Source organism: Amblyomma mixtum, chromosome 2, assembly GCF_055824585.1.
Source record: "Amblyomma mixtum isolate Tamu chromosome 2, ASM5582458v1, whole genome shotgun sequence".
NCBI lineage: Eukaryota > Metazoa > Arthropoda > Arachnida > Ixodida > Ixodidae > Amblyomma > Amblyomma mixtum.
Window position 1 is genome coordinate 281,491,196 of NC_143013.1, and position 70,518 is coordinate 281,561,713.

General features: G+C 47.6%; 1 protein-coding gene, 1 long non-coding RNA gene and 14 other non-coding genes across 16 annotated transcripts; 14 read left to right on the forward strand and 2 right to left on the reverse strand.

The window, feature by feature from the left end:
* Positions 1-22,084: 22,084 nt before the first annotated feature.
* Positions 22,085-22,157, forward strand: TRNAV-AAC (transfer RNA valine (anticodon AAC)). Its single transcript has one exon. It is a non-coding gene; the product is annotated as a tRNA-Val (tRNA).
* A 288-nt stretch (positions 22,158-22,445) lies between these two features.
* Positions 22,446-22,518, forward strand: TRNAV-AAC (transfer RNA valine (anticodon AAC)). The gene has a single exon. It is a non-coding gene; the product is annotated as a tRNA-Val (tRNA).
* Positions 22,519-22,692: 174 nt separating this feature from the next.
* Positions 22,693-22,765, forward strand: TRNAV-AAC (transfer RNA valine (anticodon AAC)). The gene has a single exon. It is a non-coding gene; the product is annotated as a tRNA-Val (tRNA).
* A 339-nt stretch (positions 22,766-23,104) lies between these two features.
* LOC149364182 (uncharacterized) lies at positions 23,105-24,148 on the forward strand. The gene has a single exon (XM_089568643.1). It carries the CDS (start codon positions 23,105-23,107, stop codon positions 24,146-24,148), a length of 1,044 nt encoding a protein of 347 aa, XP_089424769.1.
* A 3,514-nt stretch (positions 24,149-27,662) lies between these two features.
* TRNAV-AAC (transfer RNA valine (anticodon AAC)) lies at positions 27,663-27,738 on the forward strand. The gene has a single exon. It is a non-coding gene; the product is annotated as a tRNA-Val (tRNA).
* A 285-nt stretch (positions 27,739-28,023) lies between these two features.
* On the forward strand, positions 28,024-28,096 carry TRNAV-AAC (transfer RNA valine (anticodon AAC)). The gene has a single exon. It is a non-coding gene; the product is annotated as a tRNA-Val (tRNA).
* Positions 28,097-29,538: 1,442 nt separating this feature from the next.
* LOC149364185 (uncharacterized) lies at positions 29,539-30,699 on the forward strand. Its single transcript, XR_016288607.1, has 2 exons — positions 29,539-29,616; positions 29,700-30,699. It is a non-coding gene; the product is annotated as an uncharacterized LOC149364185 (long non-coding RNA).
* A 2,471-nt stretch (positions 30,700-33,170) lies between these two features.
* On the forward strand, positions 33,171-33,243 carry TRNAV-AAC (transfer RNA valine (anticodon AAC)). The gene has a single exon. It is a non-coding gene; the product is annotated as a tRNA-Val (tRNA).
* Positions 33,244-39,055: 5,812 nt separating this feature from the next.
* TRNAV-AAC (transfer RNA valine (anticodon AAC)) lies at positions 39,056-39,128 on the forward strand. Its single transcript has one exon. It is a non-coding gene; the product is annotated as a tRNA-Val (tRNA).
* Positions 39,129-39,304: 176 nt separating this feature from the next.
* Positions 39,305-39,377, forward strand: TRNAV-AAC (transfer RNA valine (anticodon AAC)). Its single transcript has one exon. It is a non-coding gene; the product is annotated as a tRNA-Val (tRNA).
* Positions 39,378-39,549: 172 nt separating this feature from the next.
* TRNAV-AAC (transfer RNA valine (anticodon AAC)) lies at positions 39,550-39,622 on the forward strand. The gene has a single exon. It is a non-coding gene; the product is annotated as a tRNA-Val (tRNA).
* A 3,410-nt stretch (positions 39,623-43,032) lies between these two features.
* TRNAV-AAC (transfer RNA valine (anticodon AAC)) lies at positions 43,033-43,105 on the reverse strand. Its single transcript has one exon. It is a non-coding gene; the product is annotated as a tRNA-Val (tRNA).
* Positions 43,106-64,598: 21,493 nt separating this feature from the next.
* TRNAV-AAC (transfer RNA valine (anticodon AAC)) lies at positions 64,599-64,671 on the forward strand. The gene has a single exon. It is a non-coding gene; the product is annotated as a tRNA-Val (tRNA).
* A 938-nt stretch (positions 64,672-65,609) lies between these two features.
* On the forward strand, positions 65,610-65,682 carry TRNAV-AAC (transfer RNA valine (anticodon AAC)). The gene has a single exon. It is a non-coding gene; the product is annotated as a tRNA-Val (tRNA).
* A 172-nt stretch (positions 65,683-65,854) lies between these two features.
* On the forward strand, positions 65,855-65,927 carry TRNAV-AAC (transfer RNA valine (anticodon AAC)). The gene has a single exon. It is a non-coding gene; the product is annotated as a tRNA-Val (tRNA).
* Positions 65,928-68,744: 2,817 nt separating this feature from the next.
* On the reverse strand, positions 68,745-68,817 carry TRNAV-AAC (transfer RNA valine (anticodon AAC)). The gene has a single exon. It is a non-coding gene; the product is annotated as a tRNA-Val (tRNA).
* Positions 68,818-70,518: the final 1,701 nt, after the last annotated feature.

The window sequence follows — 70,518 nt, forward strand, 5'->3', positions numbered from 1 at the left end:
ACGCCACCACCCAGTCGGCGCGATGCCTTGCCCTTTGAGCGCAACGCTTTTTGAGGAAAGGAAATGGAGCAGTAATTCTCTGTAACCTCGGTGGACACCCGTCATCCGTTTGTAGAGGAAGGGAGGAAGTGGGAGTGAAAGAAGAAAGAGAAAGAGGGGGCGTCATGAAGAAAATTAAAATTTTATGAGGAAAGGAAATTACGCAGTAACTGTCTGTTTTTTTACATATTATTCGCCGGGGTAGATCAGTAGCTTTGGCATTCGTGCCTGATTCCAAGGAAGGTCGCGGGCTCGATCCCGACCGCAGGCCGCACTTCAATGGAGACGAAAAGAAAGAGCGCCCATGCGCTGTGCAACGTCACCCCGCCATAAGAAACCCCAGGTGATCTGTGCTCGGAATTATTACAGTCCTCAGCTACGGCGTCATTCATAGCACATCTGTCAGTTCGGGGGCGTTAAACCCTACAATTCGTAATACAGTCCTGTATTTATTTTCTGTAAAGAAGTAGACGGAGGCAGGCAAAGAGAAGTGCGAAACTACGCCTGCAGAGTTCTTCGACACAGCAGCAGTACACACGAAACTAAACATCGCTTTGTGATGCACTTACATGAAAAGAATTTCAACACCATCACTAGGTGCACTTCAAACTGGAAAACAAGATTACACAACACTATGTTTTTAGAAGATATACTACAAACGGTTTTGTCAACCGCTATTCGATAATGAAACAACAAAAATATAATATTATTTATAGCATATCGAAATTAAGCAAGATAAAATTTTCACGGTCATTTACAGAAAGCCGATCGAAGTAATGAAGTACTTGTACAAGCTTGAGAGATGCGAGTTAAAAATTCAATTTTCTCTCAGAAACAACATGCACTGGAACATCTGTTTCGTAGAAGCGAGCCATGGAGTCATTATCATTGTCAATTTCATGCTTCTTTTTTAGCCAATTCGCTTCTACAACCTTCTTTGTGTTTTTTGTGTTTTGCGTCCATTTGAGTAAAACCGTTTCGATGACTGTCCACATCTCGCATCCATATCAGGATAGGATATTGCCACCTAGTATTGCCAGGTGGCGCATAGGAAGTAGGGCGACGACGACGAAGTAGGGCTCGCGCCGTGTGGAGTCTGTCGCTGTTGTTGCCCCAGCTTGCCTGGCCTTCCCTTTCGTGCCTGCTAATAAAGCCCCCCTTCGTCAGCAAGTACGTTACAGTCTGGTGTAGGCGCTGGGTAAGATCCCTGTATATGTCTAATACTCCTCCGCATACCCTGGGCTCCAGTCCTTCGCTGGTGGACACCCCTGTGCACCGTGCTAGCCGGAGAAACCAAGGCCTACCTCCCGAACACGGGCTTTTGGAGTCTGCAAGAGCACCCACCCATCGATCTGTTATGCCAGCTGCAGCCTACTATACCTTGCAGAATCCGCGACTGCCCAAACCATTCCATGGCAGTCAGCTCGAAGACGTCGAAGACTGGCTGGTCGAGTTTGAACGCGTGACCTCGTTCAACCAGTGGGACGACGCAGCCAAGCTTCGAAACGTCTTCTTTAGCCTGGAGGATGGGGCACGTACGTGGTACGAGAACCGAGAAGATGCGCTAACATCATGGCATGAGTTCCGCCGACGCCTGCTGGAGACCTACACCAGCACGGATCGCCGCGAACGGGCTGAACGGGCTTTGCAGTCTCGCATTCAAATGCCGAATGAGTCTGTAGCCATGTACGTGGAGGATATGACTCGGCTCTTCCGGCGAGCTGACCCGGCCATGCCCGAAGAGAAAAAGGTGCGCCAACTCATGCGCGGCGTCAAAGAACAGCTCTTTGCAGGCCTCGTGCGCAGCCCACCATGGACCGTCGCTGCATTCCTTGCCGAGGCCGCGACGATGGAAAAGGTTCTTCAACAACGTTCTGCGACTTACAACCGGCCCGTGCATGCTGCTGCAGTCACCGAATCGTTTGCCACCGCCAGGAGCCACCCTGACGATTTGCGCGAACTGATTCGCACCATCGTGCGTGAAGAGGTCCTCAAGTTTTGCAGCCCTTCGCAGTCTGCACTTGGTTCGATTTCCGCTCTTGTTCGCGAGGAGGTGCAACAGGCGTTCAGGGGTCCTACCGTCGAAACACCACCTCTGCCGGGAGACTACAGCCGCCCCACCTATGCCGAAGTTGCGAGACGCCCGGCTGCAGCTTCGCCACCGCCGATTCCAGTAACGCCTCCTGCACCGCTGTCCCCAGTTCCACCAGTCCCGTATTTCGACGATCGCCGAGTGCACTTGCGGAAGGCCGATGTCTGGCGCACACCTGACAACCGGCCACTCTGCTTTCACTGCGGAGAACCAGGCCATCTCTACCGCAATTGCTCTTATCGACGCCTCGGTCTGCAGGGCTTTCGAGCCGATTCGCCCAGACCCCGGTTTGGCCACCGGCCTCCAGCCATTGAAGACTTCCTCGCGGAACAGCGACTTTCAGCCCGTGCGCCGCATCAGCCGCGCTCATCTTCTCCGCGGCGCTCTTCCCCGAACCCGCACAGCTCCCCGCGAGCAGTACAGGGTCGCTCGCCGAGCCCTCGCCGGGAAAACTGAGACCAGCGACCTTCGGGGGCGAGGTCGCTGGGAGTCGCTGCGCTGAAGACCTCCCGCCGCCGCCGCTACGCTCCGACCGTGAACAGATAGTACCGTCATCTGACCAAAACAGCTGCGTTTCCTTGGACATACCTGTTCTTCTCGACGGTCACAGAGTCAGTGCATTAGTGGACACCGGGGCCGACTATTCAATTATCAGTGATAAATTGGCGACTCTTCTAAAAAAAGTCCTTACGCCTTGTTCTGTAGTGCATCTCCGTACTGCCGGTGGTCATCTCGTTACTCCAAAGGGTATTTGCACGGCTCGCGTTCAGATTCAGGGATCTACGTTCGTCGTCAGTTGTGTAGTTCTGTGCAATTGCTCCCGCGATCTCATTATCGGCATTGACTTTCTGCGGGAGTATGGTGCTGTCATCGACCTCCGCCGACGAATCATCACCTTTTCGACCAGTAACGCGACCCACCTCGCCGACTCTTGCCACCGCAGTGCCGCCCTTCGTGTTTTTGCAGACAGTGTCACGTTGCCGCCACGGAGCAGTGTTTTGGTTGAAGTCACTTGCAACGACTTGCATGACGCAGAAGCAGTCGCCGAGGCTAACCGTTCACTCCTGCTTACTCAAGGCATCTGCGCAGCTCGCAGTCTACTGACGCTTCGTGGTGGCCGGTCTGCGGTCCTGGTCACTAATTTTTCTAATGAGTACCGGCACCTTTTTGCAGGAACGGCTATCGCTTCTGCCGAACCTGTTACCGATATTCCCGTTTGTTTTGCGTCCGCGGCAGCCGGCACTGACGAACCTTCCCTTGAAAACGTCGACATAAACTGCCGCCTGTCTCGGGAGCAACGCCTGGCTTTGGAACAGCTGCTGAAGGAATACAAGTCGTGCTTCGCTTCCTCCTCGAAGGTTCGTCAAACACCCATCACGCAGCACCGCATCATCACCTATGACGACGCTCGCCCTATACGACAGCAGCCTTATCGTGTTTCTGCTAAAGAACGGGCGGTTATCCAAACTCAGGTTCAGGAAATGCTTGACGACGGCGTTGTTCAACCTTCCCAAAGCCCGTGGTCTTCACCTGTAGTCCTTGTTAAGAAGAAGGACGGCACTCTCCGGTTTTGTGTCGACTATCGCAAACTGAACAATGTGACCAAAAAGGACGTCTACCCGTTGCCGCGCATTGACGACTCGCTGGATAGATTACGGCGCGCTAAGTACTTCTCATCCATTGACTTAAAGAGCGGCTATTGGCAAATTGAAGTAGACGAACGGGACCGCGAAAAAACCGCCTTTGTGACTGCAGATGGCCTCTATGAATTTAAAGTGCTTCCTTTCGGTTTGTGCTCTGCCCCGGCTACGTTCCAACGGATGATGGACACCGTCCTCACAGGCCTCAAGTGGCAAAGCTGTCTTGTTTACTTGGACGACGTCGTAGTTTTTTCGGAAACGTTTGACCAACATCTCCAGCGCCTGCGGGCTGTCCTCGAAGCCCTCCGCTCGGCAGACCTTACCCTGAAGCCCCAGAAGTGTCATTTCGGTTACGAAGAGCTCATATTTCTGGGTCACGTTGTGAGCGCTGAGGGAGTGCGGCCGGACCCCGAAAAGACTGCCGCCGTCGCACGTTTTCCCGTTCCGACCGACAAGAAAGCTGTCCAGCGCTTCCTGGGTCTCTGTGCGTATTATCGGCGCTTTATTGCGGACTTTTCCACGATTGCTGATCCGTTGACGCGCCTCACAAGGAATACCACCTCCTTTGTCTGGACCACTGAGCAACAGACCGCTTTCTCTACGCTCCGCCAGCGCCTTCAAACACCTCCCGTTCTTGCGCACTTCGACGAAGATGCCGATACCGAGGTCCATACCGACGCCAGTAACATCGGTCTTGGCGCTGTCCTTGTTCAACACCAAGACGGCCTTGAGAGGGTTATCGCCTATGCTAGCCGTACTCTCTCCCGCGCCGAGAGCAATTACTCCACGTCTGAAAAAGAATGTCTTGCGGTCGTGTGGGCCACCATGAAGTTTCGCCCTTATCTTTACGGCCGCCCATTCAAAGTGGTCACCGATCACCACTGCCTATGCTGGCTGGCAAATTTGCGAGACCCATCTGGACGCCTGGCACGCTGGAGCTTACGGCTCCAGGAATTTGACATTACTATTGTTTACAAGTCCGGCCGCAGACACGAAGACGCCGACACACTGTCGCGTGCACCAGTTGATCCTGCCGACGCAGCGCCCGATGACGACAGCGGCTTCCTTGGTACTCTCACCGCCTCCGACCTACTGACTCGGCAGAGGGCGGACTCGGACCTTCGCCCTCTCATTGACGCCCTTGAAGGTAGTGATACGGTTATACCTCGCCACTTCTCTCGACGTCTTGGCTCCTTCTGTTTGCGGCCAGGTCTCTTGTACAAGAAGAACTCGAGAGGCAACGATAGACCTTACCTTCTCGTCATTCCAGCCGACCTCCGATCTGACGTTCTTTTCGCCTGCCACGATGAGCCCACGTCTGGCCACTTGGGCTTTTCACGTACGCTCGCCAGAGTGCGGAACATGTATTACTGGCCTGGACTTTCTGCTGATGTCAAACGATACGTTAAAAGCTGCCGAGAATGCCAGCGCCGGAAAACGCCACCACTGAAGCCGGCGGGTTTTCTCAAGCCCGTTACTGCCCCTCGCGCTCCGTTCGACCAGATCGGCATGGACCTCCTCGGCCCTTTCCCCTTGTCGCAGGGCGGCAATAAGTGGATCATAGTTGCTACCGACTATTTGACTCGCTACGCCGAGACCAAGGCGATCCCTCGTGGCACAGCTTCAGAAGTCGCAGAGTTTTTCATGCACAACATCGTCCTGCGACATGGCGCTCCTTCGCACGTGATTACAGACAGAGGGACGGCGTTTACAGCGCAACTAATCGACCACATCTTTCGGCTGAGCTGCACAACACACCGCAAGACCACGGCCTACCATCCGCAGAGCAATGGCTTGACCGAACGATTAAACAGGACCCTTGCGGACATGTTGTCCATGTACGTAGATGTTCAACACAAAACTTGGGATGAGGTCCTGCCGTATGTCACCTTTGCCTACAACACCGCCCTGCAGGAAACTACGCGCTTCTCCCCGTTTCGCCTTGTGTACGGACGCGAAGTCCAGAGCATGCTTGATGCCATGCTCCCGTGCCCAGAGGATGACCAACTCGCCCCAGACGCCCAACAGTTTGCCCAACGTGCTGAAGAAGCCCGTCAGCTGGCCCGCGTGCACATCGGGCAACAGCAGAGCTCGGATGCGCGCCGTTACAACCTTCGCCACCGACAGGTTGACTACAAACCCGGTGACCAAGTCTGGGTGTGGACTCCTGTTCGTCGCCAAGGCTTGTGTGAGAAACTGCTCTCCCGCTATTTTGGCCCTTACAGATTGGTACGGCGTGTGAGTGAGGTTAACTATGAAGTGGTTCCGGACGGTGCTGCGCAACCGCGACGCCGACAGCCCGACTCTGACATTGTGCACGTTGTGCGGCTTAAGCCGTACTATACACGGTGACGCAACCGTGCTGATGTTTTCGCGCGCTTCAGTTGCGGCAGTTTGCTTGTTTTTCTTTGTTTTTTTTTGTGTCACCCTTACGTCGACAGCGACAGCGCTTTTTTTTTTCTTCATAAGGGGGGAATAATGCCACCTAGTATTGCCAGGTGGCGCATAGGAAGTAGGGCGACGACGACGAAGTAGGGCTCGCGCCGTGTGGAGTCTGTCGCTGTTGTTGCCCCAGCTTGCCTGGCCTTCCCTTTCGTGCCTGCTAATAAAGCCCCCCTTCGTCAGCAAGTACGTTACAATATCATGTAACGCCGTTCATATCGCCCCTCTCATATCCCGCATTCCTTCAAGACGTTGATTCGGGCTTTGATGCCGTCACTTGATGCGAGAAGTCCGTCTAAGCCCTATTGAAAATACTGAACGTGGATTCTGCGTGCCTATCTTTGCGTGTTTATTGCCACGCACATTGTGACGATTGAGCGAGGTCGCAGAACGCGAGACATATTTCACACAATTTGCGCAAGCCGAGCAAGCTCGCAAATGCGACACATCTGTCACATAAAGTGCGCAAGCCGCGTAAGGCTCGTACAGCAGGAGACATCCTCGCGTGATATGCGCAAGCCGGGTGGGGCTTCCAGAATGTCCGAGAGCCAAGGGTGAGTCCCAGAATGTTCAAGAGCCTTGTCTGGCTCACAGAGCACTAGACAGTGTCAAATGGAGTTACCATCATGATACCGATAATACCTTGCATGGCTGCAAGGCTCCTACATCACTGCTCAACACGTTACGCCAATGCCCTACCTAAAGGCCTCCTCACCTGTCTGTCACTGCCTCATTCAGCATGCATGTTGTGAGATAACAAGCTTTGCAGCAATGGTGCTTCGTGGGATGACTCTCATGTGTGTAGCATGCTTGCAAAAGGACATAGATAAGGTCACCTTAACTGGCTTTATTAATGCCACATCCCTCATGACGGGTGCCACACAGTGGCTAAACAATTTCTTCAGCTTCTCCAAGTCCAGCAGGTTGGCGTCTTGATCCAGGTTCTCACTATGCAGCACCTGCAAAAAGGTAGCAGTATATGCAAAAAAATTCAGTTAATTTGTTTTCTCGAAATTCCAGAAAAGGGCACAAGTAGTTCTTCCATTAATGAACTAATGATGATTTCGAAAAGTATCAGGTTTGAAATACAGACATTGGAAAACCCGACTCAAGCACGCAGGCTGCTCAGCATCAAACCTGCACAAAATCTAATAACCGTGTCACACAGGCATTTTGAAGGCTTTCAAATGGCCATCAACTCAGTGGCACTTGAATGCAGCTAAATGGGCATTTCCAATAGCCACAGAGTCCCTAGAACAGTGTGGACATCTATCAAGATTTTGAAGGCTTTTCAGTGGTAGAAATTTGCACTCAGACATGGAGCACTCGCAACTTACACTAAGGAATAAAATCAAAGGAATTTAATCGCTGAAAGAATACTCAACATGAAATGTACAACTTATTTCACTGAAAAAAAAGAAGGCTGGCCACAAAACACTGCAGCAAGCGTATTATCACTGTTGCTAATAGCACAAAAACAATGAATACCACCTTTTCAAAACTGCGTGAGTGCTACAACAGCTTCCCAGCAAAATTATCAACTGTGACAGTGGCTCCACAGCAGTTTGGTGCGAGATGATGAAATATCTCTACGGCGATCAAGTATTCTGTGTAGCAGCGGCATAACTCCCGAGTTGAAGTGCAAATCTCAAAGCTCAATCTCCCACCTTAACTGTTATCTTTAAATACATATTTAAATTCATTGCAGCATGCTGCAGAAGTATGTGGTCAGATCATTCGAGAGGATACCTGCAAGCTATCTCAGGAGACGAAAGATCTGATGAAGAAACGCCAAAGCATCAGGACGTCTAACTTCAGAGATAGAATAGGACTAGGAGAGCTATCGAAGTTAATTATAAGTGCAAGGTAGCCAACATAAGAAAGTTTAACATGGAGAAAACCTATCATGCTCTAAAGCATGGAGGTAGCCTAAAATCAGTGAAGAGAAAACTAATCACTGGTAAAAACCAGATGTATGCGCTGAAAGACAAAGAGGGCAATGTCATAAGCAATATGGATAAGATAGTTAAAGTAGCCGAAGAGTTCTACACCAATCTCTACAGTAGTGAATGTAATCAGAAGGTTACAGAGAGAGGCAGTAGAGCACAGCAATGGGACACCAGCCAGTAACGAGGGAGCAAGTAAAGAAAGCCTCAGGAGCAATGCAAAGGGGTAAAGCAGCTGGTGAGGATCAGGTAACAGCAGATTTGTTGAAGGATGGAGGAGAGATTATGCTAGAGAAACTAGCCACCCTGCATACGCTTGCCTCGTGACCACGAGCGTATCAGGAGCTTGAAAGAATGCGAACATTATTTTAATTCATAAGAAAGAAGATGTCAAGGACTTGAAGATTTACAGACCGATCAGCTTACTATCCATTGTCTACAAGGTATTTACTAAGGTAATCACTAATAGACTCAGGACAACCTTCGAATTCAATCAATCAAATGATCAGGCAGGCTTTCATAAAGGATACTCAACAAGAGACCACATTCATGCAATCAATCAGGTGATAGAGAAATGGGCAGAATACAACCAACCCCAATATATAGTCTTCATTGACTACCAGACAGCAATTGACTCGGTGGAACCACAGCTGTCATGCAGGCATTGTGGAATCAGGGTGTAGAAGAGTGTTATGTGAAAATATTGGAAGATATTTATAACGACTGCACAGCTACCATAGTTCTCCATAAGGTCAGCAATAAAATTCCAATAAGGCAAGGTGTCAGGCAGGGAGACACGATTTCACCAATGCTATTCACTGCCTGTTTACAGGAGGTATTCCGGGGCCTGAAATGGGAACAGTCGGGGAGAAGAGTTACTGGAGAATACCTAAGTAATTTGAGATTCCCTGATGGCATTGCCTGGCTAAGCCACTCAGGATATGAACTGCAAAGCATGATGAATGAGTTAGACAGGCAGAGCAGAATTGTGGGGCTAGAAATGAACACGCAGAAAACCAAAGTAATGCTCAACAGCCTAGCAAGGGAACAGCAGTTCACAATTGGTAGCGAGGTGCTAGAAGTAGTAAGAGGATATGTATACTTAGTGCAGGTAGTGACCGCTGATCCGGATCATGAGAGGGAAATAACTAGAAGAATAAGAACGGGGTGGAGCGCATATGGCAGGTTCTCTCAGATCGTGAAAGCCAGTTGCCAATATCCCCCAAGAGAAAAGTCTAACACAGCTGTATCTTACTGGTACTCACCTATGGGGCAGAAATGTGGAGGCTAACAATGAGGGTTCAGCTTATTTCAAGGACAACGCAGCGAGCTATGGAAAGAAAAATGATAGGTGTAACGTTAAGAGATCGGAAGCGGGCGGAGTGGGTGAGGGAAAAAACGCGGGTTAATGAAATCCTATTTGAAATCAAAAGGAAGAAATGGGCTCGGGCAGGGCATGTAATGCGAAGGCAAGACAACCGCTGGTCCTTGAGGGTAACAGAGTGGATTCCATGAGAAGGTAAATGTAGCAGGGGGCGGCAGAAAATTAGGTGGGCGGATGAGATTAAGAAGTTTGCGGGGATACGGTGGCCACAATTGGCAGAGGACAGGGTTAATTGGAGAGACATGGGAGAGGTTTTGCCCTGCAGTGCGTGTAGTCAGGCTGCTGCTGCTGCTGCTGATGATGATGATGACAGCCTGAGCACACCTACAAAGTAAAACTGTGAACTCGACCCAGCAGCACTTTACTGTGTTGAAAGAGAACAGGTACAATTGAATTACTGCATTACCTTGTTATCATTAAAAAGTACAGGGCTCTAAGGACTTCCTAATTTACATCGAAACGAATGGTTTACAGTGAACTTTCACGGATTACACTAACAGGCACTGAAAATCCAACACAGCTGCCCAAGAGAATATTAGGCAGCCGCGCTAGCCTTCTTTTGCGCTATGCTACCTGATACCAGATTAAGATTCGAGAGCAATTTACTCATACTCTAGCACTGGGATACGTTATGCCCCAGACTGATGCAGCTGTCTTACTAAAGGCAGAGAAGCTTTCAGTGTGGGTCATGTGTGCTGTGGCGTGAACACATGCACAGGATCGCCTGCTACCATTCAAGTCCTCTGTGTACACAAATGCAGGTGCAATAGAAAACCCACATCACAAATTTGGCTAGTCTGGTCGGCCAAGCATGGGCCAGCTGATAGCACGAAGCAGCAGGTGCGACACATACCATCATCATCAGCCTGACTAGGCCCACTGCAGGGCAAAGGACTCACCCATGTCTCCACATTAACCCTGTCCTTTGCTAGGTGTGGCCACCATATCCCCGTACACTTCTTAACCTCATCCGCCCATCTAAGTTTCTGCCGCCCCCTGCTATGCTTGCATTCTTTTGGAATCCACTCCATTACCCTTAAGGACCAGCGGTTATGTTGTCTTCCCATTACAAGCCCCGCCCAGGCCCATTTCTTCCTCTTAATTTCAAGTAGCATGTCATTAACCCGCGTTTGTTCCCTCACCCACTCCGCCCCCTTTTGGTCTCGTAATGTTAGACTTATCATTTTTCTTTCCATAGCACACTTTGCTGTCCTTATTGTTTGGCACGTGTTTTTTTCTTTGTAATAAGGCATAAAGTATTATACATGAATTACCACATGGCATCCTCCTATGACCGCTAAATAATTTATAATCAAATTTCTTTCTCCTGCTGTATTTGTTTCGGTTTCGACAGCTGAATGATGGCTGTGACGTCAAAGCGAGGTTATTGGTCACGTGAGGCATGAAAAACTGCAATACAATTGGTACTTCTGGCTCTTAAGGAATGCTGGTGTCAGCGCTGTAGCGAATTAAAATGATGAAGCAGCGATTATAAGTGCAGTTTTACCACGCCTCACGTGACCTATAACCTCTCTTTGATGTCATAGCCATAGTCAAATTGTTCACCGAAACAGGATGGCAGAAAAAGTTGATTATAAATTATTCAGCGGTCTCACGCGAATACCAGATGGTGATTCATGCATAGTAGTGTCTTCCGCAGCATTATAGAGAAGAAAACATGCCACCAAGATTAGGTGTCTATACTCTTTTAAGCTGAACTCTTTTAATTAGCCTCCACATTTCTGTCCCAAAAGTGAGAAACATGCAGGCTAAAGAAAAGATTTCAGCTTAAGTACCAAAGTGGCTCTAATCACACGATGAAGCGGAAAAACTCTCGACACTTGAACAGAGAACAAATAGGAATACCAACAAAATTTTAGATTCTTGTAAGGCTATCAAGCATTTCTGAATATTGTAAACTGCACTTTCACACATACAGTACGCATGTATGCCAAGCTCACATTCAGTAGCCCTGTTTTCCGGCTGTAATTATCACGGTCTGAGCTCAGTTACAGATTTAAAACCAGCCAAAAGATGCAACACAGGAAAAGAGAAGAAAACAGGTTGGACTATCAATTGAATTTTTTGTGAAGGAAAAGAAGGCTCGCATGAAGATGCGCCACACATGACCCACACCAGCGAAAGGCAGGACAACAAATAACTGTCACTGATATACAAGCACGTCATCTAAAAGAGAAAATTCTTTCCGTTGAAGATTGACTAATGGCTTCGCTACTCATACAGCCATTGCCTTGGAGATATGCATCAAATACCTTACAGATTTGTTTACCACTTCTATACACCACTGAAGTGTCACAGAAATCAGGCGTACACACTGATGGGTCATCTTATGATTTACACTCACGACATTGGCACTGTAGTGCCAGATTAGAAGCTGCCTTCCCCCTAACGAGTTAGTGCTCACTCAGGAACACATTAAAGACACCTGCACATATCCCTGAAGTAGTTTCTTGCACAAGCTAGCGGAATGTGATAAACCACTTCCTGCAAGTCCTGAACCTAGTTTTATGGGATACCATACTGCTATCCCGGGTTTTAACAGCAGCGCAAAGGCCATCAACACAATGATTGGCGCAAAAATTACATTTAAAAATTTTCCCGACACTTTGATTTGAACTCATGAAGTCTACACAAAGGACTCCATGATAACCGTTCTGAGGTGAATGGCAGTTCAGCCTAGCCTCTGGAATCTGTGCCAAAAAAAACGGAGTCAGCGCATCGCAATTTATTTCCGATATCAGCCAGTGCTGATGACAATTGTATATTTTGCTTTCTCTGGCTTATAAAGCTCCACTTTCAGAAAAAGTGTCGTCTTTGTGGTTAGGATGCGGAACTTCATCATCACAGGTCAACTTCAGCTTGCCATCAGTGTCCTTTTAATGCCTCAAAGTTGAACAATAGCTCCATTCATAGAGGAGGGCTGTGCATAAATTTCGACCACCAAAGATTCTTTAACATGCACTGACATTGCATAACACACGAGCAAATATGCATTTCGCCTTGTCGAAACGAAGCCACCACAATTCAATCCCGCGTCTTTGGGCTCAGTAGCCGAACACCAATGCAGTAGGCCACAGCAGCAGGTGAAAAACAAAAGAGAGCCCTTAATAGGCAACCTAACTTGCAAAAATCAACATAACGAGGGGTCACACAAGTAGCAGTGGACTAGGAAAATAAAAGCTACTTGTGTCGGAAGATGTCTTCAGTGCTTACCTCAAAAGCCTGCTTGCTTGCTGGGCATCCTAGCACCAAGTGAAAGGCTGGCACAGCTATACTGGAGAGCTTGGAAGAGGCATTGCTGGTAAAGCTATGTGGAGCTTGCTGCAAGGTAAAAAGACACATTTAACAGCAGCACAGTGCAAAAAATGGACTAGAATCAAGCATGTAAGGCAAAATGCAAGGCACAAAAAGGAGCCGGTCGCAGAATGGAACACGACTGTTTAACCACATTTCGAAGTGGGCCAGGCAACAAGAAATTCATAACCACGGCAGTCATTTACAAGCTAGCCTCAGACGAGACATCACTTGCATATCGATATCCAGCATCGTTTCTACAATACATGCCACCATTCAAAAGAACAGACCACAGCAGAACGATATTTTCAGTAGAAGGCTGGTTTGCTTCAAATTCTGCATGCGTCCCTCAATTTGAAATCTGGCATGATTAGCACTGATTTCACATTCTCACAGGTATGATGAATTAATAGTGCCAATTGCAGAAAAACCACACTTTTTCCTTTAACATCAAATAAGGTATTGGAGAGGTACCTCAGCATATTTAAGTCAAAGTCAGATTTATTTGCGCCATTGGTTATAATCATGAAACAATTAAGTTTATTCTTCGTACATATTAAAGGCTCAATTACCCTTAAATTTCACTGCAACTTCGGGATTTAGGCCAAATGGAGCTAGGGCACCTGTGTGCATTTTGCAGTTGTTTGTACCATTTCAGCTCCGAGCCAAAGTATGAAAAAGCGAATGCCAAAATAGAGGCGAAAAACTTCAGAGCAATTTGTTTTTATCTCACCGTTCTGCTATTCAAGGCTCGACTACACTGGCTCGCCTATAAGTACGAACGCAGCTGGATCATACGGAGCTTCGTACCTTAAATACACAATTTATAAAAGTACAAGTGAAATACAAGTGAAAGAGGAGGAAGCTCAATCCTAAGGCATACAGCTGAATCGCAGTCTACGTAGTTATACTGCTCGAGCGCTGTTACTTCAATTACAGCGTAACATGCGGCGAGAATGCAAAGCCCGGGCCGAAGATCTATTCGCGGGCACATATTCCATTCTCGGCGAGAGATGAATGGCAGTACGGCGGCAGTACGGCGCCGATATCGTGCACCCCGCGATCGGATCAGCTGTGCATATTTGCATGGCATACTGACCATGACCGTGTGACCACTGACACTACACGCGCATTCATGCCCGTGTGCCGCCAGCAAACAACCTTTCAGCGCTGCGTGCTGCCGCGATAGGCACTGCGTCTTCGCGTCTCTGTACTAGCTGTGTTGACGTGGCCAGTTGTGCGCAAAGGCTTTGAAATAATGAACAGGTTCGAAGAAAATTAACTTACCCCCAAGATGCGAGATGTCACCCGGGTAGTGGTCTCCCACCAGCTGCTCCGCCATGGAGGAAATGAGCCCCTCCGTCAGCATAGCGTTTCCAGTGAAGGCGCGCAAAGGACGACGCGCTATCCGTCGAGCCCGCTGACGCACGCTATAAACACAGGTTTAGCGAATTTCACTGCTGTCGGCACATCACATATCGGAAGAGTGACAAATGCTCATTCCAGCGATGGTTCACGCCCTCGGCACCACAAAGGAGGACCACGACCGACCACGACAAACGTAGCAACGCTGTCCGCCATGCTGTCCCTTCCCAGACGCTGCGTTCGTTGGCTAGCGCTTCGGCCAGTTCCGGCTTCCTTCGGCCCGTTTAGAAAGGCATCGCCTCCAGGCATTCCTCCAGGTCGTCTCTTTCGGGCTCTATGCTTTTGGGCAGTGCGATAGCAAAGGATTAAAACCAAATGAAACTTTCGTTACAAAAATAATTAAGTTCTTGTGCACATATTAGCATTAAAAACTTGAGAAATTTGTGACGCGTGGACGCATGAATATGCGTGTCGGTACATGCGTGCGTGCGTGCGTGCGTGCGTGAGTGGGCATGGTCTAGCGCGTCAAATCCAAAGCCTATCCGACATGCTGCATGGTTTCTGAGATCACCGCCGTGAGCTTCGCTTGTTTTCTCGTGCTGCTGCTGGGCGGTCTTGTGCGCCGCTGTTACTGTGCTGGAATCGCAAAAGAAGAAGGATTACCGGTGTGTGCTGCCGGTGGGCGCGCTCTCATCCAAGAGTAGTAGCAGCTCCCAATTAAGCGATCCGTCGGGGCATATGTGTTATGGTTGTCTGGTCGACAACGATAATGAGGTCAGCAGTGCGGTGCCGTCGTTTGATGAGTCGAAACCTTTCGGCCTATTGCTCTGCTAACTTCGTTGCAAAAATGCCTGGCTCATAAGCAGCGACAGTGGCCATTGTTTCTGTGGTGTGTTTCGATTACAAGACGGCGCCCTTCTACAGTGTGGCTTCCTTGGAAACTTAGTCGGCGGTGTGCCTGCAACGCCTGTCGCTGTCAGCTCAAACTGACCGCCTGCGAGCGCTGCCTTCTTTTGCGATGTGAACGGTGACGGGACACTTACTGCCTGTGGCCGGAGCTTATAGCAAAAGCGAAGAGTGTTTTCTGTGAAGGTTTGACGAAGTGCGTGTGTCAGTCTGGACCCTTAGCAAGTCATACGAGATGCGACATGCAAAAGTGGTCCACCAGTCGCTTCAGCAGAAAGGAGTGCGGATGTTTTTTACGTTACTTCAATCTAGAACTGCCCATGCAAATATTTCAACTCGTCTCTTGCCTAAACAGCATAGTAAAGAAGCTAAAGCAACAAAACTGCTGTTTCCATGCTGTATATTGATTCCGCACTCGTGCTAGAGGTGGGAAATATGTAGCAGTTATTGGCGGAGTTACAGCCTATGAAGCACGTGCAGCTTCATGTAACTGCAGGTTAGGATATGCGCCTTACTTGGTATTGACTTTGTGACCAGACATAGCCATTTGTCAACTAAAAGAAATTTTCTTGCTATAGGATTCTGCAGCATTATGTATGCTTCTGGACACTGAATACCGGGTGCGTCACCTCTCTTGAAAGCACTCAGAATTGTGTACTTATCAGTACGTTTGAGATGAGAAAATTTTATCAGCTTCTTTTCTTTATTTTATAATTAGCTACACAGCATGTTGCAAAAAAAATGTTTTAAGGAAAAGTATTTCAGTTTAGAGTAGAACAGTTCAACAAAGTTGTTTTGGGCATTCTGGTAACTTCAAGATGGTATTTGATGGTTGCATACAGACGCGCAAGTCAAACCTCAAAGGGCATCAAACTTAACAGTACCGCTGAGCTTATCCTTTCGTGCTTTTTATGTGTGTGTAGATCACGTGGGGAAGTTCAGTATTGGATGTTGGATTTCATAGTTCTGCTACAACTTTTATCTTCCTTTCTACACATGAAACATGACTGAACTTGATTACATTCCCCAAGCAAATACCTGACGCCTTACAAGCGTTCCTTACTGTGCACAGTTGTCCCAGTGCATTATATCCACTCATGTGCAGCACACTGTTGTGTTGCTCTTGGTCTCCAAATGTGACTCTCAGCAATATGATGGAATCATAGTCCATCCAGATGGTCTTTGTGGTAGTGCAAATTTCAAAACAGATTGAAGAAGAATGAAGAGTGTGATACTTCGTCATGCATCATGCAATGCTGGTGCTAATCAGGCAACATGTGTGGTATATATACTTCGCACATTTGAGATTCATTGGATTTGTTCTGGAGCCATACTGGGAATTAATTAATCGATCTGTGATTTGTCACTGAAATTGAGAGAGGGCACTAATTTCTGAACTTTTGACACCAACTGTGAATTCAAAACTGTCTTTTCATGTAGGCTTACATGGCTTTTTTACGTGTATGTAAATTTATGCTAATGACTTTGGAAATTGCTTTGGAAATGGTTTTAGAAATTGCCTCGTAACATTCCTGTTACAGCTCACAATTCGCTTTCTGCACGTCATGTTTGATTGAACCTGATTATATCCCCAAGCTTGTTTGTTGCACCTAACAGACACTGTTGCCCTTTCAGAGTTATTCCATTGATTGACTCCTTTCGAGTGCAAGCAACAAATGGTTGTGTTGCTTCTGATTTCGAAATATGGCTGTCTGCATGACGGGCGACAACATAAATGCTCTGGATGGCTTTCATCATGCATCTATAAGATATCTGTAACTTTCAGAATTGGTTAAAGGAAGAACTGAAGGATGCTGTAAGAGTCGTTAGAAGCTTGTTTTTTACATTATTTTATAACGAACTTGCAATGTTGACAAGTTCTTGCTCAGTGTGCATGTTGTCATGTACAGGTCCCTGCAGTTTCGAAGGGAACCATTTTGCACTAAAAGATAATTTTTTGGTTATTTGTTTGCTGAAGTTGAAAATGATTAATGGGTACTTACGCCAAGACGAAAATTATAAAACAGCAAAACGTGAGCTTATTGCTCATTATTGAGAAGTAATCATTAACTGAATGCTCGAACTTTGTTTGCTTTCACCCTAAATGGGCCTTTACAGTCTCGACAAGTTGCTACTAAGCAAGCAAACGCACACATGGCCACACGCAGCCTCACTGAGCTTGCTCAGTGTGCACATAAGCACGCACAGCTTCGGCAAGCCCCCTCTCAGCACGCAGATGTCCACGCACAGAGAGTTGTCCACGAGAGTCCACGATTTTTTACACACAAAGAGTGTGCGTGTACGTCTTTCAGCTCACAGTACGCGATCATGTACACACAGGACGCACAGAATGCGTACAGGTAATGCACAATTTCTGCGCATTCGTGTGCAAAATGAACGTGATCGTACAAAAATCACTGTTCTCGTGCAAACTCACGCAGAGTTTTTTCAATAGGGAGGTGCAAAAGATATGCATTTTATTGAAGGCGTCAGGGCGCGCTTCCAGATGACGGCGCTAAAGCTCGTTTGCAGGTTAGGCTTAGCCCCCGCGGAGACGCCTTTTGGTCGGTAGCAGATATTATGGCGGGAAGAACATTTCTGGACGAGCATTTATGCAACAATGCCTCTTTCATGCGTTCACGCAGCATGTGTGGGGATGTTTCGAACTTAAGCAGTGACAGGGGTCAGTCTCGGTAGCCATCATATGGAAGTGGCCCAAACAACATTAGCACGTTTTTGTAGCGAGAGCTATACTACGCCAGCTCTTCGAGCCTTCATCGTGGCGCCCCTTGAGCTCCGTGGCGGCGCTGTGGCCTTGAGCCTGTTGGTCATGTGGTGCGGAGCAGCTGCTGCTGCCGGCGGCGCTACGCGCCGACGAAACCAAGCTGCAACAGCTGTGCGCATATGACGTGAAGAGTGGGGGGGGGGGGGAGAGGTGTCGCAGCTGTACAAGTAGGCGGCTCGGCGGAGCCGCCGGACAAAGATGGAGAGCGGAGATGTATCTCTCGCGTCGCTCCAGGTTTAACCAGAGCTAAACCACAGCCAAATCTTTTTAGGTCTCCAACCAAAAGCAAAAAAATATATTCTTACTTACAGGAGTGAAGAAATAGTGTACTATATAACTGAGTTAAGAATAGGGAATAAAACATGCAAGCTTTTAATAAATCTTTCTATGCACCTTAATTCTGGTTCCTGCCGCGGATATTAAGGAATTATGTGCTCTCATGAAAACTTCAGTTTTTGCTTTCAATAACTTTTTCTTGCTTTTACGGAAGAAATCCTATAGCGAGTGCAAGCTGCAAGGAAAACGGACGTACGCGTTCGCCATTTGGTTCCTGAAAAACCGGATGGTTCTGGCTCTGATAAAAAAAGCGGAATACCGTGCGACTCATCGAATAAGACAAAAAAAACCATAAGTGGATTTTTTTATTTTAGCATACTTTTTAGATGACGAGTAGGGGCAGCAAGCATACTTCCTAGATGACGAGTAGGGGCAGCAGTACTGAGAAGATGTTCTTGTGTGTTAATAAGAATGGGGTATACATAAGAAACGAGTTGCTTGGACAAATTCCCGAAAATAGCCATGTGTTCCACCGGTCACATGACGAACGGCTGACCCAACAAACATCGGCAAAACTCTTGCCAAGCGTACCTGATAAACAGTGCATAGAAAGGGATCGTGCATATCTTGCAAGAAGAAAAATTCGGTGAACAACTTGACACGACATGAAGTTCGACAGTAAAAGGCCACCCGAGCGTATAAGAGGCGGCAAAGGTTCCTTCGACTTCTTTTCTCAGTGGTGGTGGTGAAAACATTTATTAAATCATAGGGAGAGGTGTTGGGGGTCGTGACCTGAAGGGTCACGCCCTTACAACCACTAGGTGGGATGCCTAGACAGGTACCCCATTGGCGTTTGCCGCAGCCCGGGCGCGCTGCGTTAAGGCCCTTTGGGCCTCGAGGGTGCAGCAACCGGACAGGGTCGCCTCCCAGTCCTCTCGGGTGGGGTTTGGGATAGGGGGTAGGGATGGGTTCTGCTGGCAGGCCCACACCATGTGGTAAGTGTCAGACACCTCCCCACAGTGTGAGCACCGCCTGTCGAATTGAAGATCGAAATGTTGCAGAGTTGCCGGGCACAACATCGTGTTGGTGAGCAGGCGCAGGAGTACCCGCTCGTTGACCTTCCCCAGCCCTTTGCACGGGGTGGGAAGAGTTTGGTGCATGGATTGATGAAGCCCAGATAAACACTGCAGTGATCCTGTGTAGCTTTTGTGTATTCATCCTTGACCAGTGCAAAACTAGCAGCACATACCACACTTTTCTGGCAAAAAAAAAAGTTACATGCGGTTGCATGAGCACTGACATAAGGGCGTTTGAGAATAGGGGGTTCCAATCTATGGGGGCCCTAAGAATGTTGGGGCGTCGCAGTGCGCATGCGCAGAACGCAAGGCCCGCCTTGCGTCTTGGGTTAACGCTAGCGGCGACGTGCGCCCCAACGCCGCTCTACGTTCAGGCAACATGGCGGCGCCCATCGAAGCAGGGCCTCTCGCTTCACCACCGATTCCTCGTTGTCGCTACGCTCTGTCCCACGTTAACAGCAAACTAAAGGCATACGAAGCTTTCGCTTTGTCTGAACTGTCTGAATCACAAATTCTGAGCGGTAAAACACCCCAGACTTTCACATTGCTTCCGTGTTTACAGAGCTGCTAGGCTTAGCGAGTTCCCGTCGTTTAACGTCAGAAAACGCGCGAGGTTCAAACAGTCCTGCGCCCCAATGCTGCTCTGCGTTAAGGCAACATGGCGGCGCCCGTCGAAGCTGGACCTCGCGCTTCACCACAGATTCGTTGTCGTCGCTACTCTGTGAACTAAGTTCACGGCAAGCGAAAGGCCTACGAAGCTTTCGCTTTCTCTGAAGATGCCAGCACCACAAAATTTTAGCAGTGAAATGCGCCAAATTTTCAGATTACTTCTGTGTTTACATAGCTGCTAGGCTTAGCGAGTACGCATTGCTTGGTCACCACGGAGACGACTGGGACGGTCGAATGGGGTTTTCCGCCTCAGTAAAAACACACACTTCTAACAACTTTTACTTTTAAATCGTGTGTCTGCGTAATAAGTTTCTGACGAAGAAATCAAAGCATATATTAAAATCTTGTTTAAGAATATCTATTTGGTTTGCAGTAGTGGCGCTGCAATCGATAATCGCAAGCCTGGCTCAGCGGCGTAGGGGAGACCCGTATTCTAAAACTTAACGGCGCACTCGTACTTAGCGCTGGGGCCCGCTATTTCCTTGGGGCCACCAGGCCTTGGGGCCCCTATTCCAAAACTCTCTAATTATTTTTAGCCTCCATTTTTCTGCTTTGTTCCTTGAGTACTCTCTTTACAGTCTCAAATATGGGTCACTGTTCCTGAAGTTTTTTTTAGTTTGACTCCGAGATACTTTCTTCAAGCCGATACCCAACTCATACTCTCAAATACCGGAGGTTCTGTTTACCAGTCTCCATGCCAAAGCTTCAACCATTTTTGGGGGTGGACAGCATTTCTACCAGCCCTACAAAAATTCTTGACAGTATCTACTGCCTGACTAATACACTTTCTTGTTAACATAAAATATGTCCTCGGCACATGCTACCACTCACACTTCACACGACTGCGACACATCCCAAAAAACTGAATCATTTGCTAGAATACTCCTACAAAAGGATTCGATACCGAAAAGCAATGGCTACAATGGACCCCCTTACCGCACTGAGCGTTGAACCGGAATCCTCTCACTAAGTACGTTGCACAAGTACTCGAGAAGAAGGTGGCAGATGCCCCTCAAAAGGAGGCCCTGCATCCAATTTTCATGACACCCTGGTTAATCTGATTAAGCCATAGTTATTCCCTATTCATCTTGCAATTTCAAGCTAGCAGGTCCAAATGGATTAGTCAAATGAAGATGGGGACATCGGCGAAGGGTGTGGAATCAGTCGACCTCATTGGCTGAAGGGGCTGTTTTGAGCGACATTCGCCGCTTCATTATGAGCTATATCCGACTACACTATTGCACGCGTCTTGTACCCCATGCGCTCGTCCTTCAAATATGGCTGCGGCTTAGCTCGGCTAGCGAGGTTAGACTCAATCTCTTAGCAAAAAAAAAAATCAGCTTTACAGTGATCTTATCCAAGTAGCCTTGCCTGTTCCTCTGTATCGGTTGCCGCACTCTTTTTTACAGGGCAAAATATACTGAACGTGCAAAATTCAGGGGGCACTTTGACTGTCTAGAGTGCGTACAGGCGACAGCTTTACCGCACCACTTTGACTGTCTGTGTGGCACTGGTGACGTCACCACTCTATGACGTCGCACCTAATTAAGGACTAACTGATAAATAATGAATAATCATTAATCAATGGCTAACAACTAATTAATAACGCTTAAGCTTCGCATTCAGGAGTGGAACGCGACAGCGCGTTGCAGCTCTGCTAGGGAGTCCACGGAAAGCCATCGCCCGTTCGGCGCGATGCCTTGCCCGTTGTAAACACCTTGAAGTTCTTGTAGCTAACGCTCTGAAGTCGAACAGTAAGGCAGTGATGGCGAAGAAATTTATTTTTTCGTTATATACTTTCTGCAAGTAAACTCCTTCAAGGATATCTGCAGTACGCGCAGCAGCAGTGAGCAGCTGTTCTTGTGGTGTAGTGCCAACACCACAAGAACAGCTGCTCACTGCTGCTGCGCGTACTGCAGATATCCTTGAAGGAGTTTACTTGCAGAAAGTATATAACGAAAAAAATAAATTGTTCTTGTGGTGTAGTGGCTCGAAAGAGTCGAGCCTTTGGTGACGCTTAAGGAGTTTTAATATGATGAAGCCACGCACCCCCGGGCGGATAGTGTTGTTAATTATTGCTCATTGCGCTCTGTAAGTGTATTTGTGTACTGTGGTTCTTGCCGAAGTCAGGCAATAAATAAAAAAAAAAGTTCTTGTGGTGTAGTGGTTATCACATCCGCCTAACACGCGGAAGGTCCCAGGTTCGATCCCTGGCAAGAACACTTCTTTTGCAGTGATTTTTTTTCGTAAAACATTAAGTTGGGCTAGCGGGTGTCCTGTGTGTGTGTCTTGGTATTGTGTCTGTTTCTTCTTATAATATTCAGTGCAATGAATATTATTTTTTTCATTATATCCTCTCTGCAACTAAGCATCTCTATGATTTCAACAGTAAGCGCAGCAAGGCTGAGCAGCTGTTCTTGTGGTGTTGTTAATTATTGCTCATTGCGCTCTGTAAGTGTATTTGTGTACTGTGGTTCTTGCCGAAGTCAGGCAATAAATAAAAAAAAAAAGTTCTTGTGGTGTAGTGGTTATGACATCCGCCTAACACGCGGAAGGTCCCAGGTTCGATCCCCGGCAAGAACACATCTTTTACTGCTGCTTTTTTTTTTGTACAGAAATGAATTGTTGGCCACACCAACCTATTTATGACATATGCGTTGCTGCTAGGGTCAGTGCAATAAAACTTTTTTCAATAAATCCTTTCTACAACTGGCTTCTCTAAGATTTCAACAGTAAGCGCAGCACAGGTGAGCAGCTGTTCTTGTGGTGTAGTGGTTATCACATCCGCCTAACACGCGGAAGGTCCCAGGTTCGATCCCTGGCAAGAACACATCTTTTACTGCTGCTTTTTTTTGTACAGAAATGAATTGTTGGCCACACCAACCTATTTATGACATATGCGTTGCTGCTAGGGTCAGTGCAATAAATCTTTTTTCAATAAATCCTTTCTACAACTGGCTTCTCTAAGATTTCAACAGTAAGCGCAGCACAGGTGAGCAGCTGTTCTTGTGGTGTAGTCATTCCACTTCCGGCTTCCGTGGGAGACGGTCGTGTGATGGGAAGCTCTGAGCGCGCTTCGTTATCGGTCATGTCTGGCCGAGGTTTCGGTGAGCGACGCCCACCAGTGGGCTATCGCTTAGTTTTGCCTACGCTGCCTTCGGGAGACGCAATGAAGACTGCGGTTTTCCTTCACTGCGATATTGCCGGGCGGCCTTATCGCATAGAGGATTTTCGTGAGCCTTTGGAAACTGCCGGTGTTCTACCTTTCGTGGCTGGCATTGGGGCCTTTCAAATGTCGCATGTGTGGATGTTGAAGCTGAAAACTGCGGAAGCGAAGGAACGAGTGCTGAAAGAAGGAGCACTTGAAGTGAAAAAACGCTATTGTGCGGTCATAGACCCCAACAAACGTGAGTTGGCCTTCAGGGTGCACTGGGTGCCCTTCTACGTGTCGAATGAATCTGTGCAGAAGGCTTTTGAAGAATTTGGAGAGGTGACAGACGTCAACCGCGAGCAGTGGAACAGTCCCGGTTTCGAAGACGTCGAATCGACCACCCGTCTGGTGCGTATAGTTCTGAAGGAGGGGCTCTCTATCGATGATTTGCCCCACATGCTCAAGTTCTACGGAGGACAAGTGTTGGTGGTGGTGCCTGGACGGCCACCAATATGCCTACGGTGCAAAAGGACGGGACATATTCGACGCGACTGCCGCACGCCAAGATGCAGTTTGTGTCACGCCTTCGGACACGAACGGGAAGGGTGCGTTCGCACGTATGCGCGTGTGGCCACGGGTACTGCTCCGCCGCAAGACGACGGGAGCGAGCTGCTCATGGACCAGGAGGAACTGGAGAACGCCGGAGCCCCGCCCCCTTCAGGACTCAGCGACGGCCCTGCTTCCCAGCAGCCGGAGCTGCCCGCTGGCGACGAGAAGTCACAAGGTGACCCCGCTGCAGAAACGACTGGCAAGAAGGCGGATGCTGCTGCGGCGCCAGAAGAGCCAACGAGGGGTCGCACTTCAGGCGACCACGACTCCGAGGCGCCGATGGATGCGACAGTCGCTTCCATTAAGCGACCTCGGGACTACGAAAAGGCACCGGCTACGGAACGAGAACTTCGTCGGCTAGAAAGGCATTGGAGAGGGGAGGGAGCCAAGAAAGGCAAGTTAGCCTTGTCGCGGTCCTCGTCGCTAACTCGCGACGAGAGGCCGAAGCAGTGAGCCTTAGTCACTGTTGTTTGTTTGCTGTGTGCACGCTATGGCTTATTTGAAGAAACCGCTAAAAGTTGGCACTCTGAACGTACGAGGGCTTGCCTCGAAGCGTAAGCAAGTGCAGTTGAACCGACTGTTCGGGGAGTTAGATCTAGATATCGCGGCTATTCAAGAAACAAAAGTTGAGGATGAGCAGCAAACAGATAACATGGTGCTTGGTTTTCGTTCGCATTTCAATGTTTGTGTAAGCCATGCGGCTGGTTTGTCGGCGGGATGCTGTCTTTTCCTGAGGAAAAACATAGGCATAGTAGAGGAAGAAATAATAACTTGTGCAAGGGGGCGGTTTATCGTGTGTGACTTCACATATGAAACATTCGCGGTGAGGGTTGTTGTCCTGTATGCTCCCACGATACAAAAGGAACGGCGCGGTTTTTTTGAACAGTTAGCCTCGTTCCTTGATTGCAGTCGAGTGCTCATACTATTGGGAGACTTCAATTGCGTTTTGGACCCTAAAGATCGTTCAAATGTAAAGGATGTAAAAGACCCGAGTGTTGATTTCTTGAACAGTGTCCTCAACGAGTGCAGCTTGGAGGATGTAATAGGTCTGGCGAAGAGTCAGAATCACATGCATTTTACGCATTTTCAAGGTAGTAGCCACGCACGACTGGACAGAATATATGTGTCGCCGGAGTTTTCACCTTCCTGTGAGCAGTATGAAGTGAAGCAAGTGTCATTTAGTGACCACTGCCTAGTTACGGTAACTTTGGGAGGAAGGAAGCAGCGTAAAGCAAAAATGAACTGGGATATGTGGAAACTAAACTCAAGGCTTATAGAAGACGACATATTTTTAAGAAAAGTTAAGGAAAGCATGGATATGTTTAATAATAGTAAAAGAGGACGTATTGAATCTTGGGAATGCTTTAAGCAGGAGTTGAAAATGCATGCCATTGAGCGTTCAACCATAAGAAAATATGAGGAAAAAAAAGAAGAAAAGCATTTGCGTGAGCTTTTGGCGAATTTAGGGCACGAAGAGGAAAAAACGCCGGGCATGTTCATGCATGATATAAAAGGCGTCAAAGTTAGGCTAGAAGCTTTAGATGCTCAGAAGTACAGAGGAGCAGCGATAAGAGCACGCACGGAAAAATGGCTTACTGGTGAAATGCCTACAAAACGCGCGCTCACAGATGAAAAGCGATACGCGCGGTCAAACGAGATATCAGTTATCGAATACAAAGGACGAATCCTCAGTGAACAAAGTGAAATTTCGAGTGCATTCGTGGAACAGTACCGTGAGCTGTTTTCATGGAAAGCACCAAGTGAAGAAGGGTTTCGGGAAAACTTTTTGCCACTTATGCCAATATTAGGCAATGAGATAACTGAAGAACTAGAGAGCGAAATAAGTATTAAGGAAATAGAGACAGCAATTGAGGAATTGAATGCCGGAAAGTCGCCGGGACCTGACGGTTTGACTGCTGCCTTTTATAAGAGCTTTAAATATGACATTGCTGCTATGCTACATAAGCTTTTCAAAGAGTGTTTTGAGGTCGGTAGGCTGCCACCTTCGTTTAGCAATGCTCATACGGTCTTAATTCCTAAGACAGATGACCCTGCCAAGCTCGTAAAAGTAACAAGCTATAGACCGATCACGTTAACAAACGTTGATTATAAAATCCTGATGAAAGTGTTAGCTAAGCGATTGCAATACGTCATAAAGGATATTGTAGGGCCTCACCAAACGTGTGGCATAAAAACAAGAAGCATATTTAAAAATATTCATGTAGCACGCAGCGTGCTCGAGTGCTGCGATGCTTTAAATAAGAAAGTGGCTATGGTTCAAATTGACTTTGAAAAAGCATTTGATCGGGTGTCTCATGAAATACTCTATTGTTTGTTGGAACATATTGGTATTGGTTCGGTTGTTCTCAATGGGGTAAAAATGGCTTATGCATGTTGCTCGACACGACTTATGGTAAACAAAATATTATCTGAAAGAATTGATGTGAGGGCTTCTGTTCGACAAGGATGTCCACTGTCCCCTCTACTTTTTGCAATTTATTTGGAGCCTTTTTGTAGGATGATAACTGCGAGCGAGCACATCCGAGGTTTTAGGTTGGGAGCGTGTGAGGTGCGAATACTGGCATATGCAGATGATGTTGCCCTCTTTTGTGAAGATCGCAAAAGTATTGTAGAAGCGTTACAAGTAACCGAAAGGTTTTGCAGGCAAACTGGTAGTGCTGTTAATCTCGATAAATGTCTCGGAGTCTGGCATGGGCAATGGGACTTGGAACCAGAATTGTTCTGCGGGGTCCGATGGGCTACAACTCCCGGAGTTTATTTGGGAGTCCCGCTGGACAGATATGGGGAAAATACCAATTACTGGAATGAAAAAGCGGAAGAAATGCGGGACCGGACCAAGGGATGGATGGGCCGTAATCTTTCTATTTTCGCGCGCGCAACTGTATGTAACACCTTTCTTGTGGCAAGGATCATGTATTTACTTCAAGTATTATATTGTGCACGAACCAATATCCAAAGGTTTCATCGGGTTTTTGCGGTCTTCATTTGGGCGTCCAATTGGGAACGAATTCGCAGAGATAATCTCTTCCGGAGAGTAAAGGTCGGGGGACTGTCTCTAATGCATCTCTATGTACGGCAGGTTGTTTTAAGGTTTTGTTTCCTGCGTGACCAAAATGACCCCTTCCTGCGAACATTCATACAAACCATGTTATCCAGTGCACTTCCAGAATTCATTGTCTCTTCGTGCAATGCTCGGTGGTACACAGTGTCTCGCTTCCTGCGAGAGGTTGTCTGGTCGTTCAGGTTTTTGCAAGTGCGGTTCTCGCTAGAGTATTTAGCGAATGTAAAGCCGAAGCGCTTATACAAGGATCTTATTGAACAGTTGTTTCCAGCGCCATTGTACAGAACCTTATACTGTGAAGGCCCTGGGAAAGACGTTCTCAGGCGAGTTAAAAAGATGACTGTTGCACCAGGCGTCAAAACATTCTTTTTTAAATTACACACAGGAACGCTACCAGTAAAAACATGGCTAGAGGAAAAGGGCCTTTTTGTTCCTTGGGGCTCGAACTGTCTCCTGTGTAGAAAACCGGAGACGGTAGAACACGTGTTCCTCGATTGTCGGGATGCGGTGTTCTACTGGGATGTTTTGCAAAGAACCCTAAAAAAGGACTTGCCATTGACACCGCGCGGAATTCGGTACTTGACCACTGAAAGTGATGTTGCACAGTATGACCAGATTATGTTATTGGGCCTTCACAGCATTTGGAGGAGTAGAATGGCTGTAAGACATTGTGACTTGGATGCACGATCGGTATGTGGTTATTTTGTGGAACATGTGTATAAGTTAAGAGAAGTCTTGAAGCAACAAGATTGCGCGGATGATGTATTGAGTCTGATGGACCAACTTGTGTTAATGAAAGTCCATTAGACACGGTTGTCTGCCAAGGGGCACGACAACTACGATATTTTATTGATGTATTCATTCACGCATTAAAGAAAAAAAAAAGTTCTTGTGGTGTAGTGGTTATCACATCCGCCTAACACGCGGAAGGAGGTCCCAGGTTCGATCCCTGGCAAGAACACATCTTTTACTGCTGCTTTTTTTTGTACAGAAATGAATTGTTGGCCACACCAACCTATTTATGACATATGCGTTGCTGCTAGGGTCAGTGCAATAAATCTTTTTTCAATAAATCCTTTCTACAACTGGCTTCTCTAAGATTTCAACAGTAAGCGCAGCACAGGTGAGCAGCTGTTCTTGTGGTGTAGTGGACTTTCATTAACATTAGACACGGTTGTCTGCCAAGGGGCATGACAACTACGATATTTTAGTTATGTATTCATTCATGCAATAAAGAAAAAAAAAAGTTCTTGTGGTGTAGTGGTTATCACATCCGCCTAACACGCGGAAGGTCCCAGGTTCGATCCCTGGCAAGAACACATCTTTTACTGCTGCTTTTTTTTGTACAGAAATGAATTGTTGGCCACACCAACCTATTTATGACATATGCGTTGCTGCTAGGGTCAGTGCAATAAATCTTTTTTCAATAAATCCTTTCTACAACTGGCTTCTCTAAGATTTCAACAGTAAGCGCAGCACAGGTGAGCAGCTGTTCTTGTGGTGTAGTCATTCTGCTTCCGGCAGCCGAGCTGAACGGATCGCAGGGTCATGGGCTCCAGCGGAGCAGCGATAGCGGCCTTTGACGGCCGCGGAAACAGGATCGCTGACTGCGGTGATAAGGATTACCAGATTATTTTGCCGACACTGCCAACAGGACGTGTTGTTTGTTTTCAACACCGTTTTTCTTCACGGCGACGTGCGAGCGAGGCCGTTCCGGGTCGAGGATTTCCGAGACGCCCTGGCCGAGACCGGTATGCTCCCCGACGTGGTCGCGTTGGGGGCGTACCAAATCAACCACGTGTGGGCGGTTACCTTGCGGAACACGGAGGCAGCAAAGAAGTTGCTCGCCTTCAACGAGCTGCAAGTTAAGAAACGCCGCTGCCTCATTATCGACCCGGAAGACCAGCAGGTAAAGCTGAGGCTACACTGGATGCTTCACGGTGTGGCCGACGACGACATTCGGACGGCATTCGCGGCGTTTGGCAAAGTGACCGACGTTACGCGTGAGCGGTGGCAGATACAAGGCGTCAATGACAAGAGCTCAACGACAAGAACGGTCCTACTGAAGTTGAAGCCCGGCTTGAAAGTGGATGACCTGCCACACCAGGTACGTGTCGCCGGAGAGTTGGCTCTTGTCGTAGCGCCTGGGCGTCCAATGCAGTGCTTGCGCTGCCATGGTACAGGCCACGTGCGGCGTGAATGCAAGGTTCCCCGCTGTACGAAATGCCGGCGGTACGGCCACGCGGATAATGAGTGTGTCCGCACTTATGCGGTGGCTACGGGCGGGGCGTCGAAAGACGACTCTGCGGAACTCCTGATGGATGTAGTCGAGGCTGAAGAATCTGCGAAAGGCATAGAGGAACCCGAAACGCAAGCAGGATCGACGGGCTCTTCGATGCCGGACGCAAGCCGATGCCGGACGCAGCAAGACGCTGCCGGCCGCAGCGATGCCGGACGCAAGCCTGAGGGGGCAGAACCTACTAGAAAGGAGACGGAGGCGTCGAGCGGTGAAGTAAGCGTGCCAGCGTTCCAAGAAACCGAGCCAGCGACTCTGACCGAGGAGAACCTTGACCAGAGCGGCGTCCGCACGACCGGCGTCCCTGCCCCAGCGAAGCGGCCACACGCCCAGACCGGAACCGAAGACGACAAGGCGAGCCCCCAGCGTCGAAGAGCCGCCGGCAAAAACGACCCAAGGACGGCGGTCGTCCATCCGGACACGTTCAAATGTGTCGACGGAGAGGAGAGCCCTTGACAAGACGCCCCCGCTGCCAGGCCTGGCACCAGCACCGGATGGCTCCGGTGTCAACGATGTCGTCTAGCCAAGCGCTAGACGTGAAGGGTAAGCACCATGTTCCCGGCCTCTTTCTTCTGCATTAAAATGGCTCATGCGTTCCCCATGAAAATCGGTACACTTAATGTCAGGGGACTGGCAAGTAAGAAGAAGCAGAGCCAGGTGTACCGCCTTTTAACTGAGCACGACATTGACGTCCTGGCAGTGCAGGAAACGAAAATTGACGGGGAAGAGGAGACCGGGAGCATGGTGAGACGTTTCACGTCTAGGTTTTTTGCAGTTGTCGCCCACGCTGTAGGAACGTCTGCGGGTTGTGTTATCTTTGTAAAGAATGTACCGGGACTTGAGGTTCAGGCATATGCGGCGTGTCCTTCGGGTCGATTTGTTTTGGTTGACCTCCTGTACGACAAAACATATTGGCGCATCATTTGTGTGTACGCCCCAAATGCGGTGGATGAGAGGACAGCGTTTTTTCAACGCGTACAAAAGCACTTCAGTTGTGAGAAATGCCTGATCGTAATGGGTGACTTCAATTGCGTCCTGAGGGGCTGTGACAAAACCAGTGCAAGGGCATTTAGGGACAGAAGCACTGAAGTACTCTCAGAAATTATAGACACGTGCAACCTCGATGATGTGGCCGAATGTTTAGAAGGCGAGCGTTGTGTGAGACTCACCCATTTTCAACGGTCAAGCCATGCACGGCTAGATCGCATTTATGTGTCACCGAACGTTATTTCAAAATGCAGTAGCTACAATGTAGTACCGGTATCATTTTCGGATCATTGTTTAGTGAAGTGTGGGATAGGGACAAAGAAACGAGGAAATCAGTTTTCTTGGGAGATGTGGAAATTAAATAATAAGCTCATTACAGACGACATCTTTAGCAGGAAAGTAAACGAAGAAATCAGTAAATTAAAGCCGAGCGGGGAACTGAAAGTATGGCAGCAGTGGGAACTTTGCAAACAACAAATAAAAATAGCAGCAATCGAAAGGTCAAGTTGCATACGACAAGAGGAGAAGCGTGAGGAGGACAATTTAAGATCTTTACTAGCTAGACTTCTCGAAAGAGAAAGCGAAGAGCCTGGCAAATGGATGGATGACATTAGGAAAATAAAAAATAAGATTGAACTCTGACGAAGAACGCTATCGTGGCGCACTGGTGCGGGCTAGGGCGCAAGATATAGCTGATGGGGAGACACCTTCAAAACGAGCGCTAGGAATGGAAAAAACGCATGCTCAACGAAACCACATTGAACAGATTGAATGGGGCGGGGCGTTATCTGGAGAAAGCGGGCATATCCAGCAGGCATTTCTTGAATATTATCAGGCGCTGTTTGCAAAGCAAGAAGTGGATGTGAGCGCATTCAAGGAAAAGTTTCTTGGCGCTTTGCCGCGATTAGATGACGAACAGAAAGAAAGGCTGCAGCTGTCGATAACGGCGTCGGAGGTCGAGCAAGCGATAGAAAATTTGAACCTGGGAAAATCTCCTGGACCTGATGGGTTAAGCGCCGCTTTTTACAAAGCATATAAACGCGAAATAGTGCCAGTACTGACAGCAGTTTTTAACGAAGCCTATAAAGAAAATGAATTGCCCCCGTCTTATGGTAAATCCCATACAGTGCTAATCCCTAAATCCGATGACGCAGAAAAGTTAAAGCAGGTCACAGCATATCGTCCTATCGCCCTCACAAACGTGGATTATAAAGTTTTCATGAAGATTTTAGCCTGTAGACTACAGTCAGTAATTCAGGATATAGTCGGTCCCCACCAGACGTGTGGGATCAAGGGACGCTGTATTGTTTCCAATATTCATAAAGCGAGGTGTGTGCTGGAATGTTGTGATTACACAAATAGCTGTGTAGCCATCCTTCAGCTAGATCTTGAGAAGGCATTCGATTGTGTTTCGCACGATATCCTGTTCTGCATACTCGACCATGTGAATTTAGGGTCCATTATTTGTGAGGGAGTGGCCTTGGCGTACCGGAGCTGCACGATAAGATTAATTGTAAATAAGAGTTTGGGGGCCCCCATTAGCCTGCAGCGTTCGGTGCGCCAGGGTTGTCCCCTCAGCCCTCTTCTATTCTGCATTTACATTGAAGCGTTGTGTTTGAATATCATAGAAAGTGAAAAAATTCGAGGATTCCAGCTACAGGCAGCAGAAGTTAAGCTGCTGGCTTATGCGGATGATGTCGCGGTGTTCACAGTGAACCGGGAGGGTATAACCGAGGCCGTGGCATGCGTAAAAGAATTCACCAAGGTCACTGGTAGTAAAGTGAATTGGTCAAAGTCCCTGGGGCTTTGGCACGGAGAATGGCCAACGAAGCCCGGCAATTTTGCAAACGTGTCCTGGGTGACGACCCCAGTAAAGTACTTAGGCGTTCCACTGGACGGTTATCGCGATAGCGATTCGTACTGGAAAGCACAGACGCAAGCCACGCGTGAAAAGGTGGAGAGGTGGAAAGGGCGACACCTTTCAATTTTCGCAAGGGCCACAGTGTGCAATCTGTTTTTTATGTCTAGGCTGTGGTACGTGATGCAAGTGTTGCATTGTGCAAGGATGAACGTACAGAGACTGCACCGGATCTTTGCCGTTTTTGTGTGGGCTGCGGACTGGGAACGCTGTAGCCGGACCAATTTGTTTAGGCGGGTGAAGGATGGCGGCCTGAGTCTGGGACACTTATTTCTGCGGCAGATTGTAAGCAGATTTTGTTTTGTGCGCGATGTAAGCGATCCGTTTTTGCGCACTGTGTGCCAATTAAGGCTCGGAAATGCACTTCCGGACTTTGTTGTCACAACCGAAAGGTTCTCGGGACGTATTTTTGGTTACTTTAGAGAGGTTGTCGTGAGTGTTCGATTCCTGTCTGTTCGATTTTCGTATGAATATTTATCTTCTGTTAGCAGGAAGAAGTTGTATAAAGATTTGTGCGATGTAGTTCTTCCACAACCTATGTACAGGGCCTTATACAATGGAGGCCAGGGACGCGACGTACTTAAGCGGGTGAAGGCGATGCAGGTGCCGCCAAGTGCAAAAACTTTTTTCTTTAAATTACATACCGGAACACTACCAGTAAAGGAATTCTTGGAAAGGAAGCAGTTATTTCTACCTTGGGGATCACATTGTTTAATTTGCAAACAACCAGAAACAATAGACCACGTTTTTTTGCACTGTTGGGAGGGGGTATACTTTTGGGACATTTTGCAACGGACTTTAAAAAAGAAATTTCCGCTCGACGCTCATGGTATTCGGTACTTGCCTGTAGAGAGTGAGGATGGGACACCATTCGACCTCATTATGCTAATGGGCCTCCATTGTATTTGGCGCTCCAGAATGGCAGGATATCATTGCGATCCTGATGCACGGCCAGCACGGATCTATTTTCGGGAGTGCATGCATAAGTATATTGAAGTTCAGAGACTTGCTCCTGAAGCTCTCCCGAATGGCTCGAAAGAGTCGAGCCTTTGGTGATGCTTAAGGAGTTTTAATATGATGAAGCCACGCACCTCCGGGCGGATAGTGTTGTTTATTATTGCTCATTGCGCTCTGTAAGTGTATTTGTGTACTGTGGTTCTTGCCGAAGTCAGGCAATAAATAAAAAAAAAAAGTTCTTGTGGTGTAGTGGTTATCACATCCGCCTAACACGCGGAAGGTCCCAGGTTCGATCCCTGGCAAGAACACATCTTTTACTGCTGCTTTTTTTTTGTACAGAAATGAATTGTTGGCCACACCAACCTATTTATGACATATGCGTTGCTGCTAGGGTCAGTGCAATAAATCTTTTTTTCAATAAATCCTTTCTACAACTGGCTTCTCTAAGATTTCAACAGTAAGCGCAGCACAGGTGAGCAGCTGTTCTTGTGGTGTAATTCTACTTCCGGCCACCGAGCGTGACGGACGTGTGTATCATGGGCTCCCAAGGAGCGGATTTAGCGGCCCAGCCGGGCCGCGGTATCAGGAGTACGATCAAACCGAACGAGGACTACCAGCTGATTTTGCCGCATTTGCCAACAGGTTCGAGCGTTTTGCATACTGTTTTTTTGCATGGCGACGTCCAAGCCAGGCCATACCGTGTTGAAAACTTTCGTGACGCTCTTGAGCGTCTGTCATTGCTGCCGGAAGTGGTTGCCCTCGGGGCATATCAGATGAATCATGTTTGGGCCGTGACATTCTGCAATGAAGAAGGAAAAAACAAATTGCTACAGGCGGAGGCGTTCAACGTCAAGGACCACCGCTGTGTGGTCATTGACCCATGCAACCAGAGCGTCAGGCTGAAGCTACACGGCGTGAAAGATGACGACGTGAAGGCAGCTCTGGCGGCTTTTGGAAAAGTGACCGACATAACTCGGGACAAGTGGAGAGTCAAAGGCTGCGTCGACAAGTCGTCTACTACGCGCTCAGTGACATTGAAGCTGAAGGTGGGCGTTACCATCGAGGACTTACCGCACCAGCTGCGTGTTGGAGAGGACGTCGCACTCGTCCACGTTCCTGGCAGAGCTCCGCTCTGCCTCCGGTGCCGCGGCACCGGCCACATACGTCGGGAGTGCCGTGTGCCACGTTGCGGGCTCTGTCGTCGCTTCGGCCACGACGACGCCCAGTGCGTGCGAACATATGCTACCGTAGCTGGTCCTGGTCGTAGGGATACTACTGAGGAGCACATTATGGACGAAGTAGACGCAGTAGAGGCGACCTGTGAGAGTCGGGAAGACGCAGTACCGAAAAGCATAGCCTCAGAAAAAGCAACGCTTCCCACGGAACATGAGGCTGCCAACTCAGAAGAACCGCCTGCCTGACACCAGAACTGAGGCGGACGCGGGAAAAGCAGATGATGCTGCGGTAGGTGCAGCTGAGACGGTTTTGGAATCGACCGACGAGAAGGACGTTGACACGGAGATGCCCGCGGCGTCAACTTTGCCAGCGAAGAGGACGCACGACGAAGCTGATGACAAGGCGACGAGCTACGACGGGACGGACCATGAGGAACCTCTTCCCAAAGCGCCTCCTGTTCGACGTGCGGCCTACAAGCCCAAGCCGAACATCCCTCCTGATCGTAGGACTTCGTCGGGTGTCCCTCCGCCTTAGCGGAGGTGCCTTGCAGGGTCTTCGTGTTGGTAACCCGGTCTTCGATCGGGTTCAGTGCTGACACCGCCGTACTTTGCAAGCTGGAAGGATTTTTGATGAGGTGAGCTGCAAACCGATGTCACTTTGAGAGCGGCGAATCCCAACCATTTAGATGGCGCCTCAACTAACATCTAGCTTGCGTATTGCCACACTGAACGTGAGAGGTCTTTCTGCGCGAAGAAGGCAAAATCAGCTTAAACGTCTCTTGTTCGAAAACGAAATCGATCTGTTGGCTGTTCAAGAGACAAAAATTGAAAGCGAAGAGTTGACAGATGCGATGGCAGAAATTTACCGTGCACAGTTCAGTGTTTGCGTGTGCCATGCAAAAGGAAAGTCGGGAGGGTGTCTGATTTTAACTCGAAACGGCAAAGTCGCTGTGGAAACTGTATTTTCCTGTGAAAGTGGCCGGATTGTAGCATGCGATTTTTACTTTTCTGGTGTAGAGTGGAGAGCTGTGTGTGTATATGCACCTAATAGAATTCCCGAACGAGATGCCTTTTTTCGCCGTGTTCAACCTTTCCTGCTGACAGAAAAGCGTGTACTATTGCTTGGAGATTTCAACTGCGTGTGTAGACCTGAAGATAGAACAAGCAACAAAACCCTGCAGGACACGAGTGCCGAGCTACTGTCTGAGATGATTAATGAAGCAGAATTGGAAGATATTGGCATTATAATGCAAGGTTCAGAACAAGCACAGTACACGCATTTCCAAGGCGCTAGTCACGCAAGGCTGGACAGAATTTATGTTCCTTCTGAAGTTGTGCCCTTGTGTTCCCAGTACCAGACCGTGCACGTCAGCTTCAGTGATCATTCTTTAGTCGTGATCACACTTGGGGAGAGGAAAAGGACTGTCAAGTTTAGTTGGGAATTATGGAAATTTAATGACTCATTGTTGGAGGATGACGAGTTTAGCAAGAAACTAAAAGACTCAGTCAAAAGCTTGTTAGAAAAAGAGACAGACTTTATACAAACATGGGAACAATTTAAATGCGACGTGAAAGTGGCCGCTATAGAAAGAGCATGTGTTTTAAAGCGTAAAGAAAAACAGCAAGAAAAGGAACTTCGTACCGAGCTTGATTTCATGCTCAGCATGGAAGGCGTCAAGCCGGGGTTGTACAGACAAGAAATAAAAGAGACCAAAACTAAGCTTGAACTAATAGATGAAACGAAATATCGAGGTGCTGTGATAAGGGCACGCAGCGAAAGATTTTGGCTTGGGGAGACGCCCACAAAAAGGGCGCTCAGCGACGAAAAACAGTATGCAGTTTCGAAAGAGATAAAGGAAATTTGTTATCGCAATGACGTAACTTCCGAATCTGAGGTGATTGAAAGGGCGTTTCTGGAATATTGTGACGAAGACGAAGCTGGCAGTGGCGCGGGACGGAGCGCCCGTGCTAGGCCAGCGGCCATTAAATCATCTCATAGCCATGGTTCACCACGTCTCATTCTTCGGCTGGCCGCCGCGTAACATTTGGTGGAGGTGCTGGGGTCCCTTCATCGCAATCCTGGTCACGGAGCTTCGGCGTCCTGGGCCTGCCGTGGACGACGGCAGTGAGTACCTGGTCAGCGCCGCACGGCCGTGCCCCAGCCCGCCCGACCTGAACCGACCTCGACGCTCACCCCAGCCCCGTCTCCCCCGCCCGGACCACACGACACGACGACCCATGACCCGACGGACCCAAGACCCCACCGATCCAAGACCCCACCGATCCAAGACCCCACCGGCCCAAGACCCCACTGACCCAAACGTGAAGACACCGTCCCCCTGCCTCTGCCGTTCGGTGCGTCCAGAGACCTCGGCCGTCAGCTCCTGGCACCCTACGGCCCGGATGCTTCGTGGACCGGGACTCATTCTCTCATCTTTCTCATCGTGGCGGCCAGCACTGCACCATATTCTACATATTGTTCGATCCTTCAGTCAAGACCATCGCCATTTCGCCGTCTGTTCGTCACCGATCGGGACGATCGCTCGGAGGCCCCGGGTAGTGTGACGAAGACGAAGCTGGCAGTGGCGCGGGACGGAGCGCCCGTGCTAGGCCAGCGGCCATTAAATCATCTCATAGCCATGGTTCACCACGTCTCATTCTTCGGCTGGCCGCCGCGTAACAATATTACCAAAACTTGTTCAGCCTTAAAACGCCTGATGTTGAACATTACAAAACTGCATTCCTGTCGCTAATGCCAAGAGTCGAGGAGGACCTGGCGCAGGTACTTGAGGAGCCCATAACGGCAGCAGAAATCGAAGCTGCAATACAGCAGCTGAGCTTGAACAAGTCGCCTGGGCCGGACGGCCTCGGTGCCGCACTTTACAAGGCTTTGAAAACAGAAATGGCAATAGCATTACAGCGCGTAATAAGCGAGTGTTACGAAAGAAAGTTAACTCCGCCGTCTTTTCGAACTTCCCACGTGGTGTTGATCCCAAAATCGGACGACCCGAGTAGGTTGCAGTCAGTTGAGTGTTACCGCCCAATAAGCTTAACTAACGTAGACTACAAAATTTATATGAAAGTGCTAGCCGGACGACTCCAAACAGTAATTAAGACCCTTGTTGGCCCACACCAGACCTGCGGCATAAAAGAAAGATCCATTTTTACTAACATACACGTAGCTAGAAGTGTCCTTGAATGCTGTGATGCAACGGAGGGTCGTGTCGCCATGATGCAACTGGACCTGCATAAGGCGTTTGATAAAGTTGTGCATGAAATTTTGTTCGTGCTTTTGGAACATGTGAATGTAGGATGTATCATCACTGATGGCGTGAAAATGGTTTATGATGGCTGTACATCAAGGTTCATAATTAATAACCGCCTGAGTAATAGTATTCCTGTCTTGTCGTCAGTGAGGCAGGGTTGCCCTCTTTCTCCACTGCTTTTTGCACTTTACCTGGAGCCCTTTTGTTTAAAGCTGTTAACTACGCAAAACATTCGAGGTTACGCCTTTTGTCATAATGAAGTGAAGGTATTGGCATATGCAGATGATATAGCAGTGTTCTGCAGAGACCAGGAAAGCGTGCAAAAAGTGGTGAGAGAAGCCGTAAATTTTTGTGATGCAAGTGGCTGCGCGATAAGCTGGCAGAAATGTTTTGGTTTTTGGCATGGAAAGTGGCTGGCCACGCCAGAAGTATTCTGTCGAATGAAGTGGGTAGACACGCCAGGAAAGTACCTCGGCGTGCCGCTAACCAACTACAGAGAAAGCAAAGAATATTGGGCCCATGAAACCGACCGAGTCAAAGCTCAGACAAGCAAATGGGGCGGTCACAACTTTTCCATGTTCGTAAGAGCTACGGTGTGCAACATGTTTTTAGTAGCGAGAATTTTTTACGTTCTGCAAGCGTTAACTTTGCCAAGGACTTGAGTGCAAAGGTTGCACAGAGTGTTTGCAACATTTATTTGGGCGTCAACATGGGAACGTACCAGCCGATGCAATCTGTTCCACAAGGTGCGGAACGGGGGGCTAGGGTTGTCAAATTTATTTCTGAGACAGATAGTCACTAGATTCTTTTTCTTGCGTCAAGATAATGATTTTCTGCGAACTGTTATACAAGTGCGATTGTCAGAATCACTGCCTGATTATGTTGTGTCATCTATGTCGGCAGGGCGGAGTGGGTTAAGTGCTTTTTTGCAAGAAGTTGTTGCAGCAGTCCGTATTCTTCGGTCAAAATTTTCCGATGAGTATCTAACCATTGTAACAAGGAAAAAGATGTACAAGGACCTGCTTGATGTGTTTCTGCCAGTGCCTGTTTATCGCAGTGCTTATCTTCTGGGTCCCGAAAGGGATGTGCTAAAAAGAGTCAAAAGAATGCCGGTGAAGCCTTCAGTGCGTTCTTTCTTTTTTCAATTGCATACTGGAACCCTCCCAGTGAAGCCATGGTTGCAAAGCAAAGGCCTTTTTGTACCTTGGTCAGTAGAGTGTCTTATTTGCAAGAAAGTGGAAACTATAGAACATATCTTTCTCGACTGTCATGACGCTGTTTTTCTTTGGGATGTGTTGAAGCGCACACTGAAAAAAGATTTCCCCCTGACTCCTTTTGGAATACGCTTCCTACCATGTGCAGAGCCAGGTGAAGTGCCTTGCGACCTGCTAATGTTGCTCTGCATGCACAGCCTATGGCGTACGCGAATGGATGTCAGGCATGAACATGTTGTTGTGAATCCGGCTCATCAGTATTTCATTGAGAGCATCATGTATACTCAGGAAGTTTTCGGACAGCAAGCTCCTCAGCCTGAGTGGCTGCCTGTCCTCGACCAACTAAAATCATTTAACCCATTTTATCATCGTGCACTAGCTAGAAACTGACCTGTGCTTTTATTGTCATGTCATTGTATTTTTGTTTTGTTTGCCCGGCCAAGTCGGTAATAAAGAAAAAAAAAAGTTCTTGTGGTGTAGTGGTTATCACATCCGCCTAACACGCGGAAGGTCCCAGGTTCGATCCCTGGCAAGAACACATCTTTTACTGCTGCTTTTTTTTGTACAGAAATGAATTGTTGGCCACACCAACCTATTTATGACATATATATGCGTTGCTGCTAGGGTCAGTGCAATAAATCTTTTTTCAATAAATCCTTTCTACAACTGGCTTCTCTAAGATTTCAACAGTAAGCGCAGCACAGGTGAGCAGCTGTTCTTGTGGTGTAGTGGTTATCACATCCGCCTAACACGCGGAAGGTCCCAGGTTCGATCCCTGGCAAGAACACATCTTTTACTGCTGCTTTTTTTTGTACAGAAATGAATTGTTGGCCACACCAACCTATTTATGACATATGCGTTGCTGCTAGGGTCAGTGCAATAAATCTTTTTTCAATAAATCCTTTCTACAACTGGCTTCTCCAAGATTTCAACAGTAAGCGCAGCACAGGTGAGCAGCTGTTCTTGTGGTGTAGTGGTTATCACATCCGCCTAACACGCGGAAGGTCCCAGGTTCGATCCCTGGCAAGAACACAACTTTTACTACTGCTTTTTTTTTAGTACAAGAATGAATTTTTGACCAAACCAACCTATTTATCCCATATGCGTTGCTCCTAGGGTCAGTGCAATAAATGGTTTTGTTGCGAAAGCAGCACTACGCTAGTCGCCCAGCCATTTCGCGGAGCTCTGGAAAGGCCAAGCTGCGCATGCGCGAGGAGCGGGTGACGTCACACGGCGGAAAGCTGGCGCGCCAAGGTCGCCGCCGGAGCGGCCGCCGCGCGCTCTCCATCGCCTCGCCGACAGACTCCCCCTATCTCTCTCTCTCCCTAGATGACGCGCAGTGGCGATTGCGCATCGCCATCTGCGTGGTTTGTGGTGCATATAAAACTGGCAATGGCTTAGCTCTACTATGCCAGGATATACGTAGCGTGAGGTGAGGGCAAGGTGTCCACATCTCGGTGGACACCTGAACCAGAGGGAAGGCGCATAACTGCACTCTTGGAACAGTGGACACCTCAACCATGCTTCAAGCTAAGTAGCGGTAGGGACAGGTGTGCGCTGCATGCGTTTCATTGACAACGTTGTGCCAGAAAGCCACAAACGCGGCGCTGAAGCCATAGACCGTCGGCGTTCGTTGTGTTCTTTGGCGTTGGCTTTGACCACGTTCTGCACTCCGATCATTTTAAGGAAAGGAAGTGCGCATAGTGGTTCCCTGGGTCAGTGGACGCCTGAATCATCCTTATAGGTACGCGGGGTGATGAGAGAGACATGTGAGCTGCAGGCATTGACAAGGTTGTGCCTGAAACGCGGCGCTGAAGCCATAGGCCATCGGCGTTCATTGTGTTCATTGCCGTTGGTGTTGTCAACGTTTTACACTCCGATCATTTTAAGGAAAGGAAGGCGGCGCGCGGCGAGGCACGCCAGCGTGCGTAGTGACGTCACTTGCTCCTCGCGCTTGCGCAGTATGGTCGTGTAAGAGAATTCGAAACGGCGAGACTGGGGGCAACGTAGCTCACGTAACAATATATGGCTAGGCGCAGATGTTGCTTTCGCAATCCTCCAGGTTTCACCAGAGCTATACCACAGCAGTTATTTTTTTTCATTATATCCCATCTGCAACTAAGCTTCTCTAAGATTTCAACAGCAAGCGCAGCATCGCAGAGCAGCTGTTCTTGTGGTGTAGTTCTAGGTGGTGGTGATGTAAAACATTTATTTATACTATATACAAGAGAGGTATTGCTTGGACCGTGCCTGAAGGGCCCGGCCCTCACAATCACTAGGAGGGATCCCTAGTCCGGGACCCCTGTGGCCTCCGCGGCGGCCCGGGCTCTTGTCACCAGGGCTCGTTGGTCCTGGAGAGTTGAGCAGCCGAGCAGGGCAGCCTCCCAGTCCTCTCGGGTGGAGTGGGAAAGCAGGATTGGCAGGGCATGCCCACACCATGTGATACGTGTCCGCAAACACTTCCCTACAGTGTGGACACTCGCCCGAAAAGGCCGAATTGAAATGTTTGAGCACTGCCGGGCACAGTACCGTGTTGGTGTAGAGGCGAAGTAGCCAACGCTCCTCTGCCTTATTGAGGCCTTTACAGGGGGGTGGGTATCGGCCGTGAGCGTTTTGATACAGGAGAGAGATCTCCCGAAAAGTAATAGCCGGATTAAAATCAGTAGCCGGATCAGGCGGCGAGAGAGGCGATGCCCGGTGGTTAAGCGCGCGGGCGGTAGTGTCCGCTACCTTATTTCCCTCTATCCCCGCATGTGCTGGGGCCCAGATGATGGTGCGCCGGGTTGGGAAATCTAGGCGCTGCTTGATTTCATCGTCAAGTGTTGGCATCAATTGTAAGGAGTTTACATGAAAACCTTCTACAGTTTGGTGCTTGTTACTAAAAAGTTCTGTGAAGTGGTCCACAACGGCGTTCTGAATATCTCCTGGATCGCTGGTAATTGCGTCTCCGTGTCTTATCTTTCTGATTTCTTTCTGGCAAGCGTACCGTTTTTCTTCCGCGAGCGCTCGCTTTGTAGGCGTTTCGCCTGCCCACAATTTTTCGGACCTTCACGTACGACAGCAGCTTTATATTTTTCTGTTTCATTGCGTTCCAGTTCGCATTTCACATCTCTGATTTCTTTTGTGAACATTCCAGGCGCTGTGCTTTCCATGTTCAGCAAGCATTCCAGTTCCGCGTGCAGGGTTCTTTCTTTTTCTTTCTCTTTATACCTAATCACACTGCTCCTTTCTATTGCTTTAAGTTTAGTTTAGTTTTATGGGGTTTAACGTCCCAAAGCGACTAAGGCTATGAGAGACGCCGTAGTGGAGACCACCTGGGGTTCTTTAACGTGCACTGACATCGCACAGTACACGGGCCTCGAATTTCTCCTCCAAAGAAATTCAACCGCCGCGGCCGGGATCGAACCCGCGTCTTAAGCTTCACCTGCTCTTTGAATCTTTCCCATTCCATTGCAAAAGAAACTGGTTGGGCAATAAGAATGTTCTCAAAATCAGTCTTAATTTTCATCACGAACTCTTCATCCTCCAAAAGTTTGGCATTCAGTTTCCACAGGTGCCAGTTAAAGCGTGCTTTCCTGCTCTTTTTTCTAAAAGTGGCACTCACAAGAAAATGATCACTGAAAGTCACTGGTTGTACATGATAACTAGAGCATAAGGGAACAAGATCAACTGACACATATACTCTGTCGAATCGCGCACGACAGTGGCAAGGTGACGGACGCGACGGAAGTCGCGTTCGACACCCCGAGCAGCGTGGAGAGTGATGACAACGTCGCCATGGACACAAGCAAGGAAGAGGCCGCTATGAGAGCTGCGAAGCGGTCGCATGACGAGAGCGTAGGCGAGAAGATGCCGCCTGGTGGGGGCAGTGATGAACCGCCGCCGAAGACATCGGGAGTCAGACGCTCGACGCTAAAGTCACGGCCGAACTTTTCGGCCGACACGCGGCAGGCGGGTAAACCGCCTCCGTAGCTCTAGTGAGACCGTGTTGGTGTGAATGTCAACTCTTCGTCGATCATCTTCAAGATGGTCCGGCAGCGGTGATATATCTGTGTTCGGAAAAAAAAAATCGAGGTTGCTCCTCCGACGTGCTTCCAATCGCCACCGGACGTTTCTTTGGGAAGCCGCATGGTCATGCGGACGATGCGGACCGTCCACCGACGAAAGCCACACCGACCACGGAGGTAGGAACGCGACGGCCAGAAGCGCGTTTTCTCTCTCTATAACACATGGTATTTAAGCTGGGCACTACACCACAAGAACAGCTGCTCACCTTTGCTGCGCTTAATGTTGAAATGTTAGAGAAGCTAGTTGCAGAAAGGATATAATGAAAACAGAATATTTATTGCACTGACCCTAGCAGAAACGCATATATCATAAATAGGGTGGTGTGGCCAACAATTCATTTTTGTGAAAAAAAAGAAAGCAGCAGTAAAAGGATGTGTTCTTGCCAGGGATCGAACCTGGGACCTTCCGCGTGTTAGGCGGATGTGATAACCACTACACCACAAGAACAGCTGCTCAGCGTTGCTGCGCGTACTGCCGATATCCTTGAAGGAGTTTACTTGCAGTTTACTTTTACTGCCGCTTTTTTTTTTGTACCCAGATTAATTCTTCGACACCACAACCTATATATCGCATTTGCGTCGCTCCTAGGGTCAGTGCAATAATTTTTTTTTTCATTATATTCTTTCTGCAACTCAGCTTCTTTAAGGTCGTCTATCGTACGCGCAGCAGCACTGAGCAGCTTTCTTTTCGATGATAAGAAATAAATTGTGATGTAATGGTTGTCACATCCGCCTAACACGAGGAAGGTCCCAGGCTCGATCCCTTAATATGTAAACGAAAGAAATCATAGGCAGAAAAAGACACATTGCACTAAGAGGATATAGTCGCAGTTTTTCACCCTTTTTCGCCAGTTTTTCACACACACGGGTAGCTTCGGTATTTGGGCCGAGCTGCTTCCGAACAATGTTGTGTGACTTCTCAAGCAGTGCTATAACGCCACGAAACACTGCATAGTAGAGAAAATGTTCTTATTTTCTACGTCACCGATGAGGCAGCAGCGCATTGGTGGCCCCGAATAATTGTTAGGAAACAGCGGAATCTAACAGCTTTAGTATGTACCCATTTGACGACAGACATGCCTATAAGCACATGACACTTATTTGGAGAGTAGGGACTACTAAAGTCGACGCCATTAATAATTCTTGTTTTAGTACGCCGGAAGAGTGTGTCTCTTATTAATGCGAAAGCATAATGCAGCTCTGTCGCGTCAGTAGAAAGTGTCCGCAAAACGCGTCCGCTAATTTTGTCCGCACGATTACATCGTTCTCTGAAGATTAATGTGTGACAGTGTGATTATGTCAGTGTGCGATAAAATGTTGCTGTGGGAAAAATTTGGTCGATGAGGTGTAATTAGTTACTTAATTAAACGCGAAAAAACGCTAGAAATACACTCCGGCGTCAAAATACCCATGGACCTCAATATAGTATGTGGACGTTTTGCTTTCGCATTGCTCCAGTGCTGGTCTCCGCATTGATCTCCAAGTTTTTATTCGGCATGTTTGCCACGGGGCATACGCTTATAATGGGGAAAGGGATATAGGAGTAAAGAAGCAGGGGACACGGGTTTCGCTACGAAACCCGAAGAGGGAGCCGGCATAACAGAGGGAGCGACATTCGTTACTGGAGCTCGCGCTACATGATCCGCTGTGCCGGCAGCAAAAGTCCATCTCAGCGAACAAGGCCTGCAGAGATAGCGGCACCGGCGGCTAGTTGGGTTTCACCATTGCTGACATTCTATCCTGCCGCCATATCAGAAAGGCGTCAGCATTGCCGTCATAGCTTGCCGCAACCGAAAATGTATGTGCTAATCTGTTACCAACAGGCCAATAAACTTCTGATCCAGGTGGGCGGGTAAGTGGCGTCCTAGAAAATCTGCCTTGTGTCATCACGTTAAACCAAGTAGGTTTCGACCAACACGGTGCAGTGGGAGATGGCGCTGGCCAGCGGAGGAACTAGTCTCCATCGCCAAAACATCAGCGGTAGCTACTGGAGTCCTGGACTGAGGACCTCACCCACAATCCACTACGGTCTTACACAATAAATGTTTATTCTCTCTCTCGCCCGTACTATATATATGTGTTAGAGTGCGCGCTCAGTTGGCACTCCATCAAAGAACGCTCGACTGGTGTTTTAAAGTGAGCCGTGGTTATTGCCGGTATTCGGAACAACAGGCTCATCTTGTGCTCATTTTTTCGCTTTGGAGGCCGATTAAAGTTCGCATGCATCAAGTTTCTGATATTCTGAGCCTTACATGTTCCAAAGATACAAAAAAAAAGCTCAATGAAATAAGCGGTATTGAATTAATAGTTTTAAACTCTGCAGGTTACTTGATCCGTTCCCCTTTGCCAAAACGTTTTGATGCCACTGAGGTCATTAAATGACTGAAAGCCTGTTTTGCAATTAGCAGCATTTTTTACATTTCATAATAGCAAAAGTAATCGCGATACCGAAAAGAGTACTCTCATAACACGTCTACATATTGTAGGCCTACGAAAGCCAATCAGCGCCTATGATTCTCGCTGAAGACAGCAAGTAATATTTTTAATGATGCGCTACTGTGCACTGTATGTCATGAATGTACTTCACTGGAGATTTCATAAAGCGCCTCTGACACGTTTTGGAGTTTTGAAGCTTATCTTTAACACCTCATCTGGGGAAGCTACAGTATAATTGGGTGACAGGACGTGAATATGCAGCTCTTCTAGAACCATATAATGCGCAGCGCATGCATAAAAAGGTCGGTACTATAACAAGCACTGTGCCCATATTCTAAGAAATATTTCTGAAGAGCTCTATAAGGTACCGAACAACTTGAAAAAGGCACCGAAATGCGCCATCCTTCTTCCATTTGTCGTATTGTTCACTGCATAGAGCATCACGCCCTGGGAAAAAAATTACCAGCTAGATCTAAAATGAGAACCAGCCACAGCAACAATACCGCGAATACGTTAAAGCTGGAGGACGTTTTAACGGATGTAGGCGCACACAGGTGCTGCTTTTCCTCCCTTTGTTGGCTGTATCCCTCGACCTCACCTTGGACTGCTACTTGTTCGCGATTCTATGTACAACTCAACAAGGCAGAAGGCAGGGCACAAAGCTCGATCCATAGAAAGGTTAGCGAAGAGCTCACCCGATGGAATCACAGAATCGCGCCTGTTTATTTATTTTTTTTGCCCCTTAAAAAAATATATCGGCCTGGTCAAGGGCAGCATCCACCGGGGATATATTTCTAGATAAACAAAAATCAGAGCTTCGAGTTGGAGTCAGCGGATTTTCTAAAGGCAGAACCGCTATGATTTCAATGTCTAAAATTAAGTACAAAATAGCTGCAAGAATCAACCGGTGTGGTTTATTTCGTGCGCACACCGCTCTAAAGAAGTCCTTTCGCCCTAAGAAAAAGGGTACACACAAAGCATCAGTTTCGTGACTGCTTCAGGGAGTATGTAAAGGTTGCCAGCATTAAAGCAGTAAAAAGAAGAAATTAAGGAAATACAAGCTTAGAGCCTTTGTTCTAAACAATGCAAAATGTGCAGGAACCAACACGACGCAAATGCGACGAGTACGGGGACCAAGAATGCTTCTGGATTCGGCGAAAAACATGTCTTCATTCATGTAGACATGAAAAACTGCTGTTAGAGATTTACCCGAGGTTTAGTACTCTTCCCGTACTCTAGTCCAGTGGTTCCTCCTATACTATAATCTTATATAATTATATCGCAATATAGGAGCTGGTCAACAGCTTCCTATATGCAGGAGCACTGTCTGGGCTGACCTAGAACGCTAAGCTCAGTTCCACCGCGCCATCAGCATGCAAGTATGCCTAACTCGAGACGATGGATGGATAGAAGATAGGATCATCCCCTTTGAAACAGAGTGGTGGCAGTTGCCACCTTACTTTTTAAAATATTTATTTGAAGCTGTTATATATTGGTCTAAAACTATGCCATTTTCTTTTAATACATTTTCAATGCTATAATTGTAACCTTATCTCACCTCTCTGTTTCGTGATGCGGCATTATCATACGTACGCCAGCTATAGGTCTCGACGGGAACCAATGCAAGCTATTAGTTGAGAAATGACTTATTTTGACCTCTTTCACGTCCCTTTTTTTAGTATTACCATTGCTACTTACCTAATTTTAACTTATGCTAGTAACCTCTTGTTATCATTTCTCGGGGACACTTTCCTTTTACCCTCCCCCCCCCCCCCCCCCCCCTCCCGATTACGATGCACGGTAAAAAACTCCAGGTTGTCGACATAAGACCGCAGCCCTTCTTTTCATAAGATGCACCACAAGATGTGTTGAGCATGGGCTCAGGAAAGACACCACGGAATGGGCGAGGCAGTTCTCACTCCAAGGCGATGCCGTGGTTTTACAAGCATACATGGTTTTACAAGCATGTATTCAGTTTAACGCCCGGAGCATTGTGAACAAGTCTGAGGATTTGGAAAGTATAGCAGTGGCGCATAAACCGCATATCATTATAATCACCGAAACCTGGCTGCACTCCGATATCTCGGACGAAGAAATTACACCACCAGGATACAGAATTATGCGCAAAGACAGGACTTCTTGCGGTGGTGGTGTTGCAATTCTTTTTCAAGAATCTTTCCTAGTAATCAGGCAACCTGACGTACAAGGAATTGAATGCGTCATTTGTAAACTAATTCTAAATGAACTTAGTCTTGTTATCGGCGCGTTTTACCGCCCGCCACGAAGTGACGGTGTTTTCTTTGAGAAACTCAATGAATTCTTATGTACTACGAAATCACAATCAAGTAATGTACTGCTGGCTGGAGACTTTAACGTGCCGCTCGTCAATTGGGACAAGCAGTTTCCAGAGCCGCTCTGCACATCAGCCGAACTTCTGGTAGACATCGTACTTGATCACGATTTAACTCAATTAGTAAAGCAAGCAACGCGTATACAAAACGATAAGAAATCCATTCTTGATCTTTTTTTCGTTAGTAACGGTGTCTTTCGTCGCGGTCCTCTGCTTCAGTATTTCGAAGGCATATCAGACCATGTTATGGTATCTTTAAACATTCCATTACTTCATCCCAAAAATAAAAAGAAAGAGGTACGTGTTGTGCCAAACTTCTCGCGTGCTGATGATGTTGCAGTCTTAGACTTACTTGATATTTCATTCTCAGATTTTGTGGTTCTTTACGAATCCTGCGACTGCTCAGTCGAAAATCTCTGGGTTTTCTTTAAGAACCTTGCTCTGAATTGTATTTCACGTTTTGTGCCTACCTGGGTAATTACCCTACGCGCCAGCAGCCCTTGGAAGACGAGGGAACTTGTACGCATGGGACGAAAGATTAAGAGAGTTCGCAAAAAACTTCGGCGAAGCCAGTCGGCAGTTGATGCAGCTAAACTATCTGATATGCGCTTGAACTTAAAACAAAGTATCAAAAAAGCAAAAGAGTATCACTTTAGCGTATCCATGAAAAACTTTCTTGTTTCGTCCCCTGCAAAGTTCTGGCGGCAGTTATCAAAGAAAAAGAAACCTGTGTACAGCGTCGTCGTTGACGGCGAACTGATTACTGATGCGACACAGATTGCTTCGTCTTTCAACCGTTTCTTTTGTACTGTGTTTACGCACGATGATGGCAGAAAGCCCCACTTTAACTCAGATTGTCCGCCTATTACTGATGTTTCTATAACTGAAGAAGGTGTTTTCTCTCTGCTTCTCAGTTGTGACGCAAAAAAGACGCCGGGAATTGATGACATACCAAATACGTTTCTTGTGAGATATGCCGAATGGTGTTCCAAGTACTTAACGCTCATATTTAAGAGGTATCTGTTAAGTGCAGAGCTCCCGGAGGACTGGAAGCACGGCAAAATTATTCCCATTCCCAAAACTGAAAATTCATCTCTACTTAGCTCATATAGGCCAATATCTTTATTGTGTACTTCTTCAAAAATACTTGAACATATACTTTTTGGGCATATATCTGCCTTCCTGGAAACCAATCACGTAATTGACGATCGGCAACACGGTTTTCGCAAAGGCTTCTCTACAGTGACCCAACTTCTGGAGACGATTCAGGATTTTGCCGCAGCCATTGATAACCGGTGTCAAATTGATGTCATTTTTTTAGATTTTGAAAAAGCATTTGACCGCGTCTCACACAGAAAGTTCTTGCTAAAGCTAAAGACTATCTTGAAAAACGATCTACTGTTGGCGTGGGTACAGGCATATCTATCGTCTCGATCTCAGTCCATATCAATCGGCAATGCATATTCGAGCCCAGCTTTAGTAAGTTCCGGTATCCCACAAGGCTCAGTACTTGGGCCATTGTTCTTTTTAATTTTTATAAATGACATTGTTAAAGAAATTCCTGTCAAAATCAAGCTGTTTGCCGACGATTGTGTATTATATCATGAAATACGAACTCCTGCTGACCAGCTTTTTCTTAATGACGCCTTGGCTAAAATTCATGATTGGTGCTCAACGTGGCAGATGAGTATTAATACTAAAAAAACAGTTTCAATGTCTATCACGCGGAAGAAGCAGCCATTAAGTTTTGCCTATACTATTAATAACCATCCCCTGTCTAGCGTGGACAGCTACAAGTACTTGGGATTAACGATTAGCTCTGACCTACGGTGGAACAAACACATTTCTAATATTAAAAATAAAGCTATGAAAAAACTTGGCTTTTTAAGAAGATCTCTCCGGTACTCCACGCCGGAAATTAGGTTACTAGCTTACAAAACTTTTATCCGACCTGTTTTAGAATACGCCTCTGTTGTGTGGGACCCTTATACAAAAGAAAACATTAAAACACTCGAAAGTATTCAAAGAAAGTCAGTGCGATTTATTTGTAAGTCATACAGCTGGCAGACGTCCCCTACCATGCTACTTGAGAAAGCAAATTTGGAGTCTTTGCAGCTCAGGAGATACCGCGAGAGGCTTAAATATATGTTCATGATTGTTCACAACAAATTAGGAATTAACAGCAGCAAGTACATTGAGCTCGTCCCGGGTCGTTCGACACGATCCTACCATTCTTTAAAAGTGAAGGAATACTCATGCCACACTGAAACATACAAGAATTCTTTCTTCCCCCGTACTGTGCGGGAATGGAATGTCCTCAAAGCGAATATTGTAGAGGCTTCTACTGTGGAGTCGTTTACGGCGTCGCTTAGGAATTTGTAACAATTTTGCAGCATTCAACATTTCCTTTTTTTTTCTTTCCCCCAGTGCTCATTTTGACGCGAGATTCGTCTAATATTGTGTAATGTTGTTTCTTTTCGTCGTTCATTTTTTTCGGTATTGTGTGCTGAGTTGCGTGTGCCTCAAGGAGGTTTTTCTTTTTGTCAAAGTGTATTTTACACCCACTCCTGCTTAAGGCTTTGCAATAAAGCCAGCAGTCTTCTGTAAATAAATAAATAAATAAAATACGTTATGTAACACCGCAAGGAAAGACGGGTGTTGGCAGGTTCACCGACCTGCATAATTGCAGCTTCCCTGTCCACCCAGGAATTACGGGAAGTCACGCGAGTTAGGCAAGAGCCTTCAACCCGCAATAGAATGATTGAGAAGAAGCTTCAATTAACAATTTGCTCATCGTTTCGTTGATACACCTGTACGTGCTCGGCCAAATAGATATCATCTGCCTGTATACTGATCGTGCCTGATTTAAAAAGTGAAACTAAATTTCTTAAGAATCGCCGCCGAAATGCCCGACAGCTCAGTTTTGCTTTTGCCTGCAGAAATCCAGATCATTATCACTCGTCTATTCTCGAAAGCAAACCATTCATCGGTGCAATTTCCACCTTGCATTTGTCTTCACCTTTGTGTCTAGGACAACTGCATGCCTGTGCCCGCTTTTCAAGTCAAAGGCTCACTACGTAAACCAGTTAATTTCTCTCGCATACCAGCTTCCTCCACTCAGAATGGGTACTGTTGTTTGTAGATTACTGCATGTGCGGGCAAAAGCGTACAAGGGCCGTGACTTTCTCAGGGGGCGCAATGATAACAACACGCCTTCAGCACTTTTTTTTTTTTCGCAGGAGATCACATGACCGCGCCAAGTGCGAGGCAAACCCACGTTCGTCGCTGGCTGTGGTTCTCTGCGCCAATCTTTTCTCTTTTGGAGCCTCGCTTTCCTAACACACGAGGGCGTGACTGTTCAGAGAGCACAACAAGAGAGTCGTATACAACTTACTTAAGTCTGCAGTGAAGCTCCGCCCACATTCAGCCTCCGCGCACAGCATTCCTCCACGACAAAAAAGTAGTGCGCTGGTTTAACGTTTCTTGTTACGTAAACAAGAAGCTTATCACTAGAGAAAGAATTATGAGTTCTAGAATTTTGATACATGGATTGTTTGATATAGTCAAACATTAAAAAGCTGATTCCATTTACAGTTTCGATTGGCCAGCGGAGTAATGCAGGACGCCGCGGACCGCGGCCCAATGTCAGCAACTGCTGTTTTTTTAAGTTGTATCCTGCCATAGACGTAGGTTTATATGGTGTTGCCTGAGCGGTTACCCAGGCAGATGGGGAAGATGCCTACCGAAGATGGGGAAGCAGTGTGTGTTGAAGTGAATGCTTTGGACTTAGTTGTGGCTGGTGTCTACATCTCACCGCAAACAGGAGACGATGCTGTACTCAAAACCCTCGCAAACGGCCTGCCGAAGCGCACCGATAAAAGAATGCTCATATGCACTGGTGATTTCAACAAGGACCCAAGAAGAGACCCCAAATTCATCGAGGCCTTGGACGAAAAATACTACCTCCAGCTATGCCCTCAGCAGCCAAGATCAACTAATCAATGGGGGAGCAGTTTGGACTTGGTCGCCTACAGAAACGCAGACCGGTATTCAATAAGAGAGGTACAAGTGAAGAGTCACTTCTTCACGGACCACCGAAGTGTGTTTATTGGCTTGAATAAAACCGATTAACCACAGTAACAATGTGTCTTCTTGTGTGACTAGTGTGTACCTTGGATTTACCAGGACACTTACCATGAGTGCCAAGCATGCCGTTGTAGCCAGTGCAGAAACAGCAGTTCTGCAGTCTGCATTAACATCACCAGCAACCAAGTATATCCTCACAGCCGCAGCGATTATAGTTTCACTACTAGTTGTACATAGAATAGCCAAGTGATCACCACAGCTGCACCAAGGTATACAACAAGTTTCACACAAGCACCACAACAGCACGACTATCATGTGAGCGAGGGCGTAGTCATGGGTATTGCTTTCGCGATTTCCCGGCTTAACAAAGTTGAGCCACAGCCATTTTTTTTTTGTATGAATTTAGAGAAAAAGAAAACTTCGAACACCTTACATTTGGCGCAGACACGCCGTCATAGGTAAATAAGCACCTGGCGGTGCATTCTACACAATTAGATGAGCTGCTGAAGCAACTCCTAAGTAGTGCACGCTTTGACCACGAAGGGCATCAGAACCAGTTCTCCACGAAAAGCGTGACTCCCAATGATCAATGCCAGTGCAGGGGCAATGCTTTGCCCAGAACAGCCTGTGCCGCTTTTCAGCCTTGGAGAGCATGCATCAAAGCGGTCAACTGCGTGCATTTGCGTTTTGTGCGAACAAGACAGCAAAAATAAAAAGGGAACAGAGTTTGAATGTCACTCTGGGCGTGATACAGAAGGTCATTCAAACGTGTTTGTTCCGGAAACTTTGTTAAAAAAAAATTGGAGGTCGAAAAACAGAGCGCTACATCGAAGTGACTGGAAGCTCGGTTAATAGAATGCAGCTGCAGCAGCAAGGTCGACGTGAAGTATTCTTGCTGGCTATTGTTTCTGTCTGCGCATCTTTTCCAAGGTTGCGCTAGTTGGTGTAGACGCGGTTATGCTGAACCTCAAGAGCGTGAACTGAATGACTTGCAAGCCGATTATGAAAAGAATAGTGTGGCCTCAAGCTAACAGACGGGTGAAAAAATTTCGGCCACCTGGGTTCTTTAACGTGCACTGACATCGCACTGTACACGGGCCTGTAGAATTCCGACCCTACAGCCGTACCACCAACGCCACGCGCATGAGTTGTTTCTGTCCCCGGTTACTCCGTCACTCCGCGCCGTAAGGGAAGGCATAGAGGAGGGAGTGAAAGAATGGAAGAAAAAATGTACCGACGATTACGTTACTTCCTAATGCGAAATTTGAGCGCAGCAAATAAGCTGTTTCACCTTTTCGATACATTGAGGCAAAGAAATCGAGCAACACATGTATGCGCTATCACAGAATTTTTTTTTTATTTTTCACACGTATTCCTTTAACAAAGACTCCACTAACAGTTCTTGACAGTCATGAAGGAAGCTTTGTGGTCGGAGAAATAGACTGATATATGTTCGACTTGGTACACCAATGCTTGATTCTCAAAGACGAGTTCTATACAAGTGCCTCGCGAGGTTGTGACAGCCGTGGGACGCGTTACGAGCGAGAGGAACGGGATGTTCTCCCGCATAAGTGTTAGGAAATTGCTGTTTGTCTTTATGTCAACATGAAAGTCCCCCACTACTAACATCGGTGTGGATCGATGGACGGTTAATGCGAGTTGCAGGAAGTGCACGACGTCTTTCGTGAGTGCGGTAGGGGCGAAGTAGGCAGCTACTACCAGCAAGCCGTTGGGCAACTTTGCGGCGCACAGTTCGCCAACTTCATGTGACGTGCCAAACATTTCGACTGGTATTGTAGAGAGACCTGTGCGCAAGTAGATAGCGACTCCCGCCGCTCTGTTGTGGTCTCTGCGAGCACCACAGCAGTATAGGAAATCTATGATTTCGAGAGGCTCTTCGGGATCCATCCAGGTTTCAGGAAAGCAAAGTACAGAGGAATGGCGCAGAATGTGATCGTGGTGTACGTCCTTGGCATGTGCGGCAAGGGAGCGTACGTTAAGAATGTGGTTGTGAATGATGAATCAAGTGCTGCCAGCGAATGACGCGTCCATTGGCTGTCTGCGTGTGTTACGGATGTGTGGTTAACATGTTAAGCTTCGCCTGTAAGAGTGGAACGCGACAGCGTCTTGCAACGCTGCCAGGGAGTCCACAGAACGCCATCGCCAATTCGGCTGTACGCCTTGCTGGACGGTAAATTTTTTTTTTGAGGAAAGGAAATGTATCTCTCTCGCATACCTGGGTGGACACCTGCACCTCGCCGTAAGGGAAAGGGGGAAGATGGGAGTGAACGAAGACGCCGTATTAGCTAGACGCGCCTTTGTTCATTCCAAACCATTCAGCTGGCATTACGGAGTGGCTAGCGTGCTCGTATCGCACTCCGGAGACCCTGGTTCGATTCCCCAACTCGACCAATTTCGTTCTCGGTTTTATTGATTTATGCGGTCTAACTAGAAAGGTTAATTCGGCTATTTCATATTTATATTATTGTATTTCTATCCATCGTGTTCTGTCATTAACCTGACAATTGTTGGAACTGTCTAGGATGTTCGACACAACGTATATGAAACGAGCAACGTCTTGCTGAGTGGGGAAGTGCGTGGTGGTGGAGGGAACGCGGCTTCGTACTTATCTGTTTTTTTTCAGCAGCGTCTCCTTCCGCGGACGCTGTTGTCGCTGCGGCGCGCGTCTTTCTTTTCTTTTCTTCTGACCTCTTCATTCTCCTCTATATTAATTAGGCTAATTGATTAATTAAGCAATTGACTAAACTCACTCCAACTTAGTTGCAGCATCACTATACGATCCCTTTGATTGGTTGCATGGTTACTAGCCAAAGTACAATTGGCCCCATTTGAAATTCGCGCACTGTGACGTCACGAGCATTTCGACCAATTTAAAAGCGTGACATTGGGGGCGGAGCTGGTTACGAGGCCGACGCCGACGACGACGCGAAACCCAGGAACGGACGCCAAAGAGCTGCGCTCTAAAAATTCAGGGGGCACTTTGACTGTCTAAAGTGCGTAGAGCCGAAAGCGTTTTCCGCACCACTTTGACTGCCTATGTGGCACTGGTGACGTCACCACTGGATGACGTCACCAGTGCCACATAGGCAGTCAAAGTGGTGCGGAAAACGCTTTCGCATCTACGATGACGTCACACATAATTAATGACTAATTACTCAGTAATGACAAATTCCTGATTAATGACTAAATACTAATTAACTGCTAATTAATGCCGCGTAAGCTTCGCTTAGGAGTGGAACGCGACAGCGTGTTGTAGCGCTGCCAGGGAGTCCACGGAACGCCACCACCCATTCGGCGCGATGCCTTGCCCTTTGAGCGCAACGCTTTTTGAGGAAAGGAAATGGAGCAGTAATTCTCTGTCATCTCGGTGGACACCCGTCATCCGTTTGTAGAGGAAGGGAGGAAGTGGGAGTGAAAGAAGAAAGAGAAAGAGGGGGCGTCATGAAGAAAATTAAAATTTTATGAGGAAAGGAAATTACGCAGTAACTGTATGTTTTTTTACATATTATTCGCCGGGGTAGATCAGTAGCTTCGGCATTCGTGCCTGATTCCAAGGAAGGTCGCGGGCTCGATCCCGACCGCAGGCCGCACTTCAATGGAGACGAAAAGTGCGCCCATGCGCTGTGCAACGTCACCCCGCCATAAGAGACCCCAGGTGATCTGTGCTCGGAATTATTACAGTCCTCAACTACGGCGTCATTCATAGCACATCTGTCAGTTCGGGGGCGTTAAACCCTACAATTCGCAATAGTCTTGTATTTATTTTCTGTAAAGAAGTAGACGGAGGCAGGCAGAGAGGAGTGCGCAACTACGCCTTCAGAGTTCTTCGACACAGCAGCAGTACACACGAAACTAAACATCGCTTTGTGATGCACTTACATGAAAAGAATTTCAACACCATCACTAGGTGCACTTCAAACTGGAGAACAAGATTACACAATACTACATGGTCTGTTCTGAAAGTAGTAGGACTGGTTTTTTCCTGGGCGAACTGGCGGACGAGAGGTGGTCTGCGCGTGCAGGATCGTGGAAGGGGGATATTGGGAATGCTGGGGAAAATCGGCAGTCGGCTCTCGGCCGTTGAAGAGAGGAGGTCGCTTGTACTGTGAACCCCTGTCGAAACGTCTCGTCACGCAGAATCATCGAGCGTTTACTGGATCAGCGATACGCGATCAAATTTTGAGTAAATCTTGGTAAAAGGAAGGAAGGAAAAACTTTATTTTACTCTAGTCCTTTTTCCTGCGGTTTGGGAGCATCTTCAGAGACGTTTTCTCCTTGATTTTACCCCCAGGAGTCTTCTCTGTCGAAGTCGTCCGCCTCTAATCAGTGGTCGGTTGCCCTCAGTCCAGGGCTCCGCTGGCCACTGCCGCCCGTTGAGCTCGCTGTACCAGACCTTCTTGGTCTTCACAGCGGTCGCTGGACAGCAGAGTCTCCCACTGCTCCGCACTCGGGTTTTGTATTTTGGGGACCACGTCTATCTTTTGGCAGGCCCATGTGATGTGATAGAGAGTAGGTTTTCCGTCGCACCAGGGACATTTGTCCGCGTATATGGTAGGGTGCATTTTGTTTAGTATATGTAGGTTTGGGAAAGAGCCTGTTTGTAATTGTCTCCAAGTGACAGCTTCCTCTCTGCTGAGAGATTTGTGCGGTGGGGGATACCGCAATCTTCTGCCTCTGTAGTTTTGTAGTATGGCCGAGTAATCCCTGGGTGCTGGCGCGAGTTCCGCGGGCTCATCGGATGCTCGGAAAGTAATGTATCCTCGAGCTATCCTGTCGGCCTCTTGGTAACCGGCAAAGAGACTCGCAACACGATTAAGGAGGCCTACGGTGACGCTTCCATGGGTAGATCAGGCGTTTTTTGAGTGGCACAAGTTGTTCCGGAAGATAAGGAAAGAGTGGAGGAAGACGACCGCTCTAGACGCCCTTCGACCAGCAAGACCAACGAAAATGTGTAGCGAGTGAGACATTTACTTAACAGAGATCGTAGAATAAGTATCAGAATGATTGCTGATGACTTGAGCATTCCTCAAACCCAAGTTTTTGAGATCGTGACCGAAAACTTATCCATGAGGAAAGCGTGCGCGAAGTTGGTGCTGGGAGTGTTGTCAGAGGAGGAAAAGGCCAACCGTTAGGATCTTCTTCATCATGTGAATGAGGACCCCGATTTTTTTGCCCAGCACATGGCGGCAACGCTGCCTCAGCCCCCCTACAGCCTCGACTTGGCCTCGCCAGACTTTTTTCTATTCCCGAGAAAAAAATCGACGCTCAAGGGGGAACATCACGGATCGGTAGAGGTGGTTCAACAGGCCGTGACGAGGGAGCTAAACAGCATTCCGGTCCAGGCGTTCCTGGAGGCGAACGAAAACGGTAAAACTCATTGGCAGCAGCGTGTAGGTGCGGAAGGGTGCTACCTTGAAAAATTGTAATCGTTTGTACTATTCTCTTGAATATATTTTGTTAAAAAAAATTAGTCCTACTACTTTCAGAACAGACCATGTATGTTCTTTGAAGATATACTACAAACGGTTTTGTCAACCGCTATTCGATAACGAAACAACAAAAATATAATATTATTTATAGCATATCGAAATTAAGCAAGATAAAATTTTTACGGTCATTTACAGAAAGCCGATCGAAGTAATGAAGTACTTGTACAAGCGTGAGGTATGCGAGTTAAAAATTCAATTTTCTCTCAGAAACAACATGCACTGGAACATGTTTCGTAGAAGCGAGCAATGGAGTCATTATAATTGTAAATTTCTCGTTCTTTTTAGCCAATTCGCTTCTACAACCTTCTTTGTGTTTTGCGTCTATTTGAGTAAAACCCTTTCGATGACTGTCCACATCTCGCATCCATATCAGGATAGGATATCATGTATCGCCGTTCATATCGCCCCTCTCATATCCCGCATTCCTTCAAGACGTTGATTCGGACTTTGATGCCATCACTTGATGCGAAAGCTCCGTCTGGGTGCAAAAGATGTGCATTTTATTGAAGGCGTTGCCTAGGGCGCGCTCCCAGATGGCGGCGCTAGGGCTCGTTGGCAGTTTAGGTTTAACCCGCGCGGAGACGCCTTTTGGTCGGGAGCAGATATTATGGCGTGAAGAACATTTCTGGGCGAGCATTTATGCAGCAATGTCTGTTTCATGCGTTCACGCAGCACTGTGTGGGGATGTTTCGAATTTAGCCAGAGACAAGGGTCAGTCTCGGTAGCCAACATATGGAAGTGGCTCAAACAACATTTGCACGTTTTTGTAGCGAGAGCTACACTACGCCAGCTCTTCGAGCGTTCAGCGTGGCACCCCTTGAGCTCCGTGGCGGCGCCGTGGCCTTGAGCCTGTTGGTCACGTGGTGCGGAGCAGCTGCCTGTTGCTGCCGGCGGCGCGACGCGCCGACGAAACCAAGCTGCAAAAGCTGTGGGCATGCGCCGTGTAGAGTCGGGGGGGGGGGGGGGAGTGGAGAGGAGGAGAGGTGTCGCAGCTGTATAAGTAGGCGGCTCGGCGGAGCCCTCGCGTCACTTCAGGTTTAACCAGAGCTAAACCGCAGCCAATTCTTTTTAGGTCTCCAACCAAAAGGAAAAAAAATGCTTACTTACAGGAGTGAAGAAATAGTGTTGTATAACTGAGTTAAGAATAGGGAATAAAACGTGCAAGCTTTGAGTAAATCTTTCTATGCACATTAATTTTGGCTTCTGCCGCGGCTGTTAAAGAATTATGTACACTACTAAAACTTCAGTTTTTGCTTTCAATAATTTTTCCTTTCTTTTACGGAAGAAATCCTATAGCGAGCGCAAGCTGCAAGGAAAACGGACGTACGCGTTCTCCATTTGGTTCCTGAAAAACCGGATGGTTCTGTCTCTGATAAAACAGCGGAAAACCATACGACTCATCGAATAAGACAAAAAAAAAACATAAGTGGATTTTTTTAGCATAGTTCCTAGATGACGAGTAGGCGCAGAAGTAGTGTGAAGATGTTCTTGTATGTTATTAAGAATGGGGTATACATAAGAAACGAGTTGCCTGGAAAGTTTCAAGAAAATAGCCATATGTTCCAACGGTCACATGACAAACGGTTGACCTAACAAACATCGGCAAAGCTCTTGCCAAGCGTACCTGCAAACGGTGCATAGAAAGGGATCGTGCATACCTTACAAGAAGACAAAATCGGTGAACAACTTGACACAAGATAAAGTTCGACAGTAAAAGTCCACCAGAGCGTATACGAGGCGGCAAAGGTTCCTCCGCTAAGCCTAGCAGTTTACAGTGCTGCAGGCTTAGCGAGTACGCGTCGTTTGACTTCAGAAAGCGCGTGAGGTTCAAACAGGCGTGCGCCCCAACGCCGTTCTACGTTCAGGCAACATAGCGGCGCTCGTCGAAGCGTCGCCTCTCGCTTCACCACCGATTCGTTGTCGCCGCTACTCTGTGAACTAAGTTCACGGCAAGCGAAAGGCATACGAAGCTTTCGCTTTCTCTTAAGATGCCAGCACCACAAAATTTTAGCAGGGAAATGCGCCATATATTCTGATTGCTTCTGTGTTTACATAGCTGCTTAGCGAGTACGCATTGCTTGGTCGCCACGGAGATGACTGGGACGTTCTAATGGGGTTTTCCGCCTCAGTAAAAACACACGCTTCTTATAACTTTTGCTGTTAAATCGTGTGTCTGCAATAATAAGTTTCTGACGAAAAACTCAAAGCGTATTTTAAAATCTTTTTTAAGAATATCTTTTTGGTTTGCAGTAGTGACGCTGCAATCGATAAACGCAAGCGTGGCTCAGCTGCGTAGGGGAGACCCATATTTTGAAACTCTCTATTTATTTTAGCCACCATTTTCTGCTTTGTTCCTCGAGTACTCTCTTTGCAGTCTCAATTATGGGTCACTGTTCCTGAAGTTTTTTTTTTTTTAGATTGACTCGGAGATACTTTCATCAAGCCGATAACCAATTCATATTCGCAAATACCGGAGACTTTGTTTACCAGTCTACATGTCAAAGCTTTAAGCATTTTTGGGAGTGGACAGCACTTCTACCAGCCCTACAAAAATTCTTGAAATATCTACTGCCTGACTATAGGAGGTATTCACATGACGCCATCCGCAAGGGGCGCTAGCTGCCGGCGCGGCATTCGCCATGTTGGCGGTCGCGCGCGCGTCCGCCGCAGCCATCCGCAGCGTTTAAATAGCTGGTGATGGGTGAAATGTGAGTGCATTTCGCGTCTCACCGCAGATTTCTGTCCGACCCGTATCGCCGCGTGACTGAGTGAATATTCCGTGAACTTTGCGAAGCAGAAAAGAGAGGGCACGCTCAGAAGGTTCTACTTTGTGAAAAGGTGGACCCCCCGTAGGAATGCGGAGGCGCCGGCATGGTGTGCGACGTACAGGACTGCTGCCGCGCGTTGAATTCACCGGTATCGAGGCCCACCTTGTGCACGGCTTAAGTTTGCTGACAGGCCAAGGAATTAATAATAATAATAATAATAATAATAATAATAATAATAATAATAATAATAATAATAATAATAGTCATAATAATAATAATAATAATAATAATAATAATAATAATAATAATGTTTATTTGATCACCACGTTGTACATGATGATGCAGGGGACCGAAGTAAAACATACAAACCTATGAGAGGGTGCAATTACTTGACAAGCGGGTGAGTCCAAGAGCCGTGCTTAGGGTGCCGAAGGCTGAGGTGCCGAAGGCCGAAGTGCCGTTTTTGGAGAGGTGAGTAATTCGAAGGGTCTGTTCGCTTAGCTGTAGCTTAACTTGTCACCTCTATCTGCTGAAAGTGACGTGTTGCTACGGCTTGAAGCAGCGTTACGTAGCTACAATCAAAACTGCAAAGTATTCTCGCTGGGTATGACGTTCGTGCTGCGAGCATTTGTTTGACCGTTCTGTCGCTGGAATTATCAGTTTCTGCGGCGCCAGTTTTGGAATTTCGGTAGTTAATCGTGCTGTTTATCACGATGTGCCCTGCATGACTAGCTGACAGTTATCAACCGATATTAAAAGCTGCAAGTCGTGCAAATTTTTGCGTGCAGTGCAGCCAGCCAGTTTTGCTGCCGAGTTGAGGCAGCTGTTTTATCACGGCACAGAGGAATTCTGCTGCAAACTTCATGCACAATAAGCGTATGCGGTCGCTGATGCATTTAACAACGTGCAAACATGTTACTGATCACTAACAGTTCAGGCCGGGTACCTCACGGCGTACCGTGTTTACTGCGCGAGCTAGCGTGAAACGACCGCAAACATGGCGCGTTTGCCGCGGCGACGCTCGCGCCGTCTGGTAGCGCGGCCTCAGTGAATACCTCCTATACACTTTCTTGTTAACATAAAATATGGCTATATCCTCGGCACATGCTACCACTCGTACTTCTCACGACTGCGACACATCCCAAAAAACTGAATCATTTGCTAGAATACTCCTACAAAAGGATTCGATACAGAAGAGCAATGGCTACAATGGACCCCCTTACCGCACTGAGCGTTGAACCGGAATCCTCTCACTAAGTACGTTGCACAACTACTCGAGAAGAAGGTGGCAGATGCCCCTCAAAAGGAGGCCCTGCATCCAATTTTCATGACACCCTGGTTAATCCAATTAAGCCATAGTTATTCCCCATTCATCTTGCAATTTCAAGCTAGCAGGTCCAAATGGATTAGTCAAATGAAGATGGGGACATCGGCGAAGGGTGTGGAATCAGTCGACCTCATTGGCTGAAGGGGCTGTTTTGAGCGACATTCGCCGCTTCATTATGAGCTATATCCGACTATACTATTGCACGCGTCTTGTACCCCATGCGCTCGTCCTTCAAATATGGCTGCGGCTTAGCTCGGCTAGCGAGGTTAGACTCAATCTCTTAGCAAAAAAAAAAAAAATCAGCTTTACAGTGATCTTATCCAAGTAGCCTTGCCTGTTCCTCTGTATCGGTTGCCGCACTCTTTCTTACAGGGCAAAATATACTGAACGTGCAAAATTCAGGGGGCACTTTGACTGTCTAGAGTGCGTACAGGCGACAGCTTTACCGCACCACTTTGACTGTCTGTGTGGCACTGGTGACATCACCACTCTATGACGTCGCACCTAATTAAGGACTAACTGATAAATAATGAATAATCATTAATCAATGACTAACAACTAATTAATAACGCTTAAGCTTCGCTTTCAGGAGTGGAACGCGACAGCGTGTTGCAGCTCTGCTAGGGAGTCCACGGAAAGCCATCGCCCGTTCGGCGCGATGCCTTGCCCGTTGGAAACACCTTGGAAGTTCTTGTAGCTAACGCTCTGAAGTCGAACAGTAAGGCAGTGATGGCGAAGAAATTTATTTTTTCGTTATATACTTTCTGCAAGCAAACTCCTTCAAGGATATCTGCAGTACGCGCAGCAGCAAAAACTTGGCAATTGAGGCCTCAGCAAGAATCGCTTTCCTGAAGAGACACCACCTTCGTGAGCTTGGGCGCACCCTAATGGAGCTACATGAGCTAGAGAGGGTAAACCCGGGTGCCTATCTCGAAGAGATTAATAACGTAAAAGCAGAGCTTCAACAATTTGCGACAGAAAGATATAAGGGGGCCTTGATACGATCTCGGTCCCGAAGGTTTCTTGATGAGCAACCTTCTCGTCGGGCCCTGAATGACGAAAGAGAGAGTGCTCTTGCGAAGGAAATATTGGAAATTCAGTATAGTGATTACACATACAGCGATGCGCCTGGTATTCTTGCTGCTTTCTTCGACTATTATCGAAAGCTGTTTGGTAGTTGCGATGATCCAAATCAGGGTTTCGATTACAGTTCCTTACTCGGAAACTTCCCTCGACTAGATGATGAGAAGTGTGCTATAGTGAAGGGATCTATCACTTTGGATGAAATTCAATCAGCCATTTCTGCCCTGCAGAGCCAGAAATCTCCTGGGCCAGATGGTATTACTAGCGAATTCTATAAAACTTTTTCGCCTTGCCTAGTGCCTGTTATGATGGAAGTTTTCCAAGCATCTTATGATGTGGGTGTCCTGCCTCCCACTTTCTATTCTGGGCACACAATATTAATTCCCAAAAGCAAAGATACTAATCGGTTGAAAACTGTTGAGGGATATCGTCCAATTTCCCTCTGCAATGTTGATTACAAAATTTTTGCCAAGGTTCTTAGCAGTCGTCTGCAGCTCGTCATTATGGACTTGATAGGTTCGCATCAGGTATGTGGTATTAGAGGCCGTAGTATTCAAACACATATCCATATTGCACGTTCAGTATTGGAGACAATATCAGATGAGACAGGCCAAGTTGCTCTGATTCAAATTGACTTGGTGAAGGCTTTTGATAAAGTTCGGCACGATTTCTTGTTCGCGGTCTTGGAGTATGCAAATATTGGTGACGTCTTGCTCAAAGGCATAAGGCTGTGCTATAAGAACTCCTATACAAGGGTTATTGTTAATCAGGAGCTAACGGAACCAATACCACTAGAAGCATCTGTTCGTCAAGGATGTCCTCTGTCTCCATTGTTGTTTGCCCTATATCTGGAACCCCTCTGTCTCAGTATAATTAACAGCGTAGCTATCCGCGGTTTCTCTCTGGCTCAATGTGAAGTTAAAGTTTTAGCCTATGCTGACGATGTCGCCCTCTTTTGTTCTGACAAAAAGAGTGTACTTGAGGCTCTAAACTTGACTAAACAGTTCTGTGATGTATCAGGCGCGGCTCTTAATTTAGAGAAATCCAAAGGCTTTTGGTTGGGTTATTGGGGAACTAGGCCAAGCCAGTTCGGTGGAATATGCTGGGACAGTAGCCCCCTTGAGTACCTAGGCGTTCCGCTGCACCAAGTTCGCAACAGTACAGCCTACTGGGATTCACAAATTGTAACTCTACGGCGGCAAACACAGGCTTGGATGGGTAGGGAACTCTCAGTGTTTGCGAGGGCACAGGTCTGTAACATATTTTTGTTTGCAAAGCTCGCGTATGTCCTTGAAGTCCTGCATTGTGCGAGGAGGAAGGTGCAAGCAATACACAGAATATTTGCAACATTCGTTTGGCGCTCTCAATGGGAGCCCATGAGGCGTGACAACTTGTTCCTTCCCTTAGAGGGTGGTGGAGTGGGTCTTGTTCACCTGTTCGTGCATCAACTTGTTTCCCGTTTTTTCTTTTTAAAATCGGCAAACCACCCGTTTCTGGTAGCTGTGCTCATTAGGCGGCTTAGTTTTCATTTGCCTTACTTATTCGCACCGACTGTGCAGGCTCGTGAGGGGACTTTGTGGGGATTCCTCAAGGAGGTTGCTGACACTTTCAATTTCCTCACTGTGCGCTTCTCTTTAGATTACCTGTATAGCCTCTCGAGAAAACAGATGACCCAGGCTCTCACTGAGTCTTTGTTCCCTACACCATTGTATCGGCAGCCTTATCTGGGGTCTTTGGACATCAGTGTTCTAAAGCGTGTTAGGCGGATGTGCATTCAGGCAGCCGCTAAAACGTTCTTTTTCAAACTACACACAGCGACGCTGCCTGTCAAGACATTTCTTAATGACAAGGGGATGTTTGTACCTTGGAATGTGAATTGCCGTCTGTGTAACGTGCCTGAGACAATTGATCATTGTTTTATCCTGTGCCGTGATGCCATGTTTTTTTGGGACATACTACAACGAACTCTCAAGAAGGACATTGAAATTACACCGTACACTATTATATTTCTGCCTGTTGACAAAAACTCTGTTGTGCCTTATGATCTGTTTATGTTGATGGGACTATTCAGTCTTTGGAAAAGCCGTATGATGGACAGACATGCCGAGCCACCAAGATCGTCCAAATCTGTGTTTCGTGAACAGTGTGCTTTGGTGAGGAGTGTATATGCTGCACGCGAAGAACCTCCAAGCTGGCTGCCGTGCCTAGATGCATGTGTGTGCCTCCCTGGATTTTGATGTTTTGATGGGGCTGCAGTGTTGAGTTAGGGCAATGGCGGGCTCCTATTAATCAGCCCGGCAACTTGAGACGCGATCCAGTCTGATTGAAGTTTTCCTCCTTTCTACGGATGTTCTTCCATGCAATAAAGAAAAAAAAAAGCTGTTCTTGTGGTGTAGTGGTTATCACATCCGCCTAACACGCGGAAGGTCCCAGGTTCGATCCCTGGCAAGAACACTTCTTCTACAGTGATTTTTTTTTTCGTAAAACATTAAGTTGGGCTAGCGGGTGTCATGTGTGTGTGTCTTGGTATTGTGTCTGTTTCTTCTTATAATATTCAGTGCAATGAATATTATTTTTTTCATTATATCCTCTCTGCAACTAAGCATCTCTATGATTTCAACAGTAAGCGCAACAAGGCTCAGCAGCTGTTCTTGTGGTGTAGTCATTCTGCTTCCGGCAGCCGAGCTGAACGGATCGCAGGGTCATGGGCTCCAGCGGAGCAGTGATAGCGGCCTTTGACGGCCGCGGAAACAGGATCGATGACTGCGGTGATAAGGATTACCAGATTATTTTGCCGACACTGCCAACAGGACGTGTTGTTTTCAACACCGTTTTTCTTCACGGCGACGTGCGAGCGAGGCCGTTCCGGGTCGAGGATTTCCGAGACGCCCTGGCCGAGACCGGTATGCTCCCCGACGTGGTCGCGTTGGGGGCGTACCAAATCAACCACGTGTGGGTGGTTACCCTGCGGAACACGGAGGCAGCAAAGAAGTTGCTCGCCTTCAACGAGGAATTTCCGCTCGACGCTCATGGTATTCGGTACTTGCCTGTAGAGAGTGAGGATGGGACACCATTCGACCTCATTATGCTAATGGGCCTCCATTGTATTTGGCGCTCCAGAATGGCAGGATATCATTGCGATCCTGATGCACGGCCAGCACGGATCTATTTTCGGGAGTGCATGCATAAGTATATTGAAGTTCAGAAACTTGCTCCTGAAGCTCCCGAGTGGCTCGAAAGAGTCGAGCCTTTGGTGACGCTTAAGGAGTTTTAATATGATGAAGCCACGCACCCCCGGGCGGATAGTGTTGTTAATTATTGCTCATTGCGCTCTGTAAGTGTATTTGTGTTCTGTGGTTCTTGCCGAAGTCAGGCAATAAATAAAAAAAAAAGTTCTTGTGGAGTAGTGGTTATCACATCCGCCTAACACGCGGAAGGTCCCAGGTTCGATCCCTGGCAAGAACAGATCTTTTACTGCTGCTTTTTTTTGTACAGAAATGAATTGTTGGCCACACCAACCTATTTATGACATATGCGTTGCTGCTAGGGTCAGTGCAAAAAATCTTTTTTCAATAAATCCTTTCTACAACTGGCTACTCTAAGATTTCAACAGTAAGCGCAGCACAAGTGAGCAGCTGTTCTTGTGGTGTAGTGGTTATCACATCCGCCTAACACGCGGAAGGTCCCAGGTTCGATCCCTGGCAAGAACACAACTTTTACTACTGCTTTTTTTTTAGTACAAGAATTAATTTTTGACAAAACCAACCTATTTATCCCATATGCGTTGCTCCTAGGGTCAGTGCAATAAATGGTTTTGTTGCGAAAGCAGCACTACGCTAGTCGCCGAGCCATTTCGCGGAGCTCTGGAAAGGCCAAGCTGCGCATGCGCGAGGAGCGGGTGACGTCACACGGCGGAAAGCTGGCGCGCCAAGGTCGCCGCCGGAGCGGCCGCCGCGCGCTCTCCATCGCCTCGCCAACAGACTCCCCCTATCTCTCTCTCTCCCTAGATGACGCGCAGTGGCGATTGCGCATCGCCATCTGCGTGGTTTGTGTTGTATATAAAACTGGCAATGGCTTAGCTTTACTATGCCAGGATATACGTAGCGTGAGGTGAGGGCAAGGTGTCCACATCTCGGTGGGCACCTAAACGAGAGGGAAGGCGCATAACTGCACTCTTGGAACAGTGGACACCTCAACCATGCTTCAAGCTAAGTAGCGGTGGTGACAGGTGTGCGCTGCATGCGTTTCATTGACAACGTTGTGCCAGAAAGCCAGAAACGCGGCGCTGAAGCCATAGACCGTCGGCGTTCGTTGTGTTCTTTGGCGTTGGCTTTGACCACGTTCTGCACTCCGATAATTTTAAGGAAAGGAAGTGCGCATAGTGGTTCCCTGGGTCAGTGGACGCCTGAATCATCCTTATAGGTACGCGGGGCGATGAGAGAGAGATGTGAGCTGCAGGCATTGACAAGGTTGTGCCTGAAACGCGGCGCTGAAGCCATAGGCCATCGGCGTTCATTGTGTTCATTGCCGTTGGTGTTGTCAACGTTTTACACTCCGGTCATTTTAAGGAAAGGAAGGCGGCGCGCGGCGAGGCACGCCAGCGTGCGTAGTGACGTCACTTGCTCCTCGCGCTTGCGCAGTATGGTCGTGTAAGAGAATTCGAAACGGCGAGACTGGGGGCAACGTAGCTCACGTAACAATATATGGCGGTGCGCAGATGTTGCTTTCGCAATCCTCCAGGTTTCACCAGAGCTATAACACAGCAGTTATTTTTTTCATTATATCCCATCTGCAACTAAGCTTCTCTAAGATTTCAACAGCAAGCGCAGCATCGCAGAGCAGCTGTTCTTGTGGTGTAGTTCGAGGCGCTGCTTGATTTCATCGTCAAGTGTTGGCATAAATTGTAAGGAGTTTACATGAAAACCTTCTACAGTCTGGTGCTTGTTACTAAAAAGTTCTGTGAAGTGGTCCACAACGGCGTTCTGAATATCTCCTGGATCGCTGGTAATTGCGTCTCCGTGTCTTATCTTTCTGATTTCTTTCTGGCAAGCGTACCGTTTTTCTTCCGCGAGCGCTCGCTTTGTAGGCGTTTCGCCTGCCCACAATTTTTCGGACCTTGCACGTACGACAGCAGCTTTATATTTTTCTGTTTCATTGCGTTCCAGTTCGCATTTCACATCTCTGATTTCTTTTGTGAACATTCCAGGAGCTGTGCTTTCCATGTTCAGCAAGCATTCCAGTTCCGCGTGCAGGGTTCTTTCTTTTTCTTTCTCTTTATACCTAATCACACTGCTCCTTTCTATTGCTTTAAGTTTAGTTTAGTTTTATGGGGTTTAACGTCCCAAAGCGACTAAGGCTATGAGAGACGCCGTAGTGGAGGGCTCCGGAAATTTCGACCACCTGGGGTTCTTTAACGTGCACTGACATCGCACAGTACGCGGGACTCGAATTTCTCCTCCAAAGAAATTCAACCGCCGCGGCCGGGATCGAACCCGCGTCTTAAGCTTCACCTGCTCTTTGAATCTTTCCCATTCCATTGCAAAAGATACTGGTTGGGCAATAAGAATGTTCTCAAAATCAGTCTTAATTTTCATCACGAACTCTTCATCCTCCAAAAGTTTGGCATTCAGTTTCCACAGGTGGCAGTTAAAGCGTGCTTTCCTGCTCTTTTTTCTAAAAGTGGCACTCACAAGAAAATGATCACTGAAAGTCACTGGTTGTACATTATAACTAGAGCATAAGGGAACAAGATCAACTGACACATATACTCTGTCGAACCGCGCACGACAGTGGCAAGGTGACGGACGCGACGGAAGTCGCGTTCGACACCCCGAGCAGCGTGGAGAGTGATGACAACGTCGCCATGGACACAAGCAAGGAAGAGGCCGCTATGAGAGCTGCGAAGCGGTCGCATGACGAGAGCGTAGGCGAGAAGATGCCGCCTGGTGGGGGCAGTGATGAACCGCCGCCGAAGACATCGGGAGTCAGACGCTCGACGCTAAAGTCACGGCCGAACTTTTCGGCCGACACGCGGCAGGCGGGTAAACCGCCTCCGTAGCTCTAGTGAGACCGTGTTGGTGTGAATGTCAACTCTTCGTCGATCATCTTCAAGATGGTCCGGCAGCGGCGATGTGTCTGTGTTCGGAAAAAAAAATCGAGGTTGCTCCTCCGACGTGCTTCCAATCGCCACCGGACGTTTCTTTGGGAAGCCGCATGGTCATGCGGACGATGCGGACCGTCCACCGACGAAAGCCACACCGACCACGGAGGTAGGAACGCGACGGCCAGAAGCGCGTTTTCTCTCTCTATAGCACATGGTAGTTAAGCTGGGCACTACACCACAAGAACAGCTGCTCACCTTTGCTGCGCTTACTGTTGAAATGTTAGAGAAGCTAGTTGCAGAAAGGATATAATGAAAACATAAGATTTATTGCACTGACCCTAGCAGAAACGCATATATCATAAATAGGGTGGTGTGGCCAACAATTCATTTTTGTGAAAAAAAAGAAAGCAGCAGTAAAAGGATGTGTTCTTGCCAGGGATCGAACCTGGGACCTTCCGCGTGTTAGGCGGATGTGATAACCACTACACCACAAGAACTTTTTTTTTATTTATTTATTGCCTGACTTCGGCAAGAACCACAGTACACAAATACACTTACAGAGCGCAATGAGCAATAATTAACAACACTATCCGCCCGGGGGTGCGTGGCTTCATCATATTAAAACTCCTTAAGCGTCACCAAAGGCTCGACTCTTTCGAGCCACTCGGGAGCTTCAGGAGCAAGTTTCTGAACTTCAATATACTTATGCATGCACTCCCGAAAATAGATCCGTGCTGGCCGTGCATCAGGATCGCAATGATATCCTGCCATTCTGGAGCGCCAAATACAATGGAGGCCCATTAGCATAATGAGGTCGAATGGTGTCCCATCCTCACTCTCTACAGGCAAGTACCGAATACCATGAGCGTCGAGCGGAAATTCCTTTTTTAAAGTCCGTTGCAAGATGTCCCAAAAGTATACCCCCTCCCAACAGTGCAAAAAAACGTGGTCTATTGTTTCTGGTTGTTTACAAATTAAACAATGTGATCCCCAAGGTAGAAATAACTGCTTCCTTTCCAAGAATTCCTTTACTGGTAGTGTTCCGGTATGTAATTTAAAGAAAAAAGTTTTTGCACTTGGCGGCACCTGCATCGCCTTCACACGCTTAAGTACGTCGCGTCCCTGGCCTCCATTGTATAAGGCCCTGTACATAGGTTGTGGAAGAACTACATCGCACAAATCTTTATACAACTTCTTCCTGCTAACAGAAGATAAATATTCATACGAAAATCGAACAGACAGGAATCGAACACTCGCGACAACCTCTCTAAAGTAACCAAAAATACGTCCCGAGAAAATTTCGGTGGTGACAACAAAGTCCGGCAGTGCATTTCCGAGCCTTAATTGGCACACAGTGCGCAAAAACGGATCGCTTACATCGCGCACAAAACAAAATCTGCTTACAATCTGCCGCAGAAATAAGTGTCCCAGACTCAGGCCGCCATCCTTCACCCGCCTAAACAAATTGGTCCGGCTACAGCGTTCCCAGTCCGCAGCCCACACAAAAACGGCAAAGATCCGGTGCAGTCTCTGTACGTTCATCCTTGCACAATGCAACACTTGCATCACGTACCACAGCCTAGACATAAAAAACAGATTGCACACTGTGGCCCTTGCGAAAATTGAAAGGTGTCGCCCTTTCCACCTTTCCACCTTTTCACGCGTGGCTTGCGTCTGTGCTTTCCAGTACGAATCGCTATCGCGATAACCGTCCAGTGGAACGCCTAAGTACTTTACTGGGGTCGTCACCCAGGACACGTTTGCAAAATTGCCGGGCTTCGTGGGCCATTCTCCGTGCCAAAGCCCCAGGGACTTTGACCAATTCACTTTACTACCGGTGATCTTGGTGAATTCTTCTACGCATGCCACGGCCTCGGTTATACCTTCCCGGTTCACTGTGAACACCGCGACATCATCCGCATAAGCCAGCAGCTTAACTTCTGCTGCCTGTAGCTGGAATCCTCGAATTTTTTCACTTTCCATGATATTCAAACACAACGCTTCAATGTAAATGCAGAATAGAAGAGGGCTGAGGGGACAACCCTGGCGCACCGAACGCTGCAGGCTAATGGGGGCCCCCAAACTCTTATTGACAATTAATCTTGTCGTACAGCTCCGGTACGCCAAGGCCACTCCCTCACAAATAATGGACCCTAAATTCACATGGTCGAGTATGCAGAACAGGATATCGTGCGAAA

Excerpts from the sequence above, each read along its gene's own strand:
- LOC149364182 (XM_089568643.1), top strand. The coding sequence starts at position 23,105 with ATGAAGACTGCGGTTTTCCTTCACTGCGATATTGCCGGGCGGCCTTAT.